The 72089-nt window shown below is 37.9% G+C and overlaps 1 protein-coding gene across 1 annotated transcript; it reads right to left on the bottom strand.

Moving 5' to 3' along the window:
* Positions 1–12187: 12187 nt before the first annotated feature.
* On the bottom strand, positions 12188–49052 carry GRXCR1 (glutaredoxin and cysteine rich domain containing 1). The gene is made up of 6 exons (XM_068189247.1): positions 48657–49052; positions 45890–45903; positions 28023–28027; positions 21259–21482; positions 14303–14368; positions 12188–12405 (listed from the first exon to the last, which is right to left on the bottom strand). The coding sequence occupies exons 1-6, from the start codon at positions 49050–49052 to the stop codon at positions 12226–12228; spliced, it is 885 nt and encodes a 294-aa protein (XP_068045348.1). The 3' UTR covers positions 12188–12225.
* Between the last annotated feature and the right edge of the window lie 23037 nt (positions 49053–72089).

The raw sequence follows: 72089 nt of genomic DNA, 5'->3' as shown, positions 1-72089 counted from the left end.
TTGTAATGCCAATTACTTTAGGATTATTTCAAAGTCTTTAAAAATCACTTGTGTGTGCCAGAATTTCTGTTGCATTCAATCCAGAAGACATGTGATTTTTGCATGACTACTGTGTGCAGACTATCTTTTTCCAGCAATATTTTTCAGGATTCCATGACCTTTCCCTATGAAGTAAAAATAGACTAACAAATTACTACCTCCAGATCAAGTAACTTTGAAGGCATCTAGGCAATATTTCTGCCCAGCCTGTCTTATCTACAGCTATTCCTGTGTATAGTCTCAAATCCTTCTTCTTGTTAAAGAACTCAGTGCTGCTGAAAATCTATTCTAAAACTGCATTTCCAAGCTCAATTGCTACAGATATCATACAGTAATACAACGTTTGCAGCAGAAGGTACAGTGCTAAAAAATCTAAACTTGCTAGAAACTCAATAAAAGTCTGCATGGCATAACTTAAAGAAACTACAGTATCACGTATCATATTTTTTTCCCATTACAAGTCTCAAAGTGTCACGGTCTATTCTGGTTTGCCTAACAGACTACTTCTAGTTTAGGGCTACTCTACTCAGTCCTTTCCTCCCCAGAAACAAAAAATTATGTATAAATTAAGTTACATTATGGAGGAAGGACATGGCTTCTGGTGTAGCTATTATGAATTTCTTTGTACTGGATGGTGATTTGTTCCAATATCATAGGACAGAAAGATAAAACTAACCAAACAGTAACATCATAATTTCACAGCAGGAACATTCACAGTTAATATTAGAATGCAACTCAACTTCAGTGGTTTTTATTACAGGCAACAAGACAATTGTGTCATCAGAGATGTGACTTTTTAGTGCCGTTGCACATCAAAGCTACTTAAATGACATGTTGGAGAATGCTCTTAGTTTCAATGAGCATTTAACATGATCACTGACTCTGGACTGAGGCAGAAAATTCCATTTGTTATAAGGTTGTGATAAACTTAATCAGGTATATTTTTCCTGTTATTAAAAAAATCAATTCATTCTAATGGAAAAAAAAAATCATCCTCATTTACATAAGGAGACTGTGATGACAGTAGTGCTTTGCACCAAAGAAACTTTTTCACTATTCAAATCATTAGGAATGTAACTGTTACACAATGTAACTTTGATACAGGAACAAAAGTTTTGTTTATTTAATTATTACAGTGAATTACTGACACCGTAGAAATTAGAAACAAATCAAGGTTGCCTAAAAGAAACTGGTCAAGAAGCCAATGCCAAACCAAACTTCTACTGCATACTTCAGAGGGACACTATTTGGAGTAACAAGATTGTCTTGAATTGTCTCATGGTTGACTTCCAGAACAAAAACATAGTCAAGCAAACAACAAATTAGGCAAGATCTCATAATTTCATATAATTCCCCATGCAAGAGTAATGAGTCTGAGCCACAGTATAGATCAGAAAGGCACTTTGCATTTTCTCTCAAAAAGGGCAAACCCAGGTCTCTGTGAAAACTCAAGGTTCTATGGCATAACAGAAATAAACTAAAGAATATCCATAATAGAAAGAAAACTTAAGAAGTTAGCAGACACAGTAAAAGGTAACAAAGAGCCCTCCAGAACTCCAGAGAGGAAGGTGCAAGGTCAGTGTAAGACACTGTTAGGTTGTGCCACTGAGAACACAGTGGAAGAGAAAGCATTCAAGTTGTTATTGAGATGAGATACATAAAGGCAAGATAACAGAAATGTTGTGAAGAGCCTGTCCTTTGTGCAGTGACTGAAAGCCAGAAAACTACCAGATAAATATATGAAAAATATTTGAAATGGTATGATTTTTATTACTATTAAATCATTGATGTGAACTGATGCATTTGTGGGGAGAGTTTTATTTGTGGTTATTTTAAAGCTATAATAAATAAACTGAATACATAGCTTATGTTTCTTCTGGACAAGATTTTTTTTTTTTTTAATTTTACTTAACAGGCTAAATTTCACTAATTTAGGAGTTGAGATTGCATAGCCTCTTTCATCTGTAAGAACTGGCATTTAAACATTTCTAGATGGAATTTTATTGGAGAGCACTAGAGGTTCATGGTTGAACATGGGACCATGTGAGAAGAATCGTCCTACAGTATCCATGAATGCACATGGTCCAGGATAAATCACTCAGACTGTTCTTGCAGCATATAAAGTAACTACTAGACATCTTTTACTAAGTATAAACACTGCTACTGATTAAATATATACTTTGTACAGATAAAATGTTCCTCTGCAGATTTCTTTCTGAAATGAAGTTGTTACTGAGAAAAGAGATTGCATTTCATGTTCTTTTTATTTTCAGGTGTGAAGGGGAGCCTTTGTTTCTTATTTGAAGCTCTTTTATGAGCTGTAGGTCTATACACACTCACTAGTAGGAATTGCTAAGCTTAAAATAGATGGTATAAAGTAAAATGCTAAAAGAAGGTAATTCAAAACTGTAACAGAAAAATCAGGGTAATCAGGTTTGGCTTGGGTAACATGACAGGTTACGTTTATTCTGTGAAACACAGAAACCTTACCTAAGATCTATCATGTATCCCTAGTTATGGCACAGATTTTGGCCAATTCACAGAGGCACACTAGGAGAGGTGCCAATATGTCCCACAGCCCCCAAAACTCACTCACAGTGGGCTGCAGAAGACATGGCTGCATGTAGGGCATGACACAATACCCAAAATCTCTGCTGAAGTGCTGCAATCTTTCCCCAAGTCTCACACAGGACTAAAAGTACTAATGTATAATGTGAACTAGCCTGCTCCAGCAGAGTCTAGAGCAACTCATAAGTATTGTGCCAGGAACAGGTTCTTCCACTTTGGGCCCACTTCTGAGAATTTTGCAATAAAAAATGAGAAGGTCATGTGGCATTGTGAGAATAGCAAAACAAATTGCTGATTACAATGACACAAATGTTAAAGTTATTTTCTTCAGAAACAAAGGAATAAAAATATGGCTTTACTTTTCTAAGTTTTGATTTTAAATATGTGAGGGTGTGGGCTATAGCTGATGCCACTTGTGGAAAATATAATGCTTCCAGTTTTTCATAATCTTCCTTCAAATGTAAGCAAACATTAAGAACAGATTGCAAATATAAAAAGTTCTAGAACAAAAGTGCAAGAGAGTAGGAAGCTAAAATGCAGTTAGTTAATAAATCTTTATTTGGTTGATTTCATTTAATAGCAAAATGCATAAACTATTTCATCCCTGAAGGGTGGCAGATATTTTTCTTTCAACTAGATAAAATATTCAGCTAATATATGTGTCATCATTAAGTTCTTTCTCTTGCAATCAAGGTAATAATTGTCCTTCATGGATTAGATGCATTTTCTAGTATTTGATCAATAGAAGAAGCACTGAAAAATTCTCATATTTCTGTGTGAAATGTCAAAATATTGGTAGTCAGTTTCAATTGCAGCTTACAGAAAAAAAAATCTATCACAAGTGCAATGTTCAAAATTGAAAAATTTTCCAAAAATTTGTGACAGCCTTTATTATTATGAAATGTAAATCTTTGCTTCTGTAGACATAGTCTGATCCTTTTGTACTATCACAAAATAAAACCACTCAGAATGTAATGGCTGAATGTATTAATAGTTATTTCATGTCATAGAATCAAATACTGATAAAGATAAAAAATAATACCAAATTTCCTACTAGCATGTCACTGTGGACATCTAACCCTAATAAGCAGTGATGACATGAAGAACCTGCTGCTTCATGTTAGGAAGAAATTTATGACAAAAAGATAATTTTAATGTATTTTGCAACACATTTGATTTTTTATACACACTTAGATGTTTAAAGTTAAAGTAGATGTTATATCTGTGTTTAACATTTAATTATTTCTAGGTATCTAATAACATCAATAGAGGAAGGAAAGAAGTAGAGACTTAGGTTCTCAGGTATAAAGCTTTTGGAAAAACTTTATACTTAAGAAAGATAAATACTTCAAAGAAAATTTAAGGTGTAGAAGACTTAGTGTATTCCAAATTCTGCCTGATAGCATCTACATTAATCTGGGCATCAATAAAAATTGTTTTTATCTGGAGATTTAGATTCTGTGCCTCTGAGGCAAGGTAGGATGTTAAAACAGGTATGTTAAATCTGATTTACTATTCAGAATTGTGCTGATTTTCTCTGTTTATTAAATACTTTCAGATTCACAGCCAAGTAGTCCTCTACCAGTTTGTAATTATTACTATCATTGTCAATATGAAATGCCATGTTAGGAAAAAAGTGCTTCGGGGATTTAGTATAACTTGACAAAAAAACAAATCTCACATTAAGCTGAAAAGATACTGTCTGCTTTGGCTTTATCCTGTTTCTCTGTAGGTGTATTGGATGAAGACAGTTTCTTACAGGAAGTTAATAGCCCCCCTGAGGTGGCTGTCAGGAGATCTGAAGGACAAAGGTGACAGGAGTTGAGGATTTAGGAGAGAAAGGTGGGAAAAATGACCTCTATTAAGCAGGACAGATAAACAGTTTGAAGAAGAGGGGATGCAGCAAGTGATCTGGGATCAAAGTCTAAAACCAAGTTATGGTATAGCAAGGTGTTGTGGACCATAATTCATAGTACAGCAAAGACAGAAGATAGAAAACGTCCAAGAGAGGACAATAGGATTTGTGAATAGGCCCTGAGGCTATAAATCATACTGTAAGCAGATATACCAAGTTGTCTGAAGGCAAGCATAAGGTGTGGCATGACAAATTTGGCATTATTGAACATTAGATGCACTGCAAGTATAAGCTGCAATAGGAAAAACTTATTGCCATTATCGATGTGATAAAGGAGTGGAGAATAAATGTGGAAAAATATTCCAGGGTTTTCAAACCACATTGCTCATGAAGTATGTCTTACAAGATGAGATTTGGTAGCTATAAGGAAAGGAGATGGTTTAATTATTAACTTTTCTTTGATACAGGATGTGTACATTTAGTTAGAAACACAAAAAAAGACTGGAAAACTTAGGACCATCATGTTCCAAACTGGTAAAAGAACATAGGATGAGGAAAAAGGCAGCACATCACCACCTGTCTCAGAGCACTGAGTGCACTGTTGGGGATATCACAAGAGTACAACATCAAATAGCAAGGAGCCTCACTGGGAAACTGCATCCCACAGAAAATACATTAATGCATCTCTGTAAAACACTGAGGAACAGGATTACAGACTAAACTTTCTGATAGGTTTGTCTGCTAATCTTACTTTGGTTATTCTGGCTTTTTCTGAGAGAGAGCCTAAATGATAGAGGGAATAATAATAACAATGATAATATTCTTTTTATGTTTAAAAGTACGTCCTGATGCTTGGTAATATTCTAGTAAATTTTACTCAGTGATTATGCTGGAAAGGAAAACTTACCAGCATCAGCTATTACCATCAAGCTGTAATGAGAGGCAGGATGATTTTCTTATAATGCTAAAAGCAATGATTGCACTATCTCAAATATAAGAGTAATGACGATGACTGTTTATCTTTGTGCTTACACTTAAAAAGTTTTTACTGAGTCCTTAAATTCTGCAGGCTCAAGTATTGATCTGATGTTCACTCTGCCTGGTTGGATCCCTGAGGCAGTATAAAGCATTCATTGCCTGTGCCGCTCTATTGATGCACAAGGATTAAATATATCATCCCACAGGATGGAGGATTTCTGCTGGAGTACAACATTCCTGTCCTACTGTGTCCTAGTCCCATATGCAATATGATGAAGAAAGTTATTGTGCAAATGAAGTTCGAGTGCAAGACAGTGTCTGGATGTTCTTCAAAGTCTCAGACATTGGCTCAAATCAGAGGCAGAGTTCTATAATAATGGTATAATGTTGGTATTGGGACTTAGCACAGAGAGGATTCACATTTAGATGATGTTTTGTGTGTTTGTCATCCTCACTCATTTATAATTTACCTGACTTGAAATCAGAAAGAATTTTGCTCATATCTGACAGACAAGAATGCATCCACTAGATTAAATATTTATAAAATAAAATAGCCACTTTTAAGTGGTAAGTTGATGAGCACTCACATTTATATGGTGAGGCTGGATGAATTTTTATTGATCATTATTTACCTACTTAGAACAGATCACAATAAATAATGAAAATAGCAACTTGTAGTCAACTCTTCTGACTGGTCATATAACTGTTGCTTGTTTTGCATTGTCACAGCAGGCTTTTTCTCCAGATCAAAATATAACTGTCAGCTGCCAAAGGGCATTACCCTGCAGCATATATAAACTTCAAAATTTCAGGCCACTAAAATAAATTTTTGTTGAAATAAACTTCTGATTATTGGGACAGAGAAGAGTCTTTTAAATAAACTTTTGTTTACAGTAAGATGTTTTTCCCATCAGCAGCAAAAATATAAGACCTCAAAGAGACAATAGCAGTATATGTCTTATTGCAGTGTGGTTTTTCTTGAATAGAAAACTTACAGGTTTTCATAAACCTTTTAACTCATTTGAAACCAATTTTTCAAAGTAGAGCTGATAAGCTAGAAGAAGCTTAAACTGCAAGTGCTTTTTCACAGTCATTTCCTTCTAAAGCAATTATTTCCTGATTCACTATCCCTAAACAAATTAATGCTAGAAGAAAAATTGGATAAAACAAAGATTTAATTCTAACAATTTTTACTTTTCAAGTTATTGTTGGATTACAACGTCCTTTACTATCATCTTTAAATTATTTAAAGTAAGCTAAGCAACCTTAATTCTGCTTACTAAATTATTTAGGGCATAAATATTTCCTGTTGAATGCTTTTGTGGCCAAATCATGTATCTCACACTAAGAATAAAAATCATTTTAATGCAATTATACAATGACAATAGCTAGGAACAGTACCTGAAGTGTCTTCCATTAGGTATGCACTCATGAGAATTGTGGAACTCATGTCAGTAAGTCATTCTTTATTTTCATTAATAAAATTCCAAAATTCTAAAGGAATTTTTGTTACTTTTTTCACAGGACATTAAAGTCAAAAGCAGAAAGCTTTCTTACAATGCATGTTTACTCACAGCTGAATTAACTTGTCTTATTTCAAGACCTATCAGATCCTTTTCATTCATTACTATGAGTTCACAGGTATAGGACAAATAAACTACAGAGTGAGTGAACATCTTGGAGGGCTTCAAGACACCACATTCTTACTTTTAAAGAGAAATTTATACTATACAGTATAAATTTATACAGTGAAACATTAATTACATAATTCTATATTTCACAGCACTTCACTTGTAAAGGGAAGATAGGCTAGACCCAGCTGACCAGGAATTTGAATCAGTAGGATGGTTGTCATTGATTTCACGGGACCATGTCTGAGGTCAGAAAACTTCAGAATTAAGTGTGGAGGTCAGTAAGATCTCTGCCTGATGTAGCTTTTAGCTTTAAATAAAAGGCCAAGCTTGTTTTTGCAGCTCTGCCTACAGAAACTCTCACCATTCCAAATTCATATAAAATATTTTATTACAGTAGGCTGTTGACACATAAGACAGTCTGTCTCTTTTAGGTATCTTTAGAAAGACTATACCATGGAAACAAAGAGTTTGAATGGAAATCAGCTTCCAGATGCACTATTTCTTATTGAAAAGCCCCAGATTTTTTCCCCCAGAAAATGAATATCCATTGGCATGTTAGAGGAGCAAACTACTCCCCAGCAGGAAAAAACCAAATATGTTTAATAATGTAATATTAAATAAAATGTATAATTCCTAGTCTTTTAGTGCAAGCGGGAAGAAAATAACTCTGAAATAGCCCATTACAAAGAAAGAAAACAGGAGGATGAACACCCTTGTTTATGTGGTCCTCACTATTTAGAGTAAGAAAATTTCTTGCCCTCTGCTCTGTTGCAGCATACACCACAGCACATGTCACAGTTAAGACAGCCACAATACACACAGTACCATCATACAACTTCCAAAAGCTTCAGCCCATACAGAGCAATACCACACTACATCAGAAGGCTTCAAGTGTCTGCCTTTCTTTAGCCCAACCGTTTATATCCTCATGTTGATGCACTGCACCTGTGTGCTCTGTTCCCTTGGGTGGTTGGTCAGTAACCTGGGCACTCTATGGCTCATTGCTGTCAATGCTGCTCACCTGCTTCTCACAGCTGTGCCCACTGGGGATGAGGCTCAGCCCAGCCCCACTCCCAATTAGCACAAGCTGTGAATCTGCACTGCTGTGACAGCAAAATTATCTACTGAGTTAAAGAACAGTCTTATGCTCAGATATGTAATCCACTGGAAAAAGTGCTGCAAGCTACTGGACTGAAACTCCAAACCTTAGAGCTTCTTTCTTAAGCTCATAAAGACTTTTGCATAGAAACAGCCTAAGGATTACCTTGCTCTCTGATACTAGCTCTCATATAGGTCAATATGCCGAGCTGTCAGGTAGAGAACATTTACTTGGATCCTACTTCAGCCTTGTCATGAGGGCCAGAAACAAGAGAAGCAGAGCTTGATGCCTTTAGAAATAGAAAATTTCCTGTACAAAGATGCAGTTGGATGAATCTTATTTGTTAGAGCAGAGGAGATGGCTGCTAACTCCTTGGAAGTAAAGATGCATGACTGGTATAAATCAGACCTACATACCTAATTTTATTTCAGAATTACTTAAAAGCTGCATTGCTAGCTGCCTGATGCATCTTTTATACTAGAAACCATCATATCTCAACTGGCTTCTGCGCTTGTCTTTGTAATGCTGTCATTCTGCCACACTTAGTGTTTCTAAGGATGGCTGGGGAGAGCTGAGAAGCCAGACCCAAAACCCTAGCAGAGATTGTAAACAGTACATGAAAAAATATCTCCTTAAAAAAAAAAAAAATAGTTCTGTTTTTCATGCAGGCTGTCACAAGAAAAATACATCTGGAGAGAATAAACTAATAATTCAGTTGGTAAGAGAGGAGAGAAAAAATCCTTTTCTAGTACACTGACAAATACTCAGTGCCTGAAGAATGCTATGTGTGTCAGCATTAGGTGTCCTGCGTCTCCCATAGAGATCCTTGGGAAAAAAAAAAAAAAAAAAAAAGATTTTGCAAAACTTGACCTTTTGCTTTCATAATTTTTCCTTCTGAAAATAAAACTAAGGAGGTTTTGCCTTCCTTTCTCATTGGCATTAGGTGCCTCTGAAGGGTTAGAGCCTTGGCTAGGAGAGTTGTTGCATCCCAGGTTTGGGTTCACATTATGGGTTTTTTTTCTTTGTTAGTTTTCCAGTTCTCTGTACCCTCGTGCATCCCCCGGGTTTTTCCCTACTCCTGTAGTTTCCGTGCCCATCTCCCCGTTCTCGCAGTCCCACTCACCCCAAAGTCTCGTGTCCGCCCCTGCCGTGTTCCCATTGGTCGCTGTAGTACACGTCATCACCGCGATGTTTGTACCCATTGGGCGGGAGGACTCCCCGTCTGCCCTATCCCTTCCCTATTTCATCCCATTCCTTGGCATGCTCAAGGCCATTTGCGTCCGTGCAAAGCTGGGATCAGCTGCAGCCTTTCCATCGCAGCTCTCGCAGCCAATAAAGCATCCAGCCGCCACGCGGACGGATTTGGACAAATTCCCTGCCTCTTTGTTTCTTCCCTCGCGCCGACGGCAAAGCGCGGCCAACAGCCCACCCCGGAGCGCGACAGCAAAAGCGCCCGGGAACTGCGGCGAGCCCTGGCCCCGACGAAAAGCTGAGACGCCCAAGCCGGGCATTCGGGAGCTGACCGGGGCCGAGAAAAATAAAGAGCAGCCGCGGAGAGTCTCTCCAGATTTCTTTCAGAGCCCCTAGAGATAAATCAGGAAAGAAGAAGGATTTGTTTCACTCTGAGGAGAAGTCATTTTCTGATTGCCTGAATGGCAAGAAAATCAGCTTCAAACCCTTCTTCCGGGTCAATGAAGAAATTTTGCTTTCAGTGAAACTGAAAATGTTTCGCATACTTTGTCAAGTCATAGTAATTTGGTCATATGGTGGGTGAATGGTGATATGAACCATCTCATCAAACAATATGTCCTCTCAGGGGTGAAGGCTGTGGAGTTACACTATCACAAATGCAGTGGCATTTTCTTCACTAGTAATTTCCCTCAAGGATGAATTTGAGTATGCCATCTTGAGTTCAGTATTCACTACTGTGAATGTTCTCACTCTCAAGATCCATAGCAAGTTAAAAAACTAAAAAAAATTGCTTTCATGCATCAGAAATGATGACTTTCTAATCATCAGTATTCTGCTTTATGCTGCCTTTCATTCTGTATCATACCTGCTTGGACTGCAATAGTAGCCAGAAATAGAAGGCACATGACTATTAAATAAAAGAATGGTAATGTATTTTCTTTCTTCTTTTCTTACCCATGCTGTAAAGAAGCACATCTGCAATTCAGAATTTTATAGGTGAGGCGCTGCTAAGAATTATGGATGGCCTTTGTATAAGATTTAATATCTCTTATGTTATGCCAGAGATCCAGGTGCTTCCTCTGAGCCTTAAGGTAGAATCTGTAGGAGCAGTAGGATCATACAAGCACTTTCAAGCCTGCACATTCAACGTGTATTAGAATATGCATAAGTCCCTTAGATTCAAATGTTGGAAGACATAAGTAAGCTCAACTTGTCCAACTCTTCAGCACCAGCTACCACCTCTAGACACAGCAAGTGGAAGGAAGGTGGAGGAAAGATGTCTAATGATTCAGTGAGGAAAATAAGGCATCAGAAAAACAAAGGTTTTCAGAGGGGGTTTTTTGGGGTTTTTTGGTGGGTTTTTTTTGGTTTTTGTTTTTTTTTTTTTTTTTTTTTTTTTTTTGTTTTTTGTTTTGGTTTTTTTTTTTTTTTTTTTGCTTTTTTTTTTTTGCAAGCCATGTTTTGTGAAGCTGTGGCTATCCTGGTTTATACCACAGCTGCGCTGTGCCCAAAAGACTGAAAGAATACCTGAGTTTTACATCAAAGAGAAACTAAGGAAGGTTATATGAGAAAGAAGGAAGGGAAATGGGGTACCAAACCAGAGTAAACAACATCTAGTAAAGCAAACTGACTTACCCAAACCCCAGTCAGCACAACTTTACAAAGAACAAGGAAAGAAGCATAAATGACATGGCTCAAGACTTGCTAATGCAGCTTGGGCAGGGTGAAATGACTACCAGGGAAGCTTTTTCTAGCCAACACTAATTTCAGCAAGGTGCTTTCTACTACCATTCTACTACTTGTGCCAGTACAGACTGACAGCAGGAACATGAGGCAGATGTGCAATGTCAGAATGACCAGCTGGTGATGGCTCGCTAAAGTTATCCTGTTAAAAAGTATTCTGTGGAAGTGCATGAATGGTAATGCACTCCCAAACTGGAGTCTATTCAGTGTGAAGAGCCCACAGGCCATTGAGGTTAATCACTGACTAATTCTCTTGTGCTTGTGCTGGGGAAACCCACTAAAATTGGCAAAGGTATTTACACTACGGGAGCTGTCTGGGCATAGACCTGGGCCTTCCTGGGGAACAGATGCCCTGAAACAACCATGCTAGTCTATTCATCGAACCTCAACAATTACTAAGCTGAAAAAACTGAAATCTCACCCTCAATTACTCTTATGCAATTTATAAAGCTGTCAGGTGTTCTCACTGAATCATTATAAAATCTACTGTGACATACAGAATCATAAAGCTCTGAGATACTACCATGCTTATGAACACCTACTGTATTAAATGTAACTTTGTCTAACAATAATAATTTTGTAACAAAGAGAATACAGTACTAAAAGAGAAAGTTGATTCATGGAACTTTCAAGAAATGTTTCTATTCTTCTGTTGCCACATAGAATTCAGGATAGAATTGAGGCCTAGTGACTTTTCAGGGAAGTGCTGTATGGACCAGTCTTGGGCAAGTCCACATTACAAAATCTTTATCCTTACTGAATTTGAAAACAGCACTGCTCAATAATCGGAAGTTTAACCTTCATTTGCTGTAATTTTCAGTGCATTACTCAAAACCACATATGATTGCTGATGATCCCATATAGAAAAAGAAAGAATTCATATATGTGATAAGCTTTCCAGACTACAAATCTCTCATAAGGATACTAGAAAGATGTATTTTAGAGTTCATTATATGGTCGATAATCGAAGATTAAAAAGCTCAAATGCTCAAACCAGATGTATACAACAAATGGATTTTTATTGACTGTTTTGGATAAATGGATTAATTAAAAAAAAATATGTATTACAAACTGGTGCAGTACAATAAAATTTGTTTGAACATGTGGAGATGCCATTTTTAGCCTGCACAGCTCCTGCAGCGCTGGAGCCCATTCTCATTGCAAGCAGTGCACTTGAGGGCTTTGAAGGAGTCCGTAAAGCAGTTCCGGAACACGGACATCTTGCTCCCATGGCACGCTGAGCACGGCAGGAAACCAAAGCCCCCACAAGAGGGGCACTCTTGAGGGTGCTGGACTCTCTGCTCAAAGAATGAAAGAAAGACAGAAATGTTACCTCATCAATCACCATAAGGTCTAGGACAATGAGGACTTCAGGACAGCTAAAATACACATCCTGGTTCCCATTTTGGGCAAGACCCACCACTCCATCCCATGGCAAACCACCATGGAAGAGCAGTAAGTCTGCCTTTTCCTTTGGCCAGATCCACATGCAATGTCAGCGAGGCTCCCTGCAGGTTCATTGGTCACTTAATACCTCTGTAGCCTGCATTTATACTTGCCAAAATAGCAAGTGAAAGGATAGCTTGCATGCATTACTTGGATGTTGTTTAGGTCTAGATTAAATCTAGAGGTACTACGATGATTGAATCCAAACTCCAGGCAGTTTATGCTGATGCTACGTTTTCTATGCTGAACATTAAGATATTATGACTTTCAGCATTTGCATGCTTATGCTGAACATATTATACCTATTACAGTTAAAGCTGATGATATCAAAAAGCCATTCATAGCTTCTGACAAGTGGTACTCAAGGAAATAAGTGGTGCATTCAAATTTATGGGTGTAGAATGCTGAAGCTTTAAGAGTAAAGAAGAAAGATCATCAGTGTCCAACAGTTATACCCAGAAGGAAGGCTTGAAGCCTCTCAATTGTCCCAATTCCCAAGTAAAACAATAAATTTCCTCTATTTTTTTATTGGATTAAAGACAGCGGAGCATAGAAGAAGAGATTTCAAAGACACTTTTAAGTTTCACTTGCTGAAAATGTGGCTAGTTTATTTAATGATTGTCTTAAAGTTCAAATCAGAGAAAGGATAAGGTATGCCACTTTGTGTACTTACCACCACATCTTTTAGCATTGCACTGCTGAGTAAGGACTTTGCAGGTTTGTTCACAAAGAACAAAAATCCATACAATTTCTGCTACCGTTAGTCTGAGGAATTATGTACCACTAAAAATTTGTGACAAATTATTACCAGAGTACAGTAAAATACCCACAGAAAATGTAGTATCTGGAGCATCATCAAGAAAAAATGAAAATATTTCTGCAAATCCATTAATAATTGCATTCATCTATTGAAAACTCAGATGAACATGCAAACAAGGCATTTTTTTCTTTTTGTTCTGTAGCTTATAAACATGCTGTCCTTCACAAGGCAAACAGCTCCTATTACTATTAGCTCTTCCAGGGACAACGACTGGAAATATTTAAAGTAAAAGTAACATTCTTTTTATCTCAGGTGTGCTCTCATCTTTCATAATTTTTGATGATTGTTTACTACATTGAACATCATTGCAAATAATCTCAAAATTTTAGGAGAGTAATATTTTTAATCTTTAAATTCACTATTGCTTGTTGGGCTTGTAAATGTACAGATACCTTTAGATGTAGTTAAGAGTACTAACAAAGTTACTAAAATAAAGCAAAATTGTTTTAGCTCAGTTTCTTGAACAATGGCCATTTCCTCCTAGAAGAGGTGGCAGTTTGTGGAACCACTTTCTGCATCTCCAGCAAAGAAGAAAACAGCCTGCCCCTTGTAAGTGCTGTAAACCCATTTTTGAGAAAAAAATAAATGAGAGAAAGAAAAAACCCAAACCAACCAAACACACCATAAAACACCGAAAGTCAGTGAAGCAGTGGTTGTATTCAGAGAGAAGTTATCAGTTTCCTGTAGTCTGACATTGTTAGTTCTATATATGTACTTTTTTGTCCCAAGATTAGGACACACATTTGGCTAGGTAATAACAATTTAGGGCCTCCATCCCAAAACAGGGTGCAACAAAGAGTAAAACAAAAAAAAACATTTGGGTTCATCAGTTTATAGTAGAAGAAAAGGATATGGTAAAAAAAGAAAATCTACTTGATTACAAGTAGTAAATGTATATTCCCTATATTTATTTGCAGAAATACAATTACCTCAATTTTGGTTAAGAGGTCCTGCAGTTCCCCAGATTCATTCATTAGTAAAATTTTCTCAGCACCCTATCGGGAAAACAAGATGAAAAATGTCAGGCATTTTACCATGCAAAAAACAGAGATGATTAGAAGATTTGGATTTGAAATTTTAAACAGGCTGAGGACAAATTTGACTCACATTAATTATATTGCAATTAGGTCAACCTTAGTAAAGCTAGAAGGAGAGGAGAATCTAATCACAGGTCTGATAGTAATGCCTAAAGTTCGTTAACAGGTGATGTATCACATTGCCTTTTCTGTAAAAGGTAACACAGCTTGTAAATTTTGATTGTCTTCCCCTTATTTTACAAGGTATGTTTCCTGACAGAATAAGAAATATTTCTAGTTATTATGCAAAAAAAATTACAATTTTATAAATATACAACACATCAGAGAATGCAGCAAAATGAGAAGAGGTGATTGTATTTCAAATATTCTGGCAGCTGAGCACTGAATTAAGACATAATGTACCTAATGTACAACACAAGGAGGAAAAGACTATTGAAAACACTCTAACAACATTAAATTCAGACACAATGGTACGTAATAATAATTTAGTCTGACTACATTAGGCCTCTTAGTGTTTCTGTGTCCTGAGCCAAACCTCTATTGAAGTGCTGGGGACTTTTTCCTCCTGTAAGTAAATGCTAAGAGACCTGCAGAAAAAAATTAAAGTGTTAGGGAGGATATGGAACTCTTTGTTCCCTTCTCTTCTAATTAGAGCACCACATTTGAACATCTATACTTTACTTAGGGAACCAATTTCCTTGAATATTAATTATTGTGAAATACTTGCAGACACATTTTAACCAGAAACCAACAAAAGGTGAGGAAACTGAGGCACAGATAAAAAGGCCTTACTTGTTGCCGGGGCAATTGGCCACATCTTCACCCCGTGGTGAGTACATGCTGTTGTGCTGCATCAGTTTGCTGGTCCCTGCATTTCCAGATTGTTAAATTGTGTTTGATAATTTTAGTTAATAAGGAAAATGTTAATATTTTAGTGGCTGCGGAAAGCCACATTTTCAGTGGACACTGCTCTTACAGTGTTATACTTTCAAAGAGAGATATTTTTTAAAAAGAAGTATCACACAAGGTAATTGGTTGTAGTCAATTAGTCACAGAAGATGACAGAGGACTGATGAGCTAGCCTTATTGTGCTGACTCCTACTGAAATCCATTACAGATCACGGGCACAGAGTGCACCAGCTCCAACTTGTGCATGAGGCTGTCTGAGTCCCCAGCCAAGCAGGTTTTAGCAGTCTGTTGGCCCCTTTCATGCTTGTCCTCTCATCTTTGCTTTCACACAGAGGAGTAGGCAATGGGAGCAACGTGGCCAAGGCAGCCCATGGAGTATTAGCTTGGGGTTTGAATACACTGCAGCAGCTTAAGACAAACCTTGTGCTGCTCATCTGAAGTAGAGACATTAAGGATTTGCAACTTTATTGATGATGGGATTGCAGCATTCCAAATTCCTTAAGCTGGACAAGCCTCAATTTTCCCCCTTTAGGAAAAGCTCTCTTCTCTGTTGCCACAGGGAAAAGCATTCCTGCAACTTCTGCCCTATGTTTCAGTGATGTTGTATAATGCTAATTGGCTTTTACAACACAGTAATTAAAAGCTTGACAGGTTTCCCATTATAGATTTATATTTTAAAGGATTTATATTTCTGATGACATTCAGTCAGTCAGCTGGGTTCCTTTCAAAGTAGAAAGCTATGGTTTTTAAATTAAAACCCAAACATCAGAATGGCTATCAATGTTTTTAAGTGCCACTCTGTCATCTCTGATTAATGGCTGCCGCAAGTAATAGTAGAAATATAAGTAAAAGTCTATAGAGGTTAAACTTCCCTCTGGATCTTTGAGTCTTAACACACAGAATCCATAATTAATAGAGTAATTAACACAGATGTTAAGTCCAATAGGTCTTTCTGACCAGAGAGTGATGCCTTTCTTTTACTTCCTAGGTTGTGCTCAGTCTACAATTGCTCAGAAAGGTATGTGAAGCCTTAAATGGTCTGTCCCTCCAGAGAGTAATATAAGGAGTATGAGGGACAATGGATATAATCTTCAGTGAGAAGTGAGTTTTCAGATTTTTACCCATTTTTTTAAATTTCAAAACAGAAGCCTGTGAATAGTTTGTCTACTAATTTTACTGAATCTCTACCATGCTGGAGGAGTCCAGGAGTTGTAGTCAGATATTCCATTGACAAGGAAATGTCACAGACTTTGCTAAATCACTCAGCATTTTTTCCAGACCCTTTTAATTAATAAAATTATTTTCCCAATTTTCCCTTGAGGACATCCAGAAATTAACATCTTATTTCAAATATTAAATTCCCATTAAGTGTACAACTAGGACAAGGTCCACTAAGTTTTCTACTGCCCCAACTCTGTCTGTTCCATAAACATGTCTGTTGCTACCTATCTTGGATATAAACCATTACCACTTCCACAATGTAATTCTTCATCAAGGAATAAACACAGATATATGGCTCTACATTTGGCTTTACTAGAATACCTGCAGGTTTTGGGAAGCACCATTCCCTATATACCGAGAATAATTAGCAAGGCCCCACAACATCCCTCTTGTGGACACATTTGCAATGCAGATAAATTGCATGCCTTATTTCCTATTTTGCTAAGCACATAAGCAAGGCTTCTTGTTAAGGCAGCAAAAATGCACTCACACACTTCACCATTCACTGGCTCTTGTCTTCACTGGGACATTCCAAGGAGCTGGGCTGTGCATGTCCTGTCTCTGTCCACAACATCACACCTCTCACAGCCAGGGGCCCCTTGGCAGCAGGTACACAGGGGATACAAATAACTGCCTGGAAATCTGCCCATCAACTGAGACAATTGACACTGCAATATAGTACCAGCACCAGAAATTCTGGATTTGGTATGCAAAGAATGGGAAAGGTTAATGTGTAAAAAGCAACTGAATCCTGTGTTTCCTGACATGTTAAACTGCAAAATGGAGGAAACAAGTGGGAAAAGCCTAGGTGACTGAATGCAATAATTAAATAATAGTTTTACTGGCACAGAGCCATCCATATCCTCCCATTAAGTGAATACCAGAAGAATATATTTAACAAAACACAGAAAACAACTAAATATATATGGCCACTGGAAATCAGATAAAAGGAAACTGTTAATTCCTGTTTCACAAAAAAAAAAAATTACAAATGTATTTTCTAAAAGTCAGTTACAAAAACAGTTGCATTATTCTTTGGAAAGGATTATAACCAATGTGTCAAATAAAATAATTTTACTATAAATCTAATGCTGTTTTGCATTCATTCTAGCTGGGAAAACCAAACAGGAGACATTTTCTTCAGAAAAAACAATCTTAAATTCACATATCTGAAAAAAATCAAGGTTCACTTGTATGACAAGTGAATGCTGGTATTCAATCATATATTTCAAGTGAAAAGAATACATGTATTTTTAAAATATTATACTATGAGTTAAGATATTTACAATGAATTTCTTACTTGACTGTTTTATTTTCATCCCTTTTCCAGGAGTATAAATACATATATGTATATATATGTATATGTATATATGTATATATATATAAACCTTTAACTATTCTGAATGCCTTTATAAGACTAAATGAATGCTCCATTATTTTTTTTCTGTGTGGCTTTCTGTTATCTGCATTTTTATTCTGCATTGGTACCCCAGCAGATGGCATAATTCCATTTCAGATGGAGAAAACCTCAGGTAAAAAGAAGGATTAGATCACCCGGCAAAGAGTATGCAGCAGAAAGAAACAGCAATTTCCTGACAGACTGATATTTAGACAGTGTGTGTCAAGAAATACAATGAGTCAATCCTGAAAAAAAAGAGAAGATTAAAAGCCCCGCTGTACTACAGCATGCAGTGCTTTCCCTGACAGGGGCTAAAGATGATTTTTTTATTGCTTCTGCCCAAGTCATGGATTTGTTTCATTGTCCCTGTGCAGGCAATGATAAATTCCACAGCACTGTGAATATTTATCCCCACAGCCTGCAATGCTCAATCAACGTTGTCCATCCTTCTGAATAGCCTGGGTACAATATACTCTATCAGATGTACATATGGGTTTTGGTGCTTTTGTTACTTTTATCTCATTAAGAATAATCTTTCACCTTTCAAAATTGTTCATATTTTATTTCACGTTTGGGGTTTTTTCTTATTATGACTCATTGAAAGCTGCATTGCTCAATATAGATTCTCCTTTGTACTGCTCCATGCAATCTCCTTCAGGGAAGGATTTCTCAGGAAACAAATACTCAAAATGAAAATAAAAAAAAATAAAGAGGAAAACATTGCACAATTTATTTACTGACACACCAGGCTTTGGGGTTTCTGTGTTTCATTTGCATATGAGAAGTTAATTACTCTAAAAACCATTATAGAAATATCCATGTTACCAACGAGACCAAATTCTGTAATTAGTTCTCGATTGTGTTTTAATGAAACACTAGCCTAGCACAGGTTCCAGCCAACATACAGCCTTTAGGGTCACGATGCACTGTCTTCTGAAAGTGAATTGACAGAGCTGGGGGGGAAATACTTGATTGCCAGACCTTCTCAACACACACCCCTCCTTATTTCTCTAAATAAATGAATTTCACATTCTCTTGTGAAGACATATTAAGACAGAGAAATAACTGCCATAAAATAGTGGGGCTTGCCACATTTACCAAACAGAATGAGGGCACACAGGTCCCTTGAGCCTGGCCAAGTGACAGGCTCATCCTGGGGCTCTCCTCCCCCAGCATGCCAGCCACAGGCGCTCCGCTCGCAGCCACAGAGTGCTGCCCATGTTAGCCTTGATCACACTGAACTTTCTCATCATGCTAAAGCACATCTCCTCTCAGCTAAAGCACACCAGAGTGGTGTTGCAGCAAGCAGCAGTGCCTCCCATGGTGATAATTAGTGGAGAGCATGGAGGGCACAGACCTTGTGCAGGAGGAGGGGTGAGGCACACGCTGCCATGAGCTCTCTGTGAGCAGAGGAGCTGTCTCATGCATTGTTCCCTGCCTGCAAAGCTGCTTTTCCACAAATAATGTCATTCTTACATGAAATAACTTTAATTAACTCATTCAACTAAGGTGTTTTTTCCAGCTAACTACAGTGTACCTCATCAAGTTAAGGGAAAAAAAAAAAAAAAAAGAGAGAAAGGAAAAGAAGCAGGAAAACCCACACCATATCTGGGGGTTTTCCTGATTTTTAGTAGCCCATTTTAGTTTTCTTGTGTTAAACAATGTAAGTGTCATTTCCTTGCTGCAATGAATGTGTCTAGATCATAGTAAGCTATCTTCCTAATTTACTTGCCTTCTTTTCTACACCTCTCTAAAGATTCTCATACAGTACTTGGAGAGTTTTAATGAGATTTTATTGGGTTTTACACTGTCACTCCTCTTTTAGAAAACAATTTTCTCACAGTCTTTGAAAACAAGCAAACAAACAAAAAATCCCCCAACTGGGAGTGATTTAATGAGCCATCCATCATACCAAAAATGACCATATCCAGGCATTTCCTCCAGTTAAGCACACAATTTATTTAATCAGTTTCAGTAGCTTATCTGAATTCTTTTGACAAATTGATTATATGTGGACTGAGATTTTCTTGGAGTCAGTCATAACTCACTACTTACACTTTTGACATAACAATTAGATGAACAAATCTTCATCTGAATCCTGTTGAATTTTTAACTGCTCTTAAATGTAGCACTTTTACTCGTGTCTGGCTGGAGAACTCTCCAAATCAGAGTTTTGATAAAAGCATAGTCTACAATGAAGTAAAAATCACTGTCTGCTAACATTCTGCACACAAGTGGTTTTACAGCTGCTCTAGTGGTCTGGCAAGGCCTTTGACTGCAAATGCATTTGTTATAAAGCTCAGGGAAGCCTAACTCATGCAGAACACATGGAAATCTTGGAAGGGATGAGGGAAAAGAGGAGAAAGTGTTCATACAGCCCCAATATTTATTATCCCTGATGTTGGTTACACTGCATATTGTTACTTAAATGTTTTATGTAAATGAAAGCTTTAAGTGATGCAAACACAGTAACCTCACTGTGTTTAAATATAGTTTGCCTTCACAAATCACAGCCTCACAGTTGGTGCTAATTGCTAGCTTTTCACCACTCAATACCTTCACCACAAATACCTTCTCTGAGTTTTCAAACTGTTTTCTTTGTGCCACTTTCCAGAATCTTTTTTTTTTTATTTTTTTTTCTGTTTATGAGAAATAAATTTCAAATATACAGGTTCAATGAAAAGGTGAGTTTGAATATACATAGGCTTCTAGACCTAGAATACTAGTGTGCAAATTGGGAGTTTCCATTTGGAGTTTATGTTTTACAGTAAGGCAGTATAGGGTCTTCTCTCTTTTCTACAGCTAGGCTTTTTAAAAACTAAGTATTAATCAATTTGGGATCTAAAATATGTTCAGTTGATTACAGATCCTGATATAGACTGCATCATCTAAAATTCAATGTATATTTAAAGTCTGATACCCCAATGTGTTAGTCTTTTATTCAACACAGATATTAATAAATGACAGCTTTATGCTATGTGTGTCCATCTTCCTGGGTCAATCATACGTACAGGTTCTCATAAGGAAAAAAAAATTTCTCTAGATTTTCATGTTTCAACTACAAAATAAGATATTTTTTTAAGAAGCAGATGATATCTTAGATGTACTATTGCCTCTTACTCCCTGGTTATCTCTTGCATCTTCAGATCAAACTTATCAGTGAGGGTCTGTGCAGTGCATACTACAAAAGGATTTCTGTCTTTGTTACCATCACTGCAGCATTGTAGCCAATTTTCTTAAAATCTTGCTTCTCATTCATCAAGATTTTCATCTGCTCCTCCCAGTTGTAGAATAAAATATAAGTTCATGCTTTACTTACCCCAAGATAATGGCCATCAATAAACACAACAGGGAGTGAGGGAAGTTCGCAGACACTTCTGCATCTTTCATCTAGTTCTTTTCCATAATCACTGTTCAAAGCAATGTTTTTTTCTTCAAACTTAACTCTATGATTTTGAAATATCTTTCTAACCAGTTCACATCTTTCAAAAGTGGTTCTCACCACACGAAGACTGGTAGTATAAATTACTATGCGGCCAAACTCTGGGACTGTTGAGACCTGGAAAAAAAATAGTTCCCATTACATTAAGCAAAGGGTTAATATCTTCCAAGAATTGAGTAATCTTATTTAAAATATTATTTTAAAAAAAAACCAGCATCTTAAAAACACAAGCCAACATTCAACTTCTATTCAAATGTGAAGATGGTACAGGAAGAAGGAAGTTCTTGAAAACAGCAATTTAAGGCAACTTAAGTTTTTAAGTGAGGTGCAACTTGACTTTTTTGGAAAGTCTTAGAGATGGTAATTCAACATATATTTTCAAGAAACAGATATATTTTAGATCCTGACTGACTTCCAAATGGGAATAAATCAACACTGTTTTGCTGATGTCTGATTCTCTTAATACAGTCACTTGTGTTTGCACAGAGTTTGATTGTACCCAGACTAAGACCGACCTTGCTAGCTTAGATGTTATTGACAATCTGCTTCAAGACAAGAGCCTAAGCTAAGCCTTAGCCTGTCCAAGACCAAACATTAACTTAGAATACTTTAGGTCTCCATGCTGAACTAGATTATGACTGAAGAAGGTACAGTTGTATCCCTAATTTTTAATGTAGTTCCACAACAAATTATTCTAACATCCAAACAACAGTAAAAAAGTATATTTTTGTGTATTCAATGTCCAATCAAAAACCTACTGCAGCTAGCTGGAAAAAAGTTTCACACTACAATTCAGATTTTACTTTTTACCCCACTTTTCAATATGTAAAAGTTTATGCTGTTTCTTTCCTTTCTAGGATGACAACACTTAGATTGTGTAAATACTACAGGGATTAATTTCCCCAAGAGAGTGTGATAGATTTTCAAGAAGCCTGAGAATCATTCCTCTAAATAAAGATACTATGTTCAAACATATAACTAAAATCCCAGCTTTTTTAAAGGGTGGTAATGCATTTCCAAGCTTTCCAAATTATCCATTGTATTCAGCAAATTATATTTAATTATTTCATCAGTATTCCAGGAGTCAAAACACAAGTTAGAAAATAAAAAGCAAGAATACCTCTACTACACTGTAGCACTGTATGCAAAATGAACCTTGACGGGTGAAATAATTTTTCACGTATCTCATGAATTAACAATAAAAACATAGTCGTTAAATTGGGCAGATGCCATTGCAGATTTTGCAATATAACCAGTCATGCTTTAACTTACTACTTGAATACCAAAAAAAAATCCTCAAAAAAGTATATTCTGCTTAGAGAGGTGTTTACAAGGTTCTTCATATAGTAAAGAGTTCTCAGGAAAAACATTTGCATTTCACAGATCACTTACAGAAGAGTGGAGGTGTAATTGCCAACATATGTAGCCACGGCTTTCATCTCCCATTCAGGAAAGGAACCATGTTGTGATAGGTCAATATTTTTTCTCTTAGAATGGACGTCAGTAATTCAATTTTAAGAACAAGTTCTATAAAAATAGGCTACTTCTCTGCAGCCTATCTTCTAGGTTGAAAATCTGTTACACTGCTACTGCAGTATTGACTCTCCTCCAGCATATCGTTCACACATTCCAAGTGAGAGAATTAGCTCATTCTCTCCATAAAAGACAAGTACTCTACATAAATACTGCAAAATATTTCAGTAACCACACATGGGTTGCTTGAAGGAAGAGGAGTTTGTTGTTTTCATAAGTAACCAAAAGAAGTTCTTAAAATATTACTTAAATAGAAAATTTCACATATTCCTCATTTCTTCCTCTTTGGAGTGACAATACATTTTGAGGTGCGAAACAGGATCAAGCTCTTGTTCCTCCATAGCTCTAATCTCTAATGCTGCTTGTTCCCAGACACCAGAGGCTGGCAGCATAGGTACAGACAGTCATTATCTAGTAAAGCATCAGGACTGTGGTGTCCCTACAGCATACAAATAAGCAGCTGAAGAGATGGAAAAATGGAAAGTTGTAAAGTGATCCGGAAAGATATCAAGTGGAAGGGATGTACAAAGAGTCTTTTTTATGTTTATTCCTTTCTTTTTTCCTAATGTGGCAGTGAAAAAATACCATTGTTTGCCCTGCAAAGAAGTATCAAGAACACTGATTAAACAATTCTTCAGGGAAATTTTCATAAAACCCTTGTTTTCTGTGCTACAAATTTACACAACTTGTCCTTGCAAGGACTTTTACCATGGAAAGATATCATTCTTGCCACCTGTCTGAAAACCACATTAGTAATGAACAACAGGGGGGTTATAATCTATATTAATTCTTATTTTTCTAAGCAATATAGAGGCTGAAAACTGTAATATTTAATTACCAGAATACACTCTTGAAGTAAACCAGTAAACACTGTGCTTTTTCTTCCTAGGTTGGAACTGTGGCAAAACCATAATAAATAACTAGCAATGTAAATAAATTAAAAGAAAGACACTTTTGAAAATGAACTTTTACAATTTTGCTTTGCAAACTTGAAATTCAAATCACCTCATATAACTCACATATGCATACAAAACTCTAGGTGAAATTAAACAGAAGGCTATTCTCTTGTTAATGGGAATGAAAAAACTTTAATAAAGCTGTGGAAGTTGGACAGATGGATATATCAAAAGATTTGAGGGAACTTATATTAACCACTTATTTGCACTTCTTGTAGGTGGAATTCTCATTGAAGCAAGAGGCTTATGATCCCTAAGCTTTCTATATATTTTTCATATATTTGTAGCTTTTTAGATAGCTAATGCATGGCTGTAGCTCCAGTACTTTTCCTACCCTTTCCCCTAGATATTAGAACAATAAGCTAACCTTGAAATAAATTCCAGAAATACTGTTTAGTCTTATTGTCAGGAAGATGGCCTACAAGAAGAACATTTTGGTTTCTAACCAGAATCTGAGACATCATAACAAGAAGTGGGGCAAAGAAGCCCTTGGACCAATTCCAAGGGGTTGACCCAGGGCTGGGTTTCTCTGGCAACTGAATCTCCTATTGGGCATACCCATTAGATAGCCTAATTAATTAACTTTGTAAATATTGTAGAAATCCAGCCAGGTGTGCCCATCACCACTGGAAGCTTCCAAATAAAGGTCTGCTTTTTACTTTACTGTTCTAATACTGTTGCAAGGCTTTTTTCTCTTTTGATTGTAAGCAACACTTACGGCCTAAGGTGGCAACTACTGTGTCATATTCAGGAAAACCCTATGAGCCAAGGCTGTGCTTCAGAGAAAGTGCCTATATGGAAAGATTGCCAAGGAAGAGATTTAAGTTTTCAGGAGGAAGTAAAGTTGCTTTAGTAGTAGTCTTCTACATCATTTAAAGCTCTTAGTTTAGCAGCCCAGTGTTACCATCTCCACAAGAGTAAGGGCACTTTCTGCTTTACTGCCTCAGCCTGAAGAGCTTGCATTTTCCTTGGGAGAATCAAGTAGCCAGCAACAGCAGCAGCATGACCTGCATCACTTCACAGCAGAGCTGTCACTTCCAGCCTAAGAAACAACTGCCCTTTTTTTCTGTCCAGAGAGAAAAAGTAATTGGTTTCACCTGTTCAATCCTATTCATGATTGAACATAAAAAAACCCACAGTGTTACTTACTTTGTGCCTGACTCAGTCTTTTCCCAGACTTCTTCATCAGGTCAGTCAGGGCTTTTGAAAATCATAGCATCATAGCATCATTGAATGGTTTGGGTTGTAAGGGACCTTAAAGACCACCTACTTCCAACACCTCTGCCAGAAGCAGGGACACCTCCCACCAGACCAGTTTGTTCAAAGCCCTGTCCTTATGTACAGCTGGGGGAAATCTATCCCTCTGCCATCCCAGCAGCATCCATCTGACATGGTTGACTAAATACAATCCTTAACTGGGGAAATCTTGAGGGATATCATCCATTAGGCTAAATTTGTGAGCTCATTAGCAAGCAGCACCACAAAAGAAAGGAAGAAATTGCTGATGAAAAAAGGCTTAATAGAACAAGCAGATGAGGAACAAAATGAAGGGATTCTGGGGACTGAAAAAGGGATGAAAATACAGAACTAAAACCAGATGATAAACTAAAACCTAAAATGTCAGGACAGAGAGAACAAGAGTAGTAGATACTAAATGTAGATATAAAAATATGAAAAATAGGACAAAAAAAAAAAAAAAGACAGGCAGCGAAACAAAACAAAGTAAATGATAAAACAGAGAGAATGTCACTGAAACCCTGAACCTTTTTTAAAGGAAATCCCAGTAGTCAATGTAACTGTACAACAAATACATTAGAGAATATGTGAATCTCCAAGTTGTTTGAAAATTTTGGAGTGTCTTTAAAAAAAACAAACTGGTTTGTATTACTACAGCTTCAGAAATATGAAATATTTGAGAATCATACTCCTCTAAAACTTGTCTTTGAGAATTTGCTTTTTCCCTATAACACTTGCCTCAACAATAATAACAGACTTCTCAGAAGCTCTGAACAAACAGTACAATAGTCAGGTGTTTCCATGGTGCTTCTGAAAGCCAAATAAATACCATTAATCTCTCATGAATATTTTTTGGGTTCAGACTTTCTTCATGATATCTTATCCCTGACTTTTGGGTCCAGCTGCAACTGAAGCAGCAGCAGAAGTATCCATGTTTTCCTACTGGTCTCATAGTTACCTTGGCCCTGACATGTCCTGCCAGACTGAGTAGGTATTTCTCTTCTCTTTGGAAGAGGAATTTATAAAATTAACAATTGAATAACAATATCAAATTAATTCTTCAGCATATTTGCTATGAATCACTCTCTAAACACTATAGATTTTATTTAATATATTTTACAGCATTTTTGTCTGCCTTGGTGACTTTGAGTGGCTTTTTATCTTTGAACCAAAACCCTTAACATGGATATTTCTGCAGCATGACTAATAGCTATTAGTGGTCCAAGCCAATGTTTTTCTGCTTTTAGTGTAAGAACCACTGCTATCCCTTGTGGCATAAAGTGATTGTTCCTAAAACAGTGGTGAAATTTGCTTTTTGAAAACCTTTGTATATGACCATGTCTGCAAAAAACTAAACAGACAAGTCCATCAGTGAGAGGAATAATGTACTCATGATGTTAGCCTCATTTTTATTTGGTTGCAAATGAAAACCATGAGAGCAACACTAGAAAAGTAGTCATGGCATTTTTTTTAATCCTCTCTCTAGAAAGAAAGTATAAACAGGTGTTTTAACCCCATAGGTTGAAAAGAATAGCTATTTACATGCATATATTATCATTAATTTCAATGAAAGCATCACCCACAACTTTACATTTGATTCTTTTAAAGAAAAAAATAATAAATGAAAAAAATTAGCTGTTATAGTACTTTGATAAAAGCTGAAATACTTTATCACCTATGGCATTTTTAAAGGTTTTTACTATATTCAGGTGTAACACTCAACATGTTATTTATGCAGTACTGAATTGCTTGTGTGACCTAAATCAAGGGATGATATACCCTTCTCTGTCTCACAATATCATCTTTCAACATCTCAGAGCATTCTGCTGAATTATGCACCCCTTGGCTCTGTAATTAGATACTATCAGACTGGCAGAAGTATCTGCTTCACCAAGTAGGCTGAGGCAGGAATCTAGAGCACATTACAAACCTTGTGCCAGAGATGCTTCAGTGAGTAAATGCAACACTCATGATCCAACAAAAATGTTGAGCAGAAGAAAACAAGTTATACATATATATATACGTATATACATTTTTGTATGTACACTTGCATATCTAAAAACTTGCATATCTAAACAGTCCTCACCCTCAGTGTCCTTACTGCTGCTCATCCAGCATGTACTCACACAACCAGGTTACAGCCTGCTCCCAGGTGACCTGAACTCTGATAAGAGGGCAAGTTATCTCCCCAGGGCTTGTGGTCTCTGCTAGATCCTGTTGCCTCTGCCTCCGTGGCCTCTAGAGTCAAACTGTGTGATACCGTCTAGCTCTGACTCTGGGGTAAAAGCAGCTCCTGTTCAACAGGGCACAGCAATGCTGAGAAGTCAGCCAGGGCAAAATTTTTTTCAAATAAATAAAAAATACGTTCAAATTAGTTGAAAGAAGATCACTATCTGTCCACATCTAATTGGATTTTATTTATCAAGTGCTGAAAGTTCTATCTGTATTTTCTTATTAATGTATTTATGCCATTCAGTGTATGACAGAACATGAAATGTTTGAAAATCAGAAGCAAATCTCTGAATAACTCTAACCTAGTCTACACTTCTCCTGGGAAGAAATATTGTAATATAATGCTTGCTTCTTTTTTTTGCTTGTTCAGTCCTTATTTCTCTCTCACCTCATATTTACCAATTTGACACCTTCAAGAAATTCTTCTGAAATAAAATAGAGACTCTGGGGAGACCCTTGGAAATGTTCCTCTAGTTGGTAAGAGAGAAGAAGCATTTCTGTTATGCAAGGACAGTCTTTACAGAGATTGAAGGGGAAGAGTCAGGAGCTGCTGAAAATAGTTTTGTTCTCAGCAGTTTACGTGAGACACTGGAAGCCAAAACAAGGAGGGTCCAACAACCTCCTTTCACATTGTGCAGTTCTTTGAACCATTCCTGTATTCAGCAGTAGCCAAACAAGATGTACCTAGACTGTCCTATGACATTTGTATGAATCCCCTTCAGGCAGAGCCTCCTATGCAGGGAACAGGGTAAGAGAGGTAATAGCTGAGCTGTTACCATTATTTGAATACCCCTTAGTAGTTGCAGAGATCTGTGATTTAATTTGCTAGTGTCCTCTTCCTCTCACATTAGCCTTATAAAGGCACCAAGCAAAACACAATACTATGGAGCACAAAACAAATATCAATACAATATTAGAGCCAGCCACATGGTCCTACAATTAATCTTTCTGCTTGTAAAAAGATGGACTGCCAATAACCTTGGCATTTCCACTACCAAAGAAAATCATAGAATCATAAAATGGTTTGAGTCAGAAGTATACCTCGAAGTCTATCCCCATATTATGGGCAGGGACACCTTCCACTAAACCAGGTCACTGAAAGCCCCACCCAGCCTGGCCTTGAACATTTCCAGGGATGGGGCATCCAAAACTTTTCTGGGCAACCTGCTCACAATTGCCAAAAGTAAGAATGTCTTCCTAATATCTAATCTAGACCTACTCTCCTCCTGCTGGAAGTTATTCCCCATAATCCTATCACTACATCTTTAAGACTTCTTTCACATCAGAAAAATTCAACACAAAATTCAGCATAGTACAATTTTCTTAACACCCTTAACACAAGAAAATTATTTTTAAAAATTTTCATCAACCATCACAATCACCATGCAAAAATAATATGCAATAATTCTCGGAGGACAGACAGGTTCAGTTTCTTGCCATTTACAGCAGGAACCTCCCAGTGCAACATTAAGGCAGCAGTCAGAAAATATCTAAGCCAAGTTTCAGACAGGCATATGATAACATTCCCTTTCATTTTCAAAGTGTGCTGTGGGATCTCACACCAAAATAGACAACTGAAACCTCATCACAACCTTTCAGCCTCATTATGATCTCTCCTACAAAATATGTCTCTGTAGCCAAATATCTCCTGGATTGAGTAGCATTTCAAATCAGGGTGTTGTCCCATTGCTTTGGTTCTTTTGAGTTTATCAATCATTGTAAGCTATGGAAAGAATTAGGATGGTTATTTTATATTTGTTTGGCTAACAATACATATACATTTCAAGGCCTTTAACCAGTTCTAATTGATAACCAAGATTCAGCCTTGTAAAAGTAAATGTGACAGAGAGAATGCTCTGTCTTTCACAAGGTATTCACTAAATAAAGTGAATGAAACAGCAGTATTTCCTAGTATTTTGTAGTATTTACACTAGGCAAACGGAATGTATTTGTCATTAAGAAGGTTGACTGGAGGTATACTTCATAAAATTAGTTTCTATCTCTTGGAGCACAATTCTTTGAGTACACATTAGTGACTATTCACCTGGATAAAGTTCCATGGGAATTAGTGGATGTATTTTACCAAATACAGTGGTTTCTTGTCAGGTAAGCAAAATGGGCTCAGACCACATGGGAAGTACACTTGCTTTTTCTGACATTGATCTTCATTTTCACTGAGAGCTTGAGTGTTTCTCAGCCTTCAGTGACAGGGCCATGGCACATTCTGGCTTTGTTTTTTCATCAGTTAGTTTAGTAACTGATGTATTTTAGTATTTTGTCATCTCTGAAACAAACTCATTGGGAAAGGAGAGAATAAAGTTAGTTGTTGCTCTGATGCTGTTGATCAAACAGCCTGTTCTTATATTATCCTCTTCTTCCTTCATCAATTCATTTAGGACTAACAAGACTTGGTGTACAAAAGACAAGGTGCTGGGATTACTTTACTTATAAATACAGTATTTTCAAAATGGCTCCTTTGAGACAGGAAACAACACTAGGACATAAAACTTTTTATTTCCAGCAAAACAAGCTCAGTTTTTCAGTGGGAAAATGCTGCTGTTTCTGATAAGTACTTTTTTCTTTTTATGGCTGTTTTACAGTATATTTAATATGAGCATGCTCAATATCTACCTTAACCTATATTAAACATGACATTTCCCAGAGAAGTTGTGAATATGGGACTCTGGACAATATTGTCTAGCAAGTGGCATCCCTGCCCATGGCAAGGGGGTTGGAACTAGATAATCTTTAAGGTCACTTCCAATGCAAACCATCCTATGATTCTGTGATTCCACATTGTGCAAACTCCAGTCAATACCTGTCCTAAAAAGGAACTTTCTTTGGCATAAGCTTATGCCATATTTCCCCTCTGTGCCTACTCTGTATTGGAAGGCTAATTGTAGTGTGCTGTAACCTGGCATCCAACCAGGGAAACATTTGTTTTCCACAGGTGCAGTGCTAGTAGGAAATTTATAAGCTAGTGTTCCTGATGTTTGATTATCTGCTATGTTTGATAAATGGCTTTCAGCTGAACAATCTGAGTGGCAATATAAACATTTTTTCTTTGTTTGATGTAATCACTGGATCAGGAAATTGAAACCCATACTTCTGCACAATTGTGTAACAGTGTTATAGGATATATCAGCCCCCTGATTTGCTTCTTGGGTCTTTGACTGCATAAAATAAATGCTGATTAGAAGTGCTTATAAAATTTTATTACCACCTCTTAAGAACTAGACTGTGCCAGTCAGGTACCGATGAAGCAAATTAAATAGTAAACCAGCACAAATTTTGCAAAACTTCAAATTACCTTTTGGACAGAACTGAATTTCTGGTGAAAATTACACTACGGTTTGTTCTTTTAGCTAAAAAAAAGTTAAAAAGAAAAATTACCATAAGACGCAGTTAAAGTATAGGTATTTTAGCTGTAATCAAAAGAATGAACAAAAGGATTAAACTCAGTGTTGGTCACCAGGAAGTGTGGTTGAAGTACAGTGTTAAAAAAACCTCCTATGTACTCCCATTCATCTGTCTTTGCCAAAACTTCTGAATTCAAGTTGTAATTGAAAACTCATGTTTCCTTCATCGCTTTTGCTTTCTTTACTTCAAAGATCTGACAGATTGCAGAGTAAGCTTCCCTTTCCCCCCAGAAAGCCTGATTGCTCTTCATCTCTCTTCCATGTCAAAGTAATTAATTTCTAAATAAGTTTTTAAATGAACATCCAATTTGGCCAGGCCTCCAGGAGTGATTTTATTTCCTCTGACACTGCCAGCATGTGGAACCCTTTTTTCTGATGATTCTCACTTTTGGCTTCATGCTCTTAAGACAGAGTACTTCACTGACACAGCTGAGGTTTCTGACAGCTATTGAGGAACAGATTTAAGTGAGGCCCTTACCTTTTCATGAGATTTCAAGCAGGTCAAAATGACAAGTCTGTGCTGCAGGTGGGTTGTGGGAGTGGCTGGGAGCTCATTTCCATGATGCCAGCTCAGAAGTAGGTGGCACCTCCTTGTTTTGTTTCAGTAGGGTTGAGCATGTAATGAATCAACCAAAATGGGACAGAAGCCTACCAGATGTCTCACACCACTAAGCAGATAGCTGTCCCCAGATGGAACCTGGAGCATGTGTGGTGAGCACAGTTTCCTGGTTTCTGGGCAGCTATACTCACTGAAAGCGTCACAAGTTGTTGTATTGTGTTTTTATATCTTTGTAACAGCTCTGCAATGGTTTGCCCCTTCACCCCCCATTTTCTCCCAATGGTTCCACCCTGACCTCTCCCGCCCCTCCTCCAATGCCACCACCACCTGGTGCCTTGTCCATCACGCATCTCCTAATTCCACCCTCCCAAAATCTTCCACCTTGGGCATCGAGTGAGTGGACAAGGGCCAGGGGTCCCTCCCTTAACCTTCCCCCATTGGTTTGTGTTTCTGTCTGTCCTCCTGCCTTCCACTCCCCCGAATTCCCCCACTGGGCGGTGGGCATCTTTCCCCCTTATTACCACCCCAGTACTTAAGGTGATTGCGAAAACCACGTGGCCACTTTTGGCCGCCGGGACATGGAATTCAGAGCTCCCCTGAGCTTGCAATAAACCTGAGACTTTTCCCGGCCATGAGTCGACGCCCTCATTACCTTCTCGGACGCCGCCTCTCCTCCATACAAGGCAGACAGCAAAGCATACTGTCTTAGCCGCTCCCCGAATCTGCCACGAGAGACAGGGGAGTGTCCCGTGCTGCTGACCGTGCCTCTGCCGGGGAGGCGAAACCAGGGGGCTTCAGGGTGAGCATGGCAGCAACAAATATCTTGCCCTTTTGTGTGAGATCATCAACATGCATTACCATGGAGCATGTACAATGCCGTCATTTCAGATGAACTCTGCCCTTCTGGCACGTTCTGTCAGTTGCAGTTTATGTCTGAAATGTGTTGAATTCAAAGTATTGCTTCCCTCTCTGATAGGTTTGTTGAGGAATTCTCTGAATCCAAGTGAACACATTTAGCTAATCATCTTAATAATGAAAATACAGAGCACTTAAAATTATTTTAGTCTCTTCACAGCCAACACCTCAGCTTTTCAGGCTCCAAAACAATATTTCTAAAACTGGAATCACAGCTCTTCCATTTCCCTCCAAGATATCTCTATGAATCCAGATTCCAGAGAGCTTTCTCCAGCATCTCACAGGCAAACTCAGTTTTCTCCACAAGAATTTGATTTATCTCCTGAATTCCCTGTACAATATCAGTGTTCCTATTTTATTTCCCTCCAGCTAATTCCCTGTATTCACAGTCACAGACCTTGTATAATTACCACTCGAGATTTTCTGAAAACTAATTACTTTAACTCAGTATCTACAACCCAGCCAGCATCATTTGCCATGACCTTGGTTTCCACTAGTTCTGGCTCTTGGTTAGCTTTATCTTTTCAAATATGTCTACAGAATAATGAGGGAAGGGAAGGGAAGGGAAGGGAAGGGAAGGGAAGGGAAGGGAAGGGAAGGGAAGGGAAGGGAAGGGAAGGGAAGGGAAGGGAAGGGAAGGGAAGGGAAGGGAAGGGAAGGGAAGGGAAGGGAAGGGAAGGGAAGGGAAGGGAAGGGAAGGGAAGGGAAGGGAAGGGAAGGGAAGGGAAGGGAAGGGAAGGGAAGGGAAGGGAAGGGAAGGGAAGGGAAGGGAAGGGAAGGGAAGGGAAGGACCTTTGCTTCCACCAGTAATAACCTATTGTGTTTTACCCATTAAATCCCAATACCCACTCATCATTGTTTTCTATCTCATCTCCTGTACTGCTTGATGTAACTTAATTCCTTTAAAAATCATCAGATACAAAATTTACAAAAGTTGTGAAGTACTTGTTTATGTGTAAACAATTTGCAATAAGATTCCCACCCAGTCCAAAGAAACCTGCTATGAAACATTACATATCAGTAGTCAAAAAGAAAGTTCCCTCTTCTGCAAGAAGAATATTATTTCTGTCAGACATGGCTGATGCTGTGACAGGATTGCACACAGTTGTGATGTCTACACAAACATTATGTTGTTGCATGAATCCTGTGAGCATTTGGAGATATTTTAATTTAGGACTAAATTTTGGCTTGAATTTTCATTAAATATTAGACTCATTTCGGCTATAGTAACATGTCTGATCTGTGTGAAACTAAGGGGACCCAGCTTTCAAATTATCCCAGGGAGGGTTTAAGGACAAGGAAAGAGTTTAATTTCTGCTTCGACTATTTTCAGCTGTTTATCTGGAGACAGTTTACTGAAGACTTTGCTCACAGAACAGCAGCATAACACTTTATGAAATGTGTCTCAGACATGAGTAAGATACAAGCATTTTAAAATGGCTAGAAATCAAACTAAAATGGGAAGTCAAACTAAATGTGAAAGTAAAAATCATTCACAGTTTATCATTCCTATATGTTTTCTGTGTCTACTAACAGACAACACATAGAGAACAGGCAAACTGGAAGGTCATTGTTATTGCAGTGTACCTTGCAAACAGAAACTAATTAATGTAAAAGAGGGGGAAAAAGTCTACAGCATGTCACCTAAGGAAATGCTGCTATCAGTAAATTAAAAATGTATGGCTTGAGCTGCATAGCATCTGCCTACCTGAAGCTGTGCCTGTAAATAGAGTGGAAGACCAGAGAACTGAAACAATGGATCCCAGATGGGTCATGAGAAGAATGTTAGTATTAATTACACTAAAAAAACTAAAAACCTACAGTCCCCAGAAATCTGAGAATAAGTCTCCATTCTTAGAAGACTTGTCCTAGATTACATCATTTAATTTCCTACTGCTTAACAGTTATGAGTTACCACTTGGTGATAACAGTTATATGTAGGAATATGAAAATAATTATTATTCAATAGCTCATCAGTGTTTATTTCACTTCTATTTTCATCGCTAACAAGAATAAATACAGAGTGATATGAAAATTGAACTTTGATAAAATGGAACTTTTTCTCTAGTTTTAAAAAACATCATTCAATTTTTGCTTTTATTTTTTTTCTTCTGGGCCTTTCTGTTTTCTGGTTCTACCCAAAACAAGAGGGGTTGGAAACAGAAGGAGGGAGCATGTAGATCCACTTGAAATTGCTCTGTTTAATACTTAGTGTTTGGTCGCTTGACCAAAAAGGACTTTTTAACACCCCTAGACTTGCTTATATTTGGATGTATGTATGAAATATTTGAATAAATGACTAGTTATTTTTGTGGCATAAATATTTTCCATACTGTCAGCTGACATTTTAAGTTAATTTGGGGATTTCTCTCTAACAATATGAGTAAGATTTTTCAAATATGTTACTTCTCTTGGGAGGGAATGTTTAATCCTACTAAATACTCAGACTTTGGTGGTAATTCTGCTGTTTGCTTATGTACCATTTCCCATGATAACACCCTGCATTGTTAAAAAAAGAAACACCATACGTTTGCCTGAAACAGCAGTTGTGGAGTTCAAATCCTATTTTCTTCTGTCATGAGCATCTTTTCATTTTGCTTCTTATTTATCACACTGTTCTAGGTGTTTGAACCTATGTTGTGTATTTGGGGACAATCATTGGCCACCTCATATCCTCTTTGAGGATATTATGTAAATAAGGATGGCTTTAGTCAGAAGTGAACTAGAACAGGACTTGCTGAGGATAGACAGATAAAGATGAAAGTGTTTGATATCTCAGATCATGTGGAAAAATTAGCAAACAGCATGGCTCTAAGTGAGTCCTGGTTTGTGAACCCTGACCCCATCTATCTGTAAGCACTGCTGCTTCACTCGGTAGAGCATTTCATACTGCAGAGAAACAGACTTGTGTGATCAGCAGCAAATGGCTGTCATGAAAAATACAATGTCTGCTCTGGCCCATTTATTTTTAATTTGGCCAGCAGCATTGGTATACCCTGTATAGTGTTTTCTGGCAGCCAGATAAGTTTAAAAACAAGATTTCTATCCCTTCCCTCTTTTTCTTTGCTCCTCTCTTTCACCAATTCCTTACTCATTCTTTCTAAAATAGACTTACACTGCTGTAGAGACTGATAAATGCTAATAATAACATAATAGTAGCACATATACACAGGAATTTCTGACTCATTTTGCATTTAAACATTGCCAGGTGCAGTTGATGCATGCAGTGATTTCCTTTATAATTCCCAAATTTCAGTTAGTTTGGTTAATTAACAGGCATTAGAGGTCTATGAAAACTGTATTCTAGTCTGTTGAGCTGCCTACCAATCCCATTCATCATATTTCTGAGTGGAGAATAAAACAGTTAGCTGATGAGATCCTGCTCATGGTATTACATGGCTCTGCCTTCTTTGTCAGCTATGCTTTGTGTGGTAAGTGGGCCTGTTTTTCCAATACTTTCTTTCAGTATACCAGAATATCTCAGGAAACAACACAGTAGTCCATTACTTCTTTATATTTGCAGCAGATTGCAACTGGTGATTTTCCTAGTGCTAGAGAGAATTAGCAAGTAAAAACTGGTATTCAGGAAAGTCCTAATCAGTCACACTTAGCTCAGGCAAAAATATATTGCATTTTCATTGAAAAATGTTTCATATTTTCATGGATTAATTACTGCCTAGAGTAAGTCTGTCATATATAATAGAACTGTTTGTGCAAAAACAACTGAAGAAGGTAATAGCATAAATGAAATAAAGTGTAATTCTCAACTGCAATCATCAGCAGAGGAAATTCAAAAATTGCTATCATTCTTCAGAATTTACCTTCCTAAGGAATAAAACACGAGGAAACGGTTAAATGAATTCTGATTTTGATTTGGGATACACCCTGGAGTTTTCATGTTCAACAGACAACAAGCTTTCTGTCAAAAGTTATTATACCTTTTACTGTATTCCTGCAAATGGAAGCTGGAATGAGATGCACTAAAATCCTGAAACTCCCAGCAAATGGTGAGCAAATCAGGGATGCTACCATTCTCCCTCAGTTTTCAGTTCCAAACACCTGCCATATTGTGCACTTTTTCTTTCCTGACACTTTATACAACTTGAAGTCTGGCTGAAAATATTACCTTTGTGGGTGGAGATAAAAAACAGGCTATTGTGTAAAGGTTGGAGTTGTCATTTGCACTACACTAAAGTTAAGGAAAAACTAATTTTCCTTTAATCCTTAAAGTTAAGGAAAAACTAATTGTTAAGGACAACTATTTCTCAGGTGTTCATGGAGCATTGTCTCACCTGGGACCACAAGACATTCTGCAAGTGGTAATGAACTCTGCACAGGTCTTTGAACAAGGCAGAGATCAAAGTTATAGTGTGATTAGTGCACCAAAGTGCTGATTCAATCCTTACCTCTCAGAGAGCCCTATCACTCAATACATGGAAGGGATGCACAGGGGTATCTTATAGTTATAGCACTACTTTGTCCTGCACTAGCACTGAGTGATGAACGACCTTGTTTCCCCACTATATTACTTAACCTAATTGGACCTATGCTCTCAGCTGTCTCATTACTTAATAATACCTAGAAATTTGGTACCTTCATCTTCAAACCCTGAGTAGTTAATTATTACTTATATACCCAATATCCATTTTTGAAATTAAAGATCCATCTACATTGCACACTTTAAGTGCTTCATTTCTTTTTTTAAGCAGTAGATTTTCAAAAAAGGCAGAGAGCTTGAGATTTTTATGCTGATACAACTCCTTGACAGCATACATAAACCAGCTCTGCCCTAGAATAGCCTATGATGTGGCTGCTGGCCTTGATGTATGAAAGGGAACAGATGACTCATCCACCAGTTTTTTGTAAGAAAAATACAAGATGACTTCATGAAGCACAATATAGACACCATTGCTGAAAACACTCTAAGGTGTATGCTTTTATTTTCTTTTGGTTTTTAACTATATAGGTGTAATATCTGAAAATCAGAATGTAGCAGGTTGTCTGCTTTATATTAGCTCCTAAACCTGTTGGTCAAAAGAGCTACCAAGTTACTTATTCTGTATATATCACATCTGCAGCTGGACTAATGTTTTACCAAGGCCAGTGTAAGCAGCTTTACGTTCTAGTCTGATTCAGGATTTTGCTCAGAGATGTGTATTTTTTAAATAAAATGTTCATAAAATCAGACTTTTCATATGATAATGTTCTTACAGTGGGGCTAGAATCTATATCATGTCATAGAGCTAAATGTGTTCTGTTCCAGGAATAAGGCTACAAATGAAGAAGCTGAGATTATTAAATCATCTGTCTGCTTTTCTTTTGGAATAACATTTCAATGGTTTCTTTGCATAGATATCATTTCATACTATGCAGCAAGAAAAAATCAATAACAACATTTATTCTAATTTAATATCATGTCTTCAAAAAATGCTGAAACTCTCTTCTTGGTCATTTCTGCCAGCTGAATAACCTTCTTCCAAAGTGACAATTGAGACAGCACAAAAAAACAGATCAGAAATTTCACTAGACAGCTCTCCTGTTTTGAAACCTCTTGCCCTTATTTCTTGTGTCTTCACATGACCTGCTGTAGTAGCTGATGATGAAACAACCTGACTGAAGGAACTACATGACTCAAGACTGCTCCCAGTCAGGAGCAGCTAAAAAAAAAACAAAAACAACCAAACAAAAAACTGTAATATTAATTATCTGCATTCATGTAAATATTGGCCAGTAAAAGTGTCCTTACACCCCACAATCTTCTACATGAGGATGCAAAAGAATATCATCCACCAAGCAGACAGGTTTGCAAAAGGTTTGACCACCCAGCAGATACAACAACAGCTGCCATGGCAATATATTCCTGTTAGATGAAGAGAATCTATTTCCTGAACAAGACCTTTAGAAATGGAGCTTTTTAAATCCTTATGACAGTGTAAATTTGAACTTGAAGAGTCTGAGTAGGTGCTTATATTTTTGAATCATTGTGGGATTTGAAAGAACAACCAGATTTACCCACTGCATGTGAGTGAATCTGATAGAAAGCATCATAGAATCATAGAATGCATTGGCAGGATACTTTCAACTACACCAGGTTATCAGAGACTCATCCAACCTGGCCTTGAACACTTCCAGGGGACGGGCATCCACAACTTCCCTGGTCAAGCTGTTCTAAAGCCTCATTACCCCCAGAGTAAAGAATCTTTTCCTAATATCTAATCTAAATCTACTGTCTTTGAATTTGAAGAATTCCATTCCCCCTTTTCTGTCACTATATGCTCTTGTAAAGAGTCTTGCCCCATCTTTTCTCTAAGTTCCCTTCAGGTACAGGAAGTCCACAATTACATCACTCCAAAGTAATTTCTTTTCTGGGCTGAACAAACCAAATTGTCTCAACCTTTCCTCGTAAGAGACTCTGATCAACTTGGTTGCCCACCTTTGGATTTACTCCAAGAGGTCAATTTCCCTCCCGAGCTGAGAATCCCCAGGCTGGATGCAGCACTGCAGGTGGGGTCCCACCAGAGACCTCATCAGCCAACATCTGGAAAGGGAAGTTCTCAAGGTATAATGTGACAAGTGGAAGGAAGCAATAATGCTAAAGCTCTCATTTTTCACTGTGTCTATCAGTCTGCCTATTAGGATATTCTCCACCTGAACAACAATGCAATGTTTCATAGTTGCCTGCAGGACTAGGAGGGACAGTGCTTTGCATTTTGATGTAGTAAACAAATAGCAAGATATGAGCGGCTGGGCAGAAAAATATTGCATTTTATTTAAAAAGCTGTAAGGTCTTCAGAGACTGAGTTCCTTCTGTGTTACAGAATTTTCAAGGAGAAACAAGTTTTTCTTAAATAACAATGTTATGTCTCCTTACAATTCCTAATAGTTTTAAAGCTTGTTAGATAATTAGCAATTAGTAGTATTCGAAACAAGGGTGAATTCCAAAGAAATTGTTCTTTACCCTTGTACAAGTGTTGGCTGATTTGTCAATGCAGCTCATGAGACTGCATGGTGTTATAAACATGTGCAAATATTGGCCAGAAAGGCTTTTTATATTTCTTTTTGAGAAATGGAGGAAGAATGAGTCTGTGTGTGGTTTTACTGCAGTACAGAAGACATGCTCATCTGACATTGATGGATGATGTCCCTAGATAAAGTTCCAAAGCAAAATAGCACTAAGGTTGTTAAAATGCTTTCCACAATTCGTACTAGCAATGAATGATGTTTTTTCTGTCTTCTTTCTTGCCATGCATGAAATGAGTCTCTACCTCAGTGACTCCAGCTGCTCATCTGTGACCATTTCTGTTGCTTTCTCTGATGGAGGCTATAAAGAGTCATCCTGTGGCAGCTTCTCCACAATTTAACTACTGCATCAAGCAAAACCACAAGATTGCCTGTTTGTATGGGGAGCTGTAACTTTACAGCTTCTTTTCAAAATCAGCAGGCTGGGGATGCTGTCCTATCTATTATTCCTCTTACAAGCTTTGGAAAAATTCATTGAGGTTTCATTTTCATGTTTTTACTACCTTGCAATGGATGTTGCAGCAGTTAGAAAGGTTTTTATGCATGAAAGCCATCCCCTATCCCTCTGGTTGCAAATTCCATTCTAAAGAATGCTTTATTATATTTCAGCCACAAAATTATGATGCCACCAAACATTACAGCTACAGGCTAAAGTTCCAGCCAAGAAAAAAAATTGTCTTTTTGACCATTTCTTTCTGTCAAGCTGTTAATCATGTACCTTGTTTTGGTGCAGTATGTAATAAACTGCCAACCCTAGCAGACAAATATCACAGCAAGCTGTAGACAGACTGGAGCAGTCTAGCAACACAATACCTGTGGCACCTATACATTTATATTTTCTAGCTTAGTGTATTTGCAGATCCTAGTTCAGAACTGAAACAGTTTTGAGATCTGTAAACTTAATAATGGGATATTAATGCACTTAATTTGTTAGAAATTTTTTTAAGCTTTAATAAAAGAGCTGGTTTTTATCTTCATAATTATCATATTTTTGCAATTGCACAGCTGTGCACTTTGGTGACAAATTGGCCCAATGTAGCAAAATATTTGCTTCCATGTTTGTAAAGTTTTAAGTAAAACATACTTAATCTAAGACACTCAAGTGCAGTGAGAACCCTGAAATATTTGGTTGTAGAGTAATTTATTTGTACACAAAATTAAGGGTCAATGACCAAGTATGAGGCTAGGAATTAAGCACATAAGTAATTTATTTCATCTTTATGTGTTCTATAAAATTTTTATTTGCTGTGTGGAAGGCATGCAAAGGTTCAGAGTCAATGAACTAGCCAGAGCCTGTTGCACTTGTCAAAGAAAAGTGAATAACCCCAAATTTTCTTGACAGCCTTAGTTATACGAATACTTCAAAACATATTTTCTCCTTATTTTCCATCTCAGTTACCAAGTTAAGCTTCACAGATAGCAAAAGTCAAGAGTTATTGCTACTAATTAATGATTAAGACTAATCAATTAATCTTTTTCATCTCTGGTGTAAGAGGCCAATTCAGGAAAAAAATCTATTCTCCAAATAAGTGGAAAAAAATTCTGTGCTAGCATCCTAAGATATTTTTGATAGGCTGCTTGTGTAACATGACCCTTTTTCAAGTTATTTTGAAGTAAGATGAAGCATTTTCCATGTTAATTCAAAGGCTGAGCACCTTATTGAGCAGTCCCACAAAGGGACATTATGTAAGAGTCCCAGAGTAGTACATAGGATCAGACCCAGTGCTCATCTGGAATTCCAGGTCATCTACCAGACAGATAATTAAAACTAAGAGTCTGGAAAGCATATATGGCATTTCTTACTAAATCTGTTTCATTTTATGACTATTTTTAGCTCAGAAAATTTCCTGAGGCCAATATGAGTTAGGAATCCCACTTAGTACAACTAGGAAACCTTTTCTTCCATTTGGCAGTTGCATTCATTCTTTCAAAAAGAAAGCAAATCTATTTTTAGATTTAAAGAGAGAGGATGAAACAAGGCAGCAGAACATGATAATTTGCAATCTCTCATCTCTTGAGTACCTGATCCAGTCTCCTTTGTATCTCTTTTCCCTCACAAGCAATTCACAGGCTACAAGTTTTTCTAGGATACCTCTCACAATGCTGGGGCATTGTGATCACTACAGTGCTCAAGATCACTACAGTGCTTAAGAGAAGAAGAAAGGAGGGAGGGAGGGAGGGAGGGAGGGAGGGAGGGAGGGAGGGAGGGAGGGAGGGAGGGAGGGAGGGAGGGAGGGAGGGAGGGAGGAAGGAAGGAAGGAAGGAAGGAAGGAAGGAAGGAAGGAAGGAAGGAAGGAAGGAAGGAAGGAAGGAAGGAAGGAAGGAAGGAAGGAAGGAAGGAAGGAAGGAAGGAAGGAAGGAAGGAAGGAAGGAAGGAAGGAAGGAAGGAAGGAAGGAAGGAAGGAAGGAAGGAAGGAAGGAAGGAAGGAAGGAAGGAAGGAAGGAAGGAAGGAAGGAAGGAAGGAAGGAAGGAAGGAAGGAAGGAAGGAAGGAAGGAAGGAAGGAAGGAAGGAAGGAAGGAAGGAAGGAAGGAAGGAAGGAAGGAAGGAAGGAAGGAAGGAAGGAAGGAAGGAAGGAAGGAAGGAAGGAAGGAAGGAAGGAAGGAAGGAAGGAAGGAAGGAAGGAAGGAAGGAAGGAAGGAAGGAAGGAAGGAAGGAAGGAAGGAAGGAAGGAAGGAAGGAAGGAAGGAAGGAAGGAAGGAAGGAAGGAAGGATTGGTTTTGAAGCTTGATGTCTAAGTCCTTCCTCAGAGGCCTGTGAGGTTTTTGAATCTATACCTGAAGTCTTGATTCACTCTAGTACTACATATTCTGTATATACATATTTACTGCAGTAACACCACTCCTTCTTTGCTATGCTGTTTCCCATGAAAGGGACAAGGCCAGCATCTCAAGAACACTGGCCTCATTTATGGATCCTTTACAAGGATCAAGACTCATCAGGGCAAGAATTATTTTGAGGCCATGCAGTGCACTGGAGCAGTAGACAGATGTCCAGTACATGCTGGTCAGACTGCCAGCATAAAAGCTTTTTTTTTTTTTTTAATTCAATTATTGACTCAGTCTTAAAAAGTGATACATTTAAGCATAGTTTTGTTGGTAAGCTACCCAGTGTTGAGTATATTGAGAAGTCAAGTCATCCCATATCTACGCTTTTTGAAAATGAGACAGCCGAGTCTTTTTTAATTCAAAACTTGTATATCACTTTCAGAGGTTTAGATACTTAAAAATCTATTTACTGATCCTATCAAGTATATGTAAAATATGTATTTCAAGTCCAACAGAAGCAAATCCTAAAATGTCCTGAATAGTCTAGTAATAGACTTTTCTGACCTCAGTGCTTTACAACTGATTTCACCATGAAAAATAAAAACCAGTATCTTAAGTACTGACCAAATCCAGGATCCAGTATAAAAGCTCACAGACCTGACCATTTCCCTTTTTAATTCAGTGTATCTTTTCAGACATCCACTCTAGAAACCACTTCTAATAACTGTGACATGATCAACAGCATCAGCAGAATCAGTGTCCAGTGAAGTGTTGTCACAGATCAAAGCCCTTTTGAAGGTACAAAGCAAGTGGTGAAGCAATTCTGTGCCCATTCCAGCAGTGATCTAGTTGTCCTTCTAACTGAATTTTCTGTAACAAGCAAAAACCTGCTTTTCATAATCACTTGATCCTCCGTGTTATTACAATTTTTCCTGTTCTCCAGTGGATTTCAGTGCAACACTGTTCTATAATTAGTTTTCCAGACTTACTAACACTAGGAAAATACACTGGAAGTTTGTAACTCAGATACCTGCATCTCAGTGATATTTATCTCTATCCATATAAGGGGCATTACTACATCAAAGGCTCTATGCAAGCAATCCAGTCCATTGTTTTGGGTTTTTTTTTTTTTTGTTTGTTTGTTTTTTTTTTTTTTTTGGTGAGCTATGTCCATTTGGGAGTCAGAGTAGTGTTTATGGAGGAGAATATGAAGGCAAAGTTCAGGAGAGTTTTTGCAATCTTTGTAAATCCAGTCCTAGAAGAGGATTTCGAATTCAAATCCAGTGATTTCTGGAATGTCAGCAGAGGTCATCAGCTGATCAGTGAGATACAGACTTCTTTTTATCAAGTCTTCAAGTCTTATCAAGACTTCTCCAGTGAAAGTGCAGATCACTCTTTCTTATCTCCCCAGACTTTTGGGGACTGCAGGGTTATATGCTCCAGAGGCTGCAGTGGTATACAGCATGCCACCTACCGTAAAAACATTTGCTTATACTACTACACATGAACCTTTCATTAACACCACTTTGCAGCCTCTGACTTCTTTGGAAGATGGTTGGTTTTGCTGCTGTATTTTACTTTATTTTGTTTGTGGTACTAGCTAGTCCTATCAGTTTGTAAGCTCTGCATGTTCTGCTGTGTATTCACTTTTCCAGGTCACCTACAAGTAACAAAAGATGAAAGTGCTCTTAACCACCTCAAAAAGCTCTCCTCTTAAAAGCTTCCACATAATTCTTTATTCTTTCCCACCTTTCTCTCTAAACATGAATAAGCTCATTCTTCATCAGGCTGAATAGTGACTTGTACTTCACAACCTTACATGTGAGCCCTACCTGAGAAACTGTGCTCGGAAATTTCATAAAGACTGAGTGCATTATGTCTGACTCTTCACCCGTATCCTCTCTGACCCAATGCTCACAAAGGCATTCCTCAGGTTTGTTAACCAGGCCTGCCCTTTTGCAATAAGCGTCAGGAAGCCCTGCCTGAGAATGAGTTCTGTGGCTAATTTAGCAGAACCTGACCTTTCAGAGGAGGCTGGAAGGCCAGTGGAGTGTGTAAGTATAAGAATGGAGGAAAAATACCCATGCTGAAACATGGAGAATGAGGAGAGACCTATGTAAAACCTTTGGCTGAGCTCCATTACATTGCACATTGGGATGAAAACCCAGTTTGGCATAAAATGATCATTGCACTACCTAGTAATACATTAGACAACCCAAGGATTTTTGCTCTATGTGACTCAGCCATAGCCATAGGAATGGCTTAGTCATAAATCGGTTGTGAAAAGAATTATATATATAATTATATATCTATTTCAAGGAAAAATAACTATTTCTCTACTCCTTTTTACAGAAAGTTACAGGAAATATTCATATCCATTTGCATTTAAACAGTATTGTAATATTAGAATACAGAATTTTTGGTAGTATACTGAAATAAAACCACAATTACTTCAGATATGCAGAGAATGGGCTTATGCTTCTGACACAATTGGCAAGTCATGTCCCCAGCTTCAGAGCTGCCAACACTGTCAGCTTTAGAGTCAGCAGGAGAAAATTTATACCAAGGAGGTGCACGACCAGGGAGAGTGGGAGCTCCAGCTCCAGCAGCTCCTCCTGCTTTTCAGGATTTTCAGTAGTGTGTGTTTCTCACAAATAAACTGCTCCCGGCTGTCTGCCACCTGTATTTCCAGCACTACAGGAGGCTACCCCAGGCCCAGGTTAGGTGCTAGTGAAGGCTGGGTGACACATGTGACTGTCCCTGCCTGCCACAGATGACCACCAGTGACCTCCTCCCACCTTCCCCACCCAGAGTGGTTGTTATGTCAACACCCATCACCACCCCACCCACCACTCCCTCACCCTGCCAGGATGTGGTTGCTATGTCAACAGTCTGTTTGTGGCATCCACCCCAAGGAGGAAAAGGCTGGAGGTGTTGCCATAGAAACCATGCTGTCCTGAAGCATCAATAGAGCTGGTCTCTTCCCCACCTTTTTTCCCCCAGAATATTCTGTCTGGAAGCTGAGGCAACCCCTGGATGTGTCCTGCTCTGTCCCGCATTCCTTCCCCATGGATGTGTTGGCCCCAGTTCCCACAGCTGCTCCCACTCCCCTGGCAGCAGCTTCACCAGGGGATGACCTGGTGTGCAAGGGTGACCTGAAGGGAGACCTTTCACTGTCACAGTGCTGGAGCAGCTCTCATCTGGGGACACGGCAAGTCCTCGGACAGAGTAATGTGAAGGACTCAGCTTCCCAGAGAACAGTGGAAATGAGAGATCATGGATTGAGCGGGTGAGGGAAGTGCTGAGTGCTTGACTGTGGGAAGATGCAGCAAGGGACACACATCTAGATAAATATTCTCAGACCAGGCTTGTATTATATAGCAACAACAACCAAAAAGACCTTTTCATCTAGAAATACTTCCTGCTTTACATCACTCTCTTAAAACTGAAAAAAAACCTCCAGAAGGTGTGATTTTTTTCAGATAAGTTTGTTGTGGGAAGAAAGTGTCTGAACCAATTCTGTAGAAAGGTTGTAGTAAGAAAGTGGCAAAAAATTTTTCACAAATCCAAATATTTCCATAGAACATTAAAATACACAAGTGCTTTTAGCACAGGTATTTGAACATACAAATTTAAAGGACTTGACTGCACAACATAATGAAGCCTAGTTAATGAATCCCTGCTTATCCCTAGAATATCTGAACAAAGTTATTTGCTTTAAAGGATCTCTCCTTTATCACAGGGAGCCTCTAGGGATTTGGAGAAATAGTATATTAAAGGAGTTTGCAGACATAGTCTGAAGAATCAGAATGCTGGTATTGCAGAAAAAAGCCACGCCCTAGTTTCAGGTTCACAGAACACTCCCACACACTCAGTATTTGGCTTCTTACATGCACATTTTAGTTAGGCAGTGATATAGTAAATACTAAATAAGAAGCATTTGCATAGAAGAATATATCAGTGCTTAGAATGCAGGTTTGTCATGAGTTCATGTGCATACTCTGATATTAAAAATAATGATTTGACACTAACACTTAGAAATGTACAATTTATTCTTCTCATATGGATTCCTGCTGTTGAATCATCAAAGGGGCAGAGATGGACTCTCCTCAGGGAGGGGCACTCTCCTCTTAGCTGTTGTTATACATTTGCTGCTTCTTATCAAAGAGAAACATGTAACTGGAGATTACCTCCCAAAATCAAGGGGATAACTTAGAAAAATGCCCAGATAGAGAGATTTTGTGTTGTACCTGCTAACAAAGACATCTTTCTATCTTACTAAGCCTTCAAAAGAACTCTTGTTGTTCTCTAACTGGTATTACAGCTCAATTAATTGTCTGGAGCATGCTTACAGAAAACTAGAAACCATCATCTAATCTCATTCTAAAGGCCATTATTTTTTGTAATTGGATGGATTTCAAACATAGTTCTCATTAGGCTCGAGCAGTTTCAAATCCATCTCAAAGTTAACCTTTGTGTTTTGCTCTCCTCTGAGCTCACCATGTGGCATACAAAATTGGCTCAGAGTATGACATAAAAGATATGCAAACCATCATTCTTTTTCACTAGACTTAGAGCTTTATCTCGGGGGAAATCTGAATTTTTGTAGAAACCTCAAATCATTATATTCTTTGTATTGTTGCATATAGGTCTTTGATCCAGTAGGTGCTTAATGTAAGAATATACAGGCTTTTTCTGGAAATCACTCTATCTAGTCCTGCCTAGGAAGAAGCTTCTCAGTTCCACATGTATTTTCCTCATCCACTTTGAAAACCTGCCTTTTCTTTTGGACTTTGCAATGCCTGTAGCACAGTTCTTCATCGGAATTGCATGCTATGTGAAAAAAATGGTTTATTTTCATCTGATAATTTAATTTTTTCCCTTTCTTCCACAGTAAAATATTGTCAATTAAAAAAAAAATCCTTATCACCTTTTAAACCAGTCATTATTTTACAGGTTTTAATTAAGGAATTCTGTGGTAGACTTGGGTACATGTACTTTTCTGAAGTTACAGGATCTGCCTCCTTTCAAGAAAATACTTTCTTCTCACAAAACAGCTCACGGAAATAGCACTGGTCCTTCCATTAATTCTGCTAGGAATACAAGAAGCTTTGCAATCAAAGTACATTGATCTCAGTCCATGGGCCTTTCCTGACGAACTTCCAACCTGGGGAAGAACTTCCAACAAAACTGGCGATAGCAAAAACAATAAGGCAGGGACACAAATTAAGGTACATATGTCTTCAAATGGATCTTTTTATTTAGCTGATTCAAATTTCTTAGCATAGTGTTACTGATGTAGTAGAAGACAGCTTTTAGAAGGGAATGAGGCTAGTGGGGTGAAATTGGGTACTCTGTGTAGTGAAATAGCAGAGAACAGTGGAATTGAAGTTGGAGAAGAACCCAAACATGCCTCAGTTAATACTTACTACTTCAAATCTACTTTTAAAAAGTGAGTTTGTTACAAATTTTATCAGCATAAGGAATTAAGAACAAACTCTTCCTTGAGTAGCTTGAAAGAAAGCAAACTACTTTAGTGCTATGTGATGTAATGTAAAGAACAAAAATGAACATGAAATTCTTCTCTGAAACTTCAACTTTTACAGGAACATTCATATTGACAAAAAGACTTAATTTAGGTACAAAATAGAGGATAAATTAATATCCAGAAGCAAGAGAATGTTACTTTATTGCCATTTATTAATGTAATATGAAATTACCTCATTTCAAAGTAATTTCAAAATGCAAAAAGAGTCATTATTAATATCAAATTCCCCATGATTTAAAACTGCATAAAAAGTTTTAAAATAATGCCCTGAAACCATCATTGGATAATTTAATTGAAAAGCATAATTCTGGATTTTAAGAACTTCAGAAATAGTCTGGTTGCACACTTGTTGCTATCTGTGTGAATATAAATGATTGAAAGGCTTGAATAGCATACACAGATAAATTATATATATGTGATAAATATTTTAGAACTTTTATCTTGTTTTTTCTGAAGGCCTATGTTTCTCTGACTAAGGCATTGGTGTGGCATATACTCTTTCAAATACAAATATTCTGCTCCTTCTACAAAATAGAAAACAGATATTAATAAAAGAGACCTCCAACTAAGATTTCATTCCCCTGAAATTTTTATGTGGGAAAACCTTCATTGTTGCCATCCTGCACCTAGTTTGACCTACTTTGCAGATTAAACAGAATGGAATTTGCACATATACATATTTACATGTAGGGGACAGTAGATATCGTAAACTCATTAGAATTAATACAATAGGAGTGGAAACATGACACATCCCTGTACAGGAGACCTGTATAGGTCTCCAGCAAAGCCCCGGTTAAATCCTCTGACACATTTCTTTCCTCATCCAGACATGGAAAGCACAACATACATATTTCTACTCAGCAAATATTAGGTCAATTTTGAAAAGCTAAGTTCACAGTCAAAATGGAGTGTGGAGCTGTTTCAGACTAGAAGGACCAATGAGCCCCTCTCGTGCAAGTGGATAGCAATGGGAATGAGACAGACTATTGAGAAATCCTAAATGAGAGCAGTTTGAACAAAGGGAAGAATAGTTTGTGGAATTAAAAGGGACAGAGAGACAGCTTACAGCCAGCAGATCTGCACCACCTACCTGAAATACCTTTGCCAAATTGTCGAAAAGGGCTTGACCAGCGCTGACTTTATGCTTGACTCCCCTGACTGTGCCATTTTTGCTGAGGATGTTGACTCGCTTTGTACCAAACCCCTTCTCTTTAGTAGCTCTGACTAAAATGAGCAAGTCATCCTGCTCATTGTCATTCTCATCGCACTCCGACCCTATGTGTCCATTCTGCTGCCCGTCCACTTCGCTCAGCCGGCTGGTTTGGTCAGTCTCTGAGCTGCTGGCATACTCGGAGTCCAGCGAGTCGGCAGCCTCCCCATCAGTGTACACCTCCTTCAGCACCCGCCCGCTGTGCGAGGACGCGACGCGGAACCGAACCTTCCTCAACAGCCTCTCGCTGTCCGCCTTCACATCGCCCTTAAACATCGCCTCTTCCATTGATAGAAGCAGTTTGCATTGTTCCAGCGTGGTGCCCATTGCATTTGCCAGTTTGTCACACTTAACAACAATATCAGCGCTGTTTTCTGTTGACAGGGGTTCTCATATTAAACTAAAGAGGGTTCCCAAGAAGCCACTGCCGTTCTGCAGTTAATAATGGATGCATTTGTGCTATGGTTACCTTTAAACTAAAACCTGTAAAGTGATCTCATTAATTAAATATTAAAAAGACATTGTGTACTTTTTAGCACTAAGGAAGAAAGCAAGAAAGGGAGAAATTATATGCATTGATTAAAAGGGAAGGGAAGGGAAGGGAAGGGAAGGGAAGGGAAGGGAAGGGAAGGGAAGGGAAGGGAAGGGAAGGGAAGGGAAGGGAAGGGAAGAGTTCAAGAAGCATTTGGACAATGCTCTCAGGCATAAGGTATGACCTTTGGGGTGTCCTGCACACAGCCTGGAGTTGGACTATGATGATCCTTATAGATCCCTTTCAACTCATAATATTCTCTGATTCTGTAATAAACCAAATAATAGCAATTACACAAGTTTATATGAAAGCAGTTTGAATTGCTAAAAAAAAGGCAAAGAGGAAGAGTTTTTCACAAGATCTACAAAGTCAAAACTGTTTATGTTCATTGCACCTGGGGGAAAAATGAAAAACTTCAGCACCTGAATCAGTGATGAGCGCATTTATTTCATCAAAACATTTAACTTCCCTACCAGTCAAACCTCATTCACCAAAGTCTGCTTTTTACACAACCTTATGGAGATTCAGCAAGGAGCTGCTACTTGATGGTTTTCAGTGCTGACCTTTTCACAGACTGGCAGAGCAGTGGAGAAGCAATTAGTCAGAATTTTTTGCACATTTATTTAATAACACAATGTTATTAAATAAAACTGAGGAGTAGCTAGTACCACACAGCAACCACAGCGTCTGTACTTCTTTGTCAGGGACTGGCCAAGGGAATCTGAACAAGGAGTAGAAGAAAGCTAATTAATTGAGGCAACAAGGAACAACAATAAGAAGTAGGGTAACATGGATTCATCCACAGGGAATCATATTGCCCTATCCTAGCAAATCACAAGTAGTGGTTGCCACAGTGTTCAGCACCCAGCTCTAGACATAAAAATAACCTACCCACACTTGAGGTTTCTAGCTATTTCTTCTCAGTATCGTGTAGTAGCACCTTAAACCCCCAATCTGCTTCTGACTTTGCATGATGATTCCTACTTACAGTGCTATTTCTGTGTTTTCTTCATTTAAAAAAAAATGCAGCATTAAGAACTCAATCCCCTTCTCACTTTTCTGACAAACATTCCCTAGACACTCTCTACAGCTTCATTTTCTCTCTAGACTCATGAATACTGAATTGTTTCCTGAAGGCTGTGACCCCCTGACAGGTGTAGGCATGAAATGAGTCCCTAGATGCTCAGCCAATGCAGAATGGTAACACCTGCGCTCACAAGCAGCTGCAGAGCTTCAAGCATCTGAGACTTTCTGGTCAAGATTTTAAAAACACAGGTTCAAATCTTCTCAACAATTATGTGGGGGATATTTTGACTTTATTTTGAACAAGAGGCATGAAAATATTTCTCTTCAGCCCAAGGAAAATCACGATTTTCAAGGCTGAAATCTAAAATTACGTATTTCCCATCCACAAAATAGAAACACAATGATTAGTGGCATTTCATAGCACTAGTGTTTGCCACACTTCTTTCTAAATAAGATGATTCACTGTATTATTAACTACTATATTTAATGCAGAAAAAATAGGTTAAAATAATAAATTACAAGAGTCAAAATACATTGTTACTTATCTTTCAAAGAGAAACATCTAGTATCAAAGTCTGTACTAATATTGAATGAAGTTATAAGAATATTTGTGAAATTCTTTTGAGGAGGAGGATGCTGAATCACATTGATTGTGTCATAGCCACCTGCCCACAGGAGTTTTGACAAGAAATGTATTTCATTATTACTAAAATGTGACTCAGAACAAAGAACATTCTGTAGAAGAATGAATAGTTTAAAGTATCTTTTATGGAGTTATCCAAACAGGGCTTCTACCCGGAGAAATTACTTAGCCTGCTACCTATGCTGAAGTTAACTGTATCGTAGCATTTCCATGATTATCTGAGTAGCTTGGAAACTTGCAGTAATTAATTTTGTTCATATTCATTTTTATTTAAATAATACAAACCAACTGTTTTTCAATTAATTGCCACGCATTAAAAAAATCTGAGCTTCTATAACACAAATATTTTGCACAAAAATTTTGTAATACTTTTATCTTCTCCAATTGGCACTATATATCCTTTAACAGAAATAATTTTACTGAATTGAATTGTCTGGAGCACAAATAACTTGAAGCTACCTGAGTGACTTAAAAAGTTAATGTAGTATTGAATAAAGGCAGAATTATTCAGAACCACATTTTAAAAACACTCCAAATATTATTCATATATTTTACTCTGTTAGTAGGAAATTAGCTCATTGTTTAGTTTCATGGCAATTCCATTATTCATGGGAAATATTTTTATGTCTGGTTATGACAGATAAGAAACTGTGTGCACAGTTTTCTCTGCAAAAAAAAATTAAGCAAAGTGGAGCGTGCCTCTTGACAGAAGCATTTACATGCATAAAATTTCTTCCTGGTGTTCCAGCTGTGGACCTTCTGTGAGCAAATATGTGACTTTGGGGCTAAGTGCACATATCCAGTAGTAAACAGATGAAGACTCTAAACAGGTTGTATAAATGACATAAGACATTTGAGAGTCCAAAAACCTGAGATGCACATATTTGTACCATCTGCCTGGGTGCATGTTCTCAACAACATCAGAAAGGATAAAACTTGACTAAACATCTCTGTTCTTCCTGTAGACTAAAACTGTATTAAATGCCTAAACTAACTCCATTTGTGCCGTTTGATGCTGCACCCTGCCAACTGTTTTATTTCTGTTTATCATTTTTAGCTTTCCTACACACACTTCTGTTCATTCAAAGATTATTTAATGAGTAGTATCTGTTAAAAACTCAGGGGGTTTGCAGTAGTGAGATATTTCTTGTCCATAATTATTACTCTTCCTGAATAATTTGGCTATTTTTAGATTTTGTTTCTGCTTAGTTTGGTTCTAATGTTCTGCCACTGATTAATTTGAGGACAGGGGTTCCAGCAACCATACAGTCAAAGCACACAGGAAATAAATTGTCTCTAGAGAGATCTCGTCTGAATAGAGAAGCACTCTGTAAAAAAAGAGTAAACACTTGTAAATAAGCTATTTCATCCATTCCTTTTTATGTGACCATTTCATTTCACAAGGAACTGGACCAGTACATTACCCTGATGCTGTGAAAAATAATATTGCTGACAATAAAATCCACAGATTTATCATGTTTAATATATCACTAAGTTGAAAGAATCAAAGAAGATGATATTTCTGCTAGTTGTTAACTTCTGCTGCTTCTGTTTGACATAAAACTAAGATACCAGTACTAGATGAAGACCAGGGGGCAATGCTGTACATGGAAAACTGAAAGAAAAACATCTACTCTGAGACTGACATCTGAGAATTCACTCTTCATGAAAGAAGGTACCTGCAGAGGCAACTCATTACATCTTTCATCCATGACAAAGTAAGGAAGTCTAGATAACTTAGTCTCAATATTTACCTTTTAAATCACTCATACTAGGTCAAGTGAGGCAAAGCCTTTAATACTTTTATAATGAAAAACTAAGCTAAAGTAGCAATCATATTATGCCAAGTGACACCGTTATAGCTGTACCAGGAAGGAAAAAAAAAAAAAACAGAAGAGAATTGAAGGAAACTCTAATCTTATTTATAATTCTGATATAATTTTTTTAATATATAGGTAAATCTTGTTGTCGGGGTTCATCATACATATACATACTTCAATTTCTACATCTTACACAAGTAGAGAATCTCCCCTAGGTGCTCCATTTCACTAAGTTTGGAGCACTACCAGCTTCAGCTCTGGAAAGAACCACAAATCAGTAACATTAAACTGTAGCAAAATGTTTGAAAGACTATCTAGACATGTATTAAGAAGCAAAGATAGTTTGCACTTTGCTGAAGAAGTTTACAGTGTGCTGTTTAAAATTACTATTAAAAAAGTACCTTGTGACCTTCCCATGGATCAGAGAATAAACGGTTTAAAAAAATAATAGAATTTCTGGCATTCAAATAGCAGCAAAATGGAACCTGAATCAGGAAATGAGACTTCAGGAGAGAAAGTGTCAAAAAAAAAAAAAAGAATAAAATGGGCTGAAATCAGCAACTGCCTTCTTCATTTCTAAACATGTGACCATTTTAATAGACCAGTTTACCCTGTGACAAGGCATTGTATGCTCTGTTTTCATGCACAGTGTGTGCAGGGCCATTTTGTGTGATGCATTTGGAGCTTACTAAGTATATATAACCAAGCTGTAGGCTGACTTGATACCAACCACACTGGTGTCATTCATCATTAGACAGATGGTATGAATTCACAGTGACATCTTGTGATACTAATTTTTTTTTTTCACTCTACAAAAAGCTGTTTGCAACTGTCTCCAACTTTATTGCACTGGTAGTAATCAGAAGCACATTCTGTAATCCCCAATTCAGGACACAGATATTCAAAGGACCTGGATTTTCCTCCTGTTGTTGGGGAGTAGGTGTTTTGGTTGGTAAAAGCATGTGTGGTGAGCTGAGTTTGTTCATTTTGCTACAAGTAAGTAAAGTTTGTGAACAACATGCTCTTCACTGTAGAGATTACAAAAGCAGATCATTTGAACAGTGAATGCTAACCAAATTGTCTCTGAGACAGATTTAGTGCATTTCCCACTTGTTCAGATAAGGAATATTCCCATTTCCTAAGTCAGCAAAACATCTGTCTACTTTTCTGCAGGTCCAGAATAACTTTTTGACTGCAGTAAAGTTCATGAGGATACTCAGAGCATATTCAGATCCCCATCAGGGAACTTGCATCTGGCAATTGTTTGTCAGGTGTAGCAACTGCTAAATGGAAATAATACAGACAAGAACAAACCAAGCATACTGTTGCTATTGCAATATCTAATTATTCATCTGGTAAGTGCTTTACATTGTCATTTCATTTTATTTGTAGATTTCATTTAACTTCTGTTAAACAATTGTTAAACAGAAGGCCAAGGGTTTTGTGCCTTTATTGCTGTTTACATTAGAGAATTGGGTGCGATTTTTGTTCCATTTATATAATGAGGGTATTAAATGAGGAAATCAAGACCTGTGTCTAGGCCATGCACACAAGTGCACAAGGACCTACAGAGACATAGGGAAACTTTCTGCTATCCTTTTTGCTAGAGTGAGCAGAAAGCATCCGTTTCCAAAATCTTTAGAGAGGAATGCTCTACATTGCATTTGGCAATGCAATCAATTAGTATCCTGAACTTGAAATTCACAGCCATTTGAACAGGTCATTCATTTCTATTTTTCCCACAGTAGGTTTTCATAGAAGTTAAGCTGCTGAGCTAAACACAGAAGCAGCAGTACATGAAAAGCTGCTTCTGTCATTACGTGGTACTTCCAGACTTAATTTGTTTATTTACTCTGGACAAAGTAAAAGGTCAACTATTAAATATGTTATATTTTATCTGAGTCATGCAAGGCAAAGACCAGGTTTCCTTCAGGAGGGCCTGGAAGACACTTTTAGCCTACTGACTGTAGTAGTAAGAACAGTGGCTGGAAATTTTGATCCATGTCAAATAGTTGATAACAAACACTATTTTTTATTACTTCTCTTACCTAGCTGGTATAAAAATTCATTGTCTCTAGCTCTTTCTTTTTTTAGTCATGTAAGTGGTCACCATAACAGATGTGTAAATGTTAGCTATTTCTCCAGAAGTTCTTGCCTGTAGCTAGATGCCAAAGTTTTTGGTGCACACAAATTTTACAGTCTAGATTAGAACTGAATTCCTATGCTGAGTTCTATTAAGAGCTCTGTTATATCTTCCCCTGTGTTCTATTTGAACAGGAAAAAATAATGACAGAAAAATATTTCCATTAGAGCAGCAATTTGTAGAGGAAAGGAAAACTTTGTTGTGAAAAAAAATTGTTGTGTAGGTAAGAAGCATCAGGGAGAAAAAACTTCAATTCAGTAGAGAACAAAAAAAGCATGTCATAAGACGGACACAGCTAGACTGCTCCTTCATGTGATGCACGGGCCAGATATTAAAATAGACATTTAGTTCCACCCACCCAAGTAACACCATCAGTTTCTGGGGCCACATATGCAGTCAAGACATCCTACTTGGGGTAGGATTAAGTGCAGAGAGTGTACCTCTCCACCAATCCACCTCCTTACTGACAGGCAAGTCCCAGGGAAGGAGGTCTGGATGCCAGAATCTAGCACAGAACACATCTGAGGGTCAGCTAAAGGGTTGCTAGGCTGTGGAGCAACCTCTAAAAAAAAAAAAAAAAGAGACCAAAATGTTGCTTTCTCTCTGATGATTCCAATGGCTATGCCTGAGCTCCTCTGATCTGGGATTCACACTGGAAACTATAGGTAGGGCTGTGTTGAGAAAGAAAAAAATTATATTAGAAGATAATAGCAGAGCTGAATATTTGCAAAGAGTCCTTGTAAGTTCTGCTTAAATTTCCTAAATGTGAAAATGTCTTACCATATTTTTTTGTTTGAAATCTGACCTAAAATCTGATTCCACTTCTCCATCACATGTCCCAATCCAAATACCAAAGCTTTGGAAGAAGAACCTACTACAGGAAGCCCTGATTCACTAGGAAGGATATCCCCTCCTGTATCCATAATGCATTTATCATTGTTTCAGTGACTAAAGAACAGCCAGGAACTTTAAAAAGAGATATACTTTTTGCTTGTAAAGAAAAATTACTAATGACGGTTATCAAGGTTCATTTTCAAGTATTGCAATCAGTCCTTCTTCATTGCAAACAAAGATGAAAAAGCACGAAAGCCTCAGAAAGACATTTCCCTTCTCAGAGCTCCACATGAAACAGTTTCAGCAGCAGCAGAGATTCCTGAACCCTGTCCTGAAATTCCTCATGCATCTATTTCTCCTAGCTCCCACTGGAGATGGAGGCCAGCTTTCTGTGTTTGGCTGGTTGAAAAATATAAATAAGACAAGTATAAGGAATAAAAGGACCTGGCATTCTGTTACATTAAAAAGAACTAACACTCTAGGGAAATTTAGTCTAGTGCTGCTCTTTCTCATGTGATTCATAACCATTTATTAAGTACCACAAGTACGCTTTCCAGGTTATCCATGTTTATGGATATCTTGTCTGGGTAGTATCATCTAAATAAAATTTCACATTCTGTCAAACTTCTGTCATCTTTTGACTCATAAATATGTGCACATTTCAGACACAAAATCTTTATAGCTCTTTTTATAAGGTAGGTATGTTAGGCCTACATGTTGCTTTCAACATTTTGGACAAACTCCAAGTAGATCATTGAATGCTGCACTGTTAAATTTCAAAGGTAGTGATCTTCCCCACACACATTGTTTTGTTCTGCTAAACAGCTTCTGAGTTCTATTGCTGAGCTCCAAACTTCATTATTGAGTACCTTATTTAAATATATGTCCCAAATATTCCTTGGATGCAAGAAAAGTTTAATTATATAGTTTTAATTTAATTACTTAGAGATTCCTATAGAGAAATTAACAGGACTTATAAGTACTATGAGTAGGCTTATAGTTTCTTAAATTTTATTCTTAGGTTATAGAAATGTTTTAGGTTGGTTTATATCCAACCAGGCTTTTTGGAAGGGCAAAAGTTATTTTGGGGCTGTCACGCTGAGGGAATCAATGCAAACAACATGTAAACAGCCCTTTTTTGGGTCAGGTTTATTCCTTTGTGGTAGTTACTGCTTGCAGACTTGGAGAGACTGGACTTTCAATGTTTAATGACGCAAACAATCGACCATTTAACAGCTCAGATGCAGAGGGCATGTGCACCTTGGCTGGAGGCTACAGCTGATTTTGAACAAGGTAAGGGAAAAGTCTGACAAGAGGCAAATCCTATGAGGTGGGATAGTGCTTTTCATCATGCCAATGTCCTCCCTTACATAATGGCTACATAGATAGCTAGATGCATACATACATACATACACACATACATACATACATGCACACACATACTGTGTGAAAACGCCCCTTCATGACTTAATTTCAGTGATAGGAGAAGCAGTTGTAATGTTTTAGAAGGTGCCCTAAATCATCAAAGACACCTGAAGTGTCCCATGATCCAAAATAACATCCAGTTTGAGACTCCTGAGGGGAAGTACCTGAGCATTCCCATCTGAAGCTGAGTGAATATAAACCCAGTGGACTTTTGTTTCTTCAGCTTCCCCCACCCCATCAAGACAGAGACCAACATTTTGACAATACTGAGATACTCACCACTAAGACCACAAGAAGGAGACAAACAGGACAGGATCCACAGGATCCACAGCATCTTTCTTTTCCTATTTCTTTCTCCTTCTCCCTCTCTACCTCACATTTACTGTTAACTTAAAATCCATACTATTGGCTTTGGTATATGGTCTCATTTGCACCTTAATTTAGGCAGAGATATCTCTCTAATAATTTTAATAACTGGTTCTTAACAAGATGGAAAATTCTGCTGCTGAGCAAGCAAATATCTACCATAACCCTCAATCTGACTTGAATCACACATCTTGCATGCCTCCCTCAAGTATTCCACTATGTACTACTTCTGACATTTACTTTTGAGCCAAAAACATGACTACAAGTCATTTATGGCTTTCATAGGAGAAAAAAATATATTCAGCGCTTTCTTCTTATCATTTTCTTCTCCCCAGAAGACCACATCATTATTGTGATAGTAGACAGTAGATACTTTAGCAATAATAATATATTGTAATGTAGTTTAGGTCTCACTTCATACCCAGAAATAAAAGTGATGAAAATAAGATAAAGGACATTCATTTAGTTCTATTGTTACTAGCTGATGTCACCTCTAGTACTCTTGCAGGTTTTTCATTCAAAACTTGATAAATCTCTATATATTTGTTCTCCATGTCTTCAGTTTTTTCAGCTGAGACAAGAAAAAAATTTGTGAAGTCAGGCTTTTTCCAAGTGCTGTTGTTTAACATAACATCACACTGACTCCTATATAAAAAAGATGATTTGCATACACCGTGATTCCCCATACAGCCATCAGCTGGTAAGAAATGCCATCCAATCCCTGAATTGCCATGCTGCTTTTAATTTAAGGTGGATATAATTTTTTGTGACAGAAATATTTCTGTATATACAAATATATTTAATCCTAGATGGTATTTCATACAGCCTTCAGGAGGATATCAGAAACATATCAGCCTTTTCTTATGTGCCTCTGGGGAGAGTTTAATAGCCATGACTTCCCAAAGGTAAATCATTATGACATCTGGAGGCAGGGGAACCCTTCATGGACACGGAAGAGGTGAGACTGGTTTGACTTTTCCACCTGAAAGTGAACTATAACTGAGTCTAGAGGCAAACAGAGAAAGACCAGACAGAGGGTATTGGTCTGTTTAATGGCTGAGGTAACTGCAAGAGGAATGAATCATTAAGTCATTTAGGCTCTGTTTTCTTAGCAAACAAATGAGGAATCACCTCACTCAGTCTGAATCAGAGAAACCCTTACTGTGAGCAAGGAAACAATGTCAGCAAATGCTTGTCTGGAATGACTGATGAAACCACTCTGAAGCTGGGTGAAATCACTGCCTTATACCAACAGGAATTCTCAGCATAGTCAGTGCAAATGAGCAGCCTGGGCAGTGATTCACCCACTGGCACAGGGATGTCACGTTCTGTCAGAGCCAAGCTCTGGGTGTTGCTGGCACAGAGCAGCCCCAGGCAGGTGCAGAAGGGCTGCAGAGGCACCAGCAGCAGAGAAGGGAGACCTTTCATTTCAGTTTGCCAGCAGAGAAACAGGTAATTTTTGATCTAGAGGAAGGAAAATCTTGGAAAGACAGATCACGTTTTTTTTTTCTTCTGGCACTGATTGTTTCAAAACCATTTGGAACAAATGATGCAATGAGAGCTAGCTTTTTCCCCACACTTGAGTGCATTGTGGCTATCATAAATCTAGTTATTTATGATTCCAATTTGCAGTCACTTCCCTGGGCCATTCATTTGCTATTTAAAAAAAAGAGATGACAAACATTGTCTGAAAGGATATGCACATACCATAGCACCAGGGAAAAAATTAAAATATGAAGCCTTCCCACTTAGCTACTCTTAATCTCTTTAAAGACTGCTCTTTAGAACCAGGAAACACTGATTCACTGATGGAGTACCCAGTGCTCTGAGTTTTGAACACTGTTTAATGGGTTGCTTTGTACAATATAATGAATCATATCCCTTCAGTCACATATTCTTTTCTTGTTGTTATTATTATTGTTGTTGTTACTACTACTATTATTATTTCAGTCTTTCTTACCCAGTATAGCCACCACACTCCACTCTTATCTTGTTTTCTTTTCGTTGCAGCTTGGATTTTGAGCACTTCAGCTGAGTTAATTCAATTTACAGGCTCATTAACCAGACTGCAAATGAAAGAGGATGACAGTGTACCTCCACAGGAATTCTCAATGTCAGAATGGTCTAGGTCTTAAAATCTCAGGAGTTTCTGGTACAGCATCAGTCTGATTTCTTATACTTGCAACCCAAAATAGGATCCAATAGGTGAAAAAAGTGGCAAAGAAACTGAAATAAAATTGCAATTATTTTTCATCCACTAAATACTAAGTTGTGTGTGATTTTCTCTATAGGCTTCCTGGTCAAATCTTTACAAATAATGACTGACTTGCCAAAAGGCTTGTATGCTAAATCTCTTTTTTTTTTCTGAATTATCTTCAAGCTGTTTCAAAACAAAAGAAATCATTTTTCTCTCTCTGAATCTTTGTATTTCTAGCTCTACCTTGATTTGTCACTGCTGAGATACAGTGACAGCATTCAACACTGTTTCCTGAAGGCTTGACTGAGGGCTATATCCTGAGCCTGCCTGTACAAGCTTTTTCAATGTAGCCAGCCCCACAGCATTATTCTGATCACATTGCTATTCCACCTTTTAGTTATGAGATTCCTTCATTTATAGATGGCTTTCTGGTTAGAATACATTTTGAAGGGACTTTTTGTTTTGTAGTGAATTGTTTTGGCTTTATTAGTTTTACTCTAAACGTTAACTTGTTTCTTATTTCTTTGCTCCATGGAGCTGTATTATATCAGTTCCCAAAGCATGCAGCCTTCAGCTGAAAACACATATAGAATGACTATTTCCTTTGTGATGTGTATTCATCAGAGACAAATTCTAATTCACACTCTCATTTTTTTGGATTTTTGTATTTGAAGTAAGTATTCTCAAAGGCACGCAATTTCAAAACGAATTTTTGGTGAGGTTTTGTGGCAGACCTAATTCTAAGTAAGCTTAGCAGGAACTCAAACTGCCTTCGCACCCCCCATCAATAATGTTGAGCTCAAGATATTGACTGAGCTGCAGCACATTTAATTTTAAAGTTTACCCTTAATCTCCAGTTAACCACACACGCCTCAAACAAACCCCTTTCGCAAGCAGTGGCCTTTATGCCTGGCAGTTAAATGCCTGGTGACTAAATGTCATGTCTTTGAATGCAAAAGCTACTTCATTGTCCAGAACTGTCCCTGGAACACTGAGCAGCATAATGATTCCTGATAAAATAGGCACCTGAGATGTCTGATTCTGCAGTGAATTTTCATAGACATGCTCTGTCACTAGAATGCCTTTACTGTGGTTTCCAAAGGCATTTACTGGATCCAAAAATCTCCTTTCACTGGTACTTCAATTCCAGGCCAAGTAATTTGTGAGATTTACCCTTACAAATCTTTCTGTATCTCACACTTTGAGGGAGAGTTTCTCATTTTCCTGCAGCAGTCTTTATTTATTTTCAACAAAAATATCCCAGATGACAGCTAAGTCAACTGGGCAGGCAAAGACTCCTTTTCAAAAAGTGAAACATTTTGGCCATTTATCTCTAGTGCAGAGATCAGATTTAAGGGAGACCCAGTGACTGACACAAATTAATCTTTGTTATCAATGGCACTTCCTAAGTGTTCAAAACTACTGAGTCAGGTCCCCTAAAATCTGAAGACTGGGTAAATATTGTCTAATTTTAAAATGTGAATATTTCTTTTCTCTTTGATCTTGAACTCATTTGTTATTTTCAAACCTTTCCTTGCAAACACACAGAGAACCATCACATTTTTTCAGAGAAGCTAAGATCTCTGTGCAATCCTTTTACTTCAGCAGTTATACAGTTGCCCATGACCATGTCCGGCCAGGATTTGAGTAATGATATTTTTCAATCTTGTGCTGAAGATCATCAATCATCGTGATACAACGAAATTGCAAGAATTGCCAAAGTTAGTATCTTAGGGTGAGGTGCAAAAGGGTGCATAGAGCACCTTGCATCTCTCTTGAACCTCTTTTGTATAGTCTATTGTGTAAGGATAGGCCAACAAAAGATATAGCCAGTAACTCACACAGCAAAAGTTATTCTCATCAGTGAGATCTCAACACTTGGCATCTGATAATCCATCAGACACCTGCTTGCTTGGATTTGTACAGTCAATTCTTGCCAGGTCCACACTACCGCAGTGGATAAGCACCTAACCTTATTTTAGAATATCTTCACAATGTGATGAATGCAAAAGCATTCATCAGCAATCCACATTGTTTAATTAGGGAATAACTGGATACCAAGTTGCCACTCCCTGCTGTGGGAGGACTCCAGACAGCCCAGGTCAACACAGATCTTTCTCAAAGGGATGCCTACTACAGGGGTAAGGGAGACTTGTGAAGGTTGTGTGAACACATATGCATGCCAGCAGCTAATGGAAGAACCACTCTGATCTTTCAAGTAAACATAGATTCTGTGCCATTTCCCAGGCCCTCAGTGATACTCAGGCACTTCAGTCTTCCTGGACAGACCTAAATCTCATAATAGAAGACAGAGTTTCTGAGCAGTTCAAAGACTACAGAGTAACTGAGGTACTGTATGGCATTTACCTGAACCAGCCCACTATTAGTGTTCAGATGGCTGGACCAGTCTTTCTTGATGAGAAAGTTGAACTCTAGACTGCCTGTCAATTTTTTTTTGTTGTTGTTTCAGTCCCTCTTCCCTTTAAAAATGTCACAGGCACCCAGTAAGGCACAAGGTTAAAGCCTCACTGAGTCTAGAGAGGGTCAAGTGGTTGAAGTGGGGGCTTTTTGTGCTCTCTCCCTTCAGCAGCTTGACAGTGGAGGGCAACAAAAGTACAGCAGGGAATAAAGTTATAATTTGCATGAGTAAATGGGATAAAGTTCCTGTCAGAAACACTGACAGGAACTAAGGGAGGGGTTCTTCAGTTTTGGAATCTCAGCTACAGTTTTAACAATGTATTTGCCTAATTTTTAAAAAATGCTATTTGTCAGATCTGGAGGTAAAAAAAATAAATTATCTCAGAATGCCTTTCCATGCTTTTATGAGCTCTGTATTACCATTATTTGTTCATGTAATACAGATTGATTTCTTTCCTGATAGACAAGGATATCAATTTTTATACATATTATGACCCCAGTTATACAAGGAATACTTTAAGCAAACACAGTATCTGAACACATTAGAAATTTGTACACTTTTGGCTACATATATTTCTGTTTCTTAGGAATTATTACCTATCATTTGATATCATTCATAGGCCTGAAAAAATGTTCATTCTGGGATAAGAGTCAGCATATAGTGTGATGATATAACTTACAAGAATATCATTATTGTATTACTGAAAATACATATGTGCTGTAAAATGCTGTTTTACACTGATAAATAATTGATTTGAATAAACATGAAGTTTAAATCCCAGTTCTGCTTTTATGTGACTATGGCTGGAGTAGATGTACACACATGCACACTCACTGGAATGAAATACGTGAATGTGTTTTGTTATTTTTCTTTTTGAAAGAAAACTAAGATTGCTTCCTCTCTGTTGATGCATTGTTACAGCCCTTACTTCTACACTAGGCAGCACATGAGATGACACATTTCAACAGCTAAAAGGTTTCCTCGGTGCACAGTAATTGAATTTGGTGCCATCAGCTAGAGTCAAGAGTCTCACTTCACCTTACCAGTAAATTAATAATGCTATGTTCTTTCATTTTTAACAAATATTGATGTATTTCCCATGTGTTCACAGCCTCTTTGCCAGGTATTGTTCAATACGATAAACTATTTGCATGTGTGTTTCAGTGTCAAATTTGAAGTCCTTCTACCTCCCTTCCCCTGTCCAAACTTCTCTGAGCTTGAAACATTTTTCTCTAACTTTTAGGCACTGTTAACAAGAAAATAAAGCAGAGTGAGAAAGATATTAATTGGTGTAATAATTTCCATTAGTTTCATATACAATGATTTCATTAGAAGCAAATATTTTATTATGGCAAATTCTCTGAAAACCTTTTAATCAAATTCAAAAATCCTGGCAAATGGAGTAGCCAAAGCAGAAACATTTACATAGTAAGCAAAGTTTTCACAGTCCGTTTCTTTCTCCACTGCTCTGATCCCCTGCTCATCTGCCTCCCCACCACTCAAGCCTTGCTGCTTTGCCTGCTTCTTTTGTTGATCCTTCCTTGGAATCTCTACACTACTTTTTACAGTAAAATAAAATTATTATTTAGAATGTCTAGCTTGTAAACTTTCAGCAATATACATATTAATTTTCAGAAAGTCCTGATTTATCAGCTATATAAAAGAAATGCATAGTTTCTCTGACTGGAACAAGATAGATCATAGCCAAGTCATTTCCCACCAAATTTTCAAACTATGCAATTTGCTGTTTCATGATCAATAGATGGTGTAATGCAAGAAGTGATTTCATACCTCTCTGGGTCCTGTAATAAAATAGTTTTATTACACCAGAATTATATGTATTATCCTCAGACTAACTGTAGAGCTTCATGTGCTATCTCGGGAAACATACATATTCCTATTGAATTGGCTGATACTTTAGCAGTGCTTTTTTTACAGTTTGACCTGAGAAAGTTATCTGTCTTCAGTGTTTCCAAGAACCTAGTATATTAAGGGGAAAAGTGTAATATTTCATTTGATCTGGGCATTTCAATTATTGTTTCCTTTGCTGAAATCAAGAAAAAAACAAAAGTTACACAGAAATAAGAAATTAGATTACATTTACAAATGTAGCTTGAACTGAGGCAATGATTGCAATGCCCATTGATTAAACTAATTTCTTGTTTAAATATTCAAACAATCTGACAAGGCAGAGAGTAATTTTGTACTTAAAGTCCAACACTGCAAAGTAAGGGTTGATATTTACATCTTTGCTGGTTTACATGTTTTCCTTTGGACACTGTTGCTTTATGGGTCTCACTCACACTCTCTAAATTGCAGGATTGAAATAAATAATACTGAAATAATGACTAAGCATTTACTATTTAGCAATACACTGCTAAGTAATTAATTGCCTAATAATATAATTAAATAATAGGCATATCACTATTACTGATTTAGCTGCATAATTTTGAATAATTGTTGCATACAATTTTAAAGCTATCATTAAGTCAACTATGGCTGCAAGTTCATCTATCTTTACCATACCCCACAACAAGTCTTTCAGACAGAGATGTGATGGAAAGCTCTGTGGGTTTTCTAGGAGAGCTCCCTCCAGCACCCCAAAAGATGGGCCAAGGTCTCAGTTTACAAGTCACCTTCACTGCCTGTAGATATCTTTGCTCCTGCCATCAGAAGGTTCACCCTGTCCTGTGTTCTTTACCTTATATAACTCCTTATTCCAATTTATTCTATTTCCAGAACCACCTTTTTGCCACTCTTGCATCTCCTTTCCTTTGACCAAACTCTTCCTTATGAGCCAGAGGTGGACCCGATTTTTGCTCAAAGGCATATCTGGCTCCTCTTCACCTTTGAGTATAGTGGACCTATCTTGTACTTGTAAGCCCCTAGATAGGGTAGGATCCTTCTTCTTGGTGCTAGAAGTCACCAGCTTCCATCCTTTCACTTCTCCAGAGGTTGCACTTACCTTTGGACTAGATGTGGACACTGTGTACCCTTTTCTCACCTCATCCTCATCTGACAGCAGCAGGCACCCTTAAGTTTCTCAGAGGTTTCACAGCCATTATTACTGATCCTGGATCTTCTCCCAAGAAGGCCCAGACGCTCCCCAAGCAGAACTGCCACATTTGCAGCTGCCTCTGTTAGCTGTGCTCATGAGAGTCCCCATAGCAGGAATCACTGAAACCCTGCAGAGCAGCTAAAAGAACACAGAGTCCCAGCAGCTTGGACCAGCTCAGAGAAAACCAAGACCCATGAAGCTTTTTAGAAGTGAAATATCAGTTAGATAACTGGAAGTATCTAGAAAAACCTAAGCAATCTCTGTAGAGGTAAGCTCTGAATCCTGTTATGTTTTTCTATGGCTGTTTTCCTAGACCAACCACACAGCAAATCTGAATTTAAACTCTGAATATATACTAAATATACTAATTTAAAAGGCTGATTCTTATGGCCATGTGTTTGCAAGCCTATTATACTGCTATCAGAAGTAGGGCATGAAAGCCTTTGCCCAAAGCCTGACCTATTTATTGTATTGACCTGATGCTTCAGGTTATACATACTAACATTACAGACAGACAGAAATTTTGGACTATGGCATGTGTCTCTCTGACACACTCTGACACGCTATCTCAAAGACTTTTCTTTGTGGCCTTATATTTTGTTGCATCCCTTGATGGCAAAGTTATAGTTTGATACTTACTACATGTGCAGGCCTGGAGCTCAACTAGTTATCTGCCTCTTGGGTGTATAATGAAAGGTTTTGCAGATACCAAATTAAACTGTGATCGCTGAAAGATAAAAGAAAACAGTCATAAGATCAGGCACAGATCTACAAAAATTCTTGTCTGTAAGACTGAGTGGCCTCAAATGCCAATGCCCTTAAGCTTTGTAATGTTTTTGATTCCCAATGATTGCATGTACTCTGCTATGTGGAGCACCCTACAAGCTTGCAGTCCAAATGATGTTCATCTGCATTGCAGGATGCCCTCATGGTCTGCAAAGTTTTTAGGCTAAACGGAAACCCTGGGTATAGACTGTGCTTAAAGTGTCTCTTAGAGCTTACTTGCCCTGTGGACAGGATAAAGTATCATTCTACCTGACCTATTCTTGGGATAGATGTGACAGATAATGGCTGAAACTGCAGGTATAGTGCAGATGGAACATTTTGACTCAAGATGTCCAGCAGCAGAGTTTTCCTACATGTTTTTTTTTTTTTGCTATTCATTTGTTAGGATATTTGCACAGATGGGAGAAATTTAAACAATATAGTCTGAAGAATGTAAATATGCTCAGGGCAAACACAAACCTGTGGAGACCTATATAGGGAAATCACTACATTCTCAGCCTCCATTTTATTCATGTTTTGTTTACTGTACAAACATGGAGAGGCAGAGGTGATGAGGCATTTGCTCAGGAATTATTCAGCACCATCTGGCATCTTGAGGTAATTAGTCTGCACTGTATCTCCTTTGGAAACCATAGCAACTCTACAATAACTTAATCGTGTTCTCTGATGATGGCATAATAAATAATAAGTGTCACTGCTATAATATACTAATTAATGCATTTTCAACCGCCTGGCTGCTGTATACAAACATCCTGACCATTATGGGTTTCTTGGTAAGAAGTGTTTGCAAAACAGAAAAATAAAAGGATTCAAAAAGAGCATAATTTTGCATGACCTCACTCCTAGATAAATTCAAGGAGGAAATAGTACATGATTTAATTGATTAAGAATTGTGGGAATCAGTCAGTCAGTCAGCATGGTATATGGGAAATACATCAGCTTTGTCAAACAAATCTAATTGCATTTCTTAAGAGCCTAAGCTCTGATGATTAAAAATATTTAAGCAGATGTAATCCACATAGCTCTATAAGTCATTTGATGTACTGCAACATGACAAAATATAACTAGAAATCAGTATTACACAGTATCAATAAGTGCATATTAAAAAGATCAAGAAAGGGCTAACAAATGGGCAAGGGGGCATGACAGGGTTTGTGAGGAAGCCAAACCTCAAAATCACAGTTCAACTTTTCAAAATGTAATCTTTTACATCTAGAAACAATGAAAACAACCTATTTGGCCAAAACACATGAATCAGAAAAGTAGTGAATCTGAAAAATATCTCTGAGTAACACTAGATTTAGAAATTTGTCTAAATTTTTGGGGAAAGAATACAGGCTAGTGGATCCAGCAGCAATAAACCTGGGTTTAGAATATGGTTAACAAAGTTCAGGTGCATGCTTGCTTCCAAAGCAGGCAAGAGTGAAAGAAATTATTCATGATTGGAGAAAATATTCCAGCAGAAAAATGTGGCCATGCTGCAGCCCTGGCCATGGCATTAGCCAGTGTTTGTTTGTCAAGGTAGCAGTGGGAAGTCATACAACTGCAGCAGCACAGTGCAAATGTGCCCAGATGAAAGACAAGGGTTATTTGCTCTATGTGTCATCTCTTCTTCAATTGCTTCAAGAGCCTGTGCTTGTACTTCAGCATAAGGCTGCCCTACAGAGTGAGCATGGGCCAGCTTGCTCAAAATTAGCCCAGGGATCTCTAACCAGGCCCACTGTCATGTTATTTAGACATGACAATTTTGTGCCCAGTTCCATTCAGACACCATGAAATAAGGGAAACTGAAGCCAAACGCATATTAATGTCCTAAAATCAAGTTGAATACTTTTCAGGAACACCCAAATTACTGGGCTTAGTCCAGAATATGGTAGTAATATAATGGCCTATGATATAAAGAGGATGTGACAAGAAATGATAACATGACACCAATGAGCACTGATCTATGTTTTAAAAAAATTTACAGTCACCTCATTCCCAGACTGGGTTTACCACCATTACATTGTCACACTGTGAAAAAACAGTAGAGTGATCCTCCAGTCCTGGAACAGTACAAAATTTGGAAATATTGTGTTTTCATTTAGACTTAATTTAACTAATCAGACACATTTTAACATCAGAGACTTGTCAGTAAAAACTAGATTCCTTAATAAAGGAAATTTCTAGGGGAAAAAGTGGAATTTATCCAACCGAATGTTACTTACTGAGAGTTAACTAAGTGCCATTGTCATGCATTCAGAATGTCAACACAGATGTCTCCTTAGTGACAATTGTATTAATTTAATTTCACAGTGATAGGACAAGGAGTAATAGGTACAATTTGAAAGAAGGGACATTTAGGTCAGATATAAAGAGGAAATTCTTTACTGTGAAGATGATGAAGCACTAGAACAGACTGCCCAGGGAGGGTGCAGACATTCCAACTCTGGTCGTGTTCAAGGACATGTTGGATCACCCCTCAAGCTACCTGCTCTACTGGGAGGTGTCCCTGTCCATAGTGGCAGAGGGGTTGGGACTGGATGTTCTTTAAGGTCCTGTCCAACCCCTTAACATTCTATGAATTCTATGATTACGTAAAACACGGGCACAAAACAGCATGTTCTCTTATCCCCCCAGGCCTGTTGGTCATGTTGGCTTTGACCCACCTTCCTTTCCTAACACAGATATGACCGTGTTGATTTTCCAGCTCCTTAAGAAGGAATGTACACAGTGAAATGCAATGCAAGTAAATACACTTGTATTCAAAGTGGTAACTGAAATATTTTATAATCTTATTATTACAATACTCAGCCCCATTCTAGCTTAGGCCAGAACTGTACCTTGATCCCTCACAACAGACTTAGCTTGTTTTATGGCAGCATAAATGGGGAGTTATGAGTAGTTGTAGAACAAAGGTACTGAAGATAGTATCACATGCAGTAAAAACAAAACAAAAAAAAGTGATTCAAAAGTATAATTGTAGGTTAAAATATATTGATACACTAGGGAAAAAAGTTGCCAAGCATATACACAGGACTTTCAGAAAGAGCAAATAATCACGAGACAATTGTGAATTATGCTTCTATTCATCATGACTCATATTTGACTCATGGTAAGTGAAATCAATTTCAGTCACAGGCATAAGCACAAATACTTTTTCTGTGTGAAGCTGAGAGTTGTTTTGACTGGTTATTAGCTCTGCCTCAGACGACCATTCCCAAATACCTAGGGAGAACAAAATCCCACAAGATCAAATTCTGCTGAACTCAGCCCCACTCCAGCTCACAGAAGGGAACATGGGAGTGATCGTGCAGTTTCTTCCCTTTCTCTGGCAGCCAACCCTTCCCTTACAGGCAGGTCCTAACACCTCCTCAGGCTGAATCTGGTCCCAGTAGAGGGGAAGGGTGCTGAGGCTTGCCAGGCTGCCCTCCCCTTGAGGGTTTGCACCCCAGGGAGCGCCTGGCGCCGGGGCCGCTCCAGCTCCCCACTGCCGCCAGTTCTGTGTCAGCAGGGCACGCGCGGCACCACCTCGGGCAAAATCCGCTTCTTCTCGCTTACAAGGTGGCAGGCTTGGAAAAAATGCTAGAGCTTTACGTCTGCTCTTGTGAAAAGCAGATGATTGCGCAATATTTCGTGCAATCAAGTCAATGGAAATTTGTTAATTTATTTCCCTTCAGTATTTTCAAAAACTGAAAAAGCTAAAGGACTGCTATTACCTTCAGTTGAACCAATTTCAACCCAGAGCTAAAAGGGACACGCTATAGACCTGTGTAACTGAAGCAGAATTCAATACTGTATGTAATTTTTTTCCTGATTCTATTATATGAGTGTACTTCATTGTTCATTTTCAGATATGCTGGGAGTTAAGCATAAAAATAACAGTAACTGTGTCTATGTAATGTGTGGAGTGGGAGGAAAAGGGGGGCTTTGAAACAATTTCGGAATTAATAACAGTGTGCTATTCTAGGCACTGCTATTTTATACTAAATTCACAGAAAACTTTGAAATTTTTTAAATATTTTCCACTAGATGAACAATGCTAACTGCATAAATTATTGTATGTTCTTTTCAGAACAAGGGAAGGGGATTGATCCATTTCCCCTCCTTTCCCAAGTCTCTCCTTTTCTTCCTCCATCCCCACATTTCTGTGACATTCATATTCATATTCATGTGACAGTAACTCTTACCTTCACATCCCCAGTAACACTAAGCTTATAGGCAGCAATCTAGCAATCACCACCACAGCCAGCTGGGGCTTTGTGCTTACAAGACATTTATGGATATGTGCTAGAGACTTAACATTAGTTCCAGATGAATCCCAGCCTGAGCAGTCAATGGATCTCACCCCTAATAATAAGTCTAAGTGAGATACTTCAGCAGCTTGACTTGACAGCCATCATCAATCTCAATGCAGAAAACAGTTCAGATCATTTACTGCTTAGACAGGTGGAGATCTTTCTCCATGATCCTAGTTAATCCACAGAACCACTTAGGTAAACTTAGCTTCATTTCTAGGAATAGATGGATAGATGCTGCTTTCCCTGCCTCAGATGTTGTAACGTCAAAAAGGAAAAAAGTTCTGGGCTGAATAAGGTAGTGGTGCTCTAACAAACTCAACATCTCATCTGGATGTGCAAGGAAAGGGTGCAGCACCAGAAATTTTCACGGCTTTCCCTGTGAGGACTCTCCCACTCCATGAGACAGCCTTGGCTCTCCAGCTCCCTCAAAGAGCCTGCTACCCTTGCTGTCATCCTCCTGCCTCCCACAAGTTAACATCTGCTATCATGAGTTAATGCCATTTAGCAATACCTGACATTCTCTACCTTCCTGAAAAGTTTCAGCCTGACACCCCAGGCAGTCTGCAGAGGTCTGCCTGAGGACAGAGCTGTCACTTACCTGCTCCCATTCTCCCAGGTCTCAGTCCTGCATTTTGCTTCCTGAGGTCCTGCCACAGCCTCCCTAGGAACAGAGCATCTGTCACAGCCTCCTTGGGCAGCAGCATGTCCTCACCCCATGCTCCTGTGAGGGGATCTTCTGGGCTGTGCACTGGGCTGTGCAATCTGCTACACTGCCTTGATGCAGAGCAATGAAGAAATTCTTCCAGACGACATTTCAGGGCTTCTTTCTAATCTTTGTTTTTCCTAGACTAAAATCACAAGCAATTTCCACAGCCCCATTAGGCAAGGTATTTCAGAAAACACTGACAACCTACATGATAGGATTATTGTAATAATGAGGTCTTTTATTGGGGTAGTCTGTGAATAATTACTTCTAATTAAGTAGCTCATAGATGCAGTAAACCATTCATCAGTGCTTCAGTCCTGCATTACAGACTGTAATAATTTTTCTGTTAGAGTAAATGCTGAGCAAGAAAGTGTAATGAATGAAAATATTATTAAACATTTGTGTCTCTGCTAGGAAACAAATTGAATTTTTTTCTTGGTTTTGTTTTCCTTATTTGCTTTTGCAGTATTAGGCAGTAGCTGTCCTTGGCCAATGACTCATTCTTACTGCAGCACTATTTGAAAAACAGGAGTGAAGCAATAAGTACAATAGGAAGAATAAGGAAAAGAAGAAGAAAGATGGGCTACATACAAAAGTCATTGACTTTTTCTATTAAAAAAATTGAAGAGGAAATCTCTTCTAGAAAGTTCTGAGCTAAAGATAATAGACACAGAAAGCTTATTTTAGAGACCTTTACAATCTGTGACTGTCATTACATCTACCACATATAATTGAACCTTTCAGATTTTATAAATTTGGCATCTTATGCCTTTTTCTGGGACAAGATACCCCTGAACTGTTTAGGGGGTATCTGATGGCAAAATCAATGTAACAAATATGGTTGTGAATACGTGTAGAACAATAATACAAGAAACTATAAATATGAGCATAGAATTCATAGTAACTCAAAGACTGAATGTTCATATACAAATAGACAAAATTCTTCTTGGACCCAAGTGCTCACACATGCACAAAAAAGAGAACCAGAGTACACAAAGGATTCTGGCAACATTACAGGCAAGAAAATGCATGGAGAAGCAGTGACTGGGTCATTATTTATTTGATAAATGCTGAGCAA

This window comes from Anomalospiza imberbis, chromosome 4, assembly GCF_031753505.1.
Source record: "Anomalospiza imberbis isolate Cuckoo-Finch-1a 21T00152 chromosome 4, ASM3175350v1, whole genome shotgun sequence".
NCBI lineage: Eukaryota > Metazoa > Chordata > Aves > Passeriformes > Viduidae > Anomalospiza > Anomalospiza imberbis.
Note: the sequence above shows the minus strand (reverse complement) of the source record. Positions and strands in the feature narration are given on the sequence as shown.

Coding starts and splice junctions, on each gene's coding strand:
- GRXCR1 (XM_068189247.1), bottom strand. CDS start 49,052: ATGTTTAAGGGCGATGTGAAGGCGGACAGCGAGAGGCTGTTGAGGAAG. Junction 14,369..21,258: donor TTGATGGCCATTATCTTGGG/GTAAGTAAAGCA, acceptor TTTTCCCGATAG/GGTGCTGAGAAAATTTTACT. Junction 12,406..14,302: donor ACCTCTTAACCAAAATTGAG/GTAATTGTATTT, acceptor TTCTTTGAGCAG/AGAGTCCAGCACCCTCAAGA.